The sequence below is a fragment of the Callorhinus ursinus genome, unplaced genomic scaffold, assembly GCF_003265705.2.
Source record: "Callorhinus ursinus isolate GAN/ISIS: 27379988/994484 unplaced genomic scaffold, GSC_fseal_2.0 scaffold20, whole genome shotgun sequence".
NCBI classification, from domain to species: domain Eukaryota; kingdom Metazoa; phylum Chordata; class Mammalia; order Carnivora; family Otariidae; genus Callorhinus; species Callorhinus ursinus.
In genome coordinates, this window is record NW_027397082.1 from 27,234,864 (window position 1) to 27,306,952 (window position 72,089).

At 43.7% G+C, this 72,089-nt stretch overlaps 1 long non-coding RNA gene across 3 annotated transcripts; it reads left to right on the top strand.

Annotated features, from left to right (window-relative positions):
* Positions 1–24,017: 24,017 nt before the first annotated feature.
* On the top strand, positions 24,018–53,645 carry LOC112830856 (uncharacterized). Of its 3 annotated transcripts, none has more exons than XR_012381715.1 (6): positions 24,018–24,147; positions 27,643–27,693; positions 28,372–28,496; positions 51,154–51,244; positions 51,719–51,837; positions 52,159–53,645. It is a non-coding gene; the product is annotated as an uncharacterized lncRNA (long non-coding RNA). The 3 variants fall into 3 exon arrangements; XR_012381716.1 differs by having other exon boundaries at positions 52,260–53,645; XR_003210018.2 differs by lacking the exons at positions 51,154–51,244; positions 51,719–51,837; positions 52,159–53,645 and adding an exon at positions 38,660–38,814.
* Positions 53,646–72,089: the final 18,444 nt, after the last annotated feature.

Here is a 72,089-nt window from a genome sequence, read left to right on the forward strand (position 1 = left end):
AGGCAAGGGAAGCAAGGGCAAACATGAACTATTGGGATTTCATCAAGATAAAAAGCTTTTGCACAGCAAAAGAAACAGTCCACAAAACCAAAAGACAACCGACAGAATGGGAGAAAATATTTGCAAATGACATATCAGATAAAGGGCTAGTATCCAAAATCTATAAAGAACTTATCAAACTCAACACCCAAAAAACAAATAATCCAATCAAGAAATGGGCAGACGACACGAACAGACATTTTTCCAAAGAAGACATCCAAATGGCCAACAGACACAGGAAAAAGTGCTCAACATCGCTCGGCATCAGGGAAATCCAAATCAAAACCTTAATGAGATACCACCTCACACCAGTCAGAATGGCTAAAATTAACAAGTCAGGGAACGACAGATGTTGGCGGGGATGCGGAGAAAGGGGAACCCTCCTACACTGTTGGTGGAAATGCAAGCTGGTGCAACCACTCTGGAAAACAGTATGGAGGTTCCTCAAAGAGTTGAAAATAGAGCTACCCTACGATCTAGCACTTGCACTACTGGGTATTTACCACAAAGATACAAATGTAGGGATCCGAAGGGGTACGTGCACCCCAATGTTTATAGCAGCAATGTCCACAATAGCCAAACTGTGGAAAGAGCCAAGATGTCCATCGACAGATGAATGGATAAAGAAGAAGTGGTATATATACACAATGGAATATTATGCAGCCATCAAAAGGAATGAGATCTTGCCATTTGCAACGACGTGGATGGAACTGGAGGGTGTTATGCTGAGTGAAATAAGTCAATCAGAGAAAGACATGTATCATATGACCTCATTGATATGAGGAATTCTTAATCTCAGGAAACAAACTGAGGGTTGCTGGAGTGGCAGGGGTGTGGGAGGGATGGGGTGGCTGGGTGATAGACGTTGGGGAGGGTATGTGCTATGGTGAGCGCTGTGAATTGTGCAAGACTGTTGAATCACAGATCTGTACCTCTGAAACAAATAATGCAATATATGTTAAGAAAATAAAAAAAAAGAAGAAGACAGCAGGAGGGGAAGAATGAAGGGGAGTAAATCGGAGGGGGAGACGAACCATGAGACAGTATGGACTCTGAAAAACAAACTGAGGTTTCTAGAGGGGAGGGGGTGGGGGGATGGGTTAGCCTGGTGATGGGTATTAAAGAGGGCACATTCTGCGTGGAGCACTGGGTGTTATGCACAAACAATGAATCATGGAACACTACATCAAAAACTAATGATGTATGGTGATTAACATAACAATAAAAATTATTTAAAAAAACCTAATGATGTAATGTATGGTGATTAACATAACAATAAAAAATTTAAAAAAAAGAGTTTGTAGGTGTGTGTTTACACACACGTTGCTAGAAAGGTACATTTTCATCCCAAAACACTACTGACTCTGGGGCTGGTGTGTGTTTCATAAAGTGGATGAAGAAAGGAACATGAAATTTGTTATTCCTGACCCGTGGTGGGAGAGTGTATGTAAGAGTAGTCTAAATTTTAACAATGAATTTACAAACGTAAGGAGTGATCCAGAAAACTGAACCTTAGTTTCTAAAAGAATGGGCGAACTTGGGGTGCCTAGGTGGCTCAGGTGGTTAAAGCGCCAGACTTGTGATTTTGGCTCAGGTTAGATAGAGCCCCGAGTTGGACTCCAGTCTCAGCAGGGAGTCTGCTTGAGATTCTCTCTCCCCTCCACTCCTGTCCCTCTCATTCACTCTCTCTCTCTCTCAAATAAGTAAGTAAATCTTTAAAAAAAATGAGCGAACTCTTCCATGGGAATCCGTTCTCCTTCCAGCCGAATGTCTTAGGAACCCCTGGGAACAGTGGTGTGCTCCAGCTGACTTGTTCAAGCTTGTGACAGCTGACTGTTACATTTGCAGGAACTTCTCAAGCAGGTTGACATCGTGTTGGTGTTGGGAGTATTCTATACTCTAGAAATCCATAAATGCTATAAATCCCCTAGAGAACTGGTTGTTAAGTATTTACCAGCACACCACTGCCTAGAGGCAACAAAGGTTTTAATTAGCACCCCTTCACCTCCCCAGGAGACTTGTTAGACCTAACGGGGAAAGTGGGAGTAGAGCTGGTATGGGGAAGGAAGATGGACAATATAGAAACAGAGTTGGAGCAAGTGGTGAAGGTGCTACAGAGAATGATTCCTGCATCTGGCTGCATGTCAAAAGGACCTGGAGAACTTTTACAACATAGACCTCTAGATCCAGGGAGGGACCTAGCCCATTTGACAACTGGAGCAGATTAACACCGTCTGCCATTCTGTGACAAAATTATTTTAACAGTAATTATGCAATAATTGGTAGTAACTAATTATATAAGGTATGTGTCATGTTATAAATAATATATGACATATGTTGTATATAATGTAGATATAATAAAACAAATGATGTATATAAAATAACATTTTCTTGACTCATTTTTATTTCATAAATAGTTAACAATTTAAAAGAAGAACTTTTAATTTAAAAATATTATTCAGGGGGTCCCTGGCTGGCTCAGCCAGTAGAGCATCTGACCTTGATCTCTGGGTTGTGAGTTCAAGCCCCACATTAGGCATGGAGCTTACTCAAAAAAAAAAAAAATTCAATATGATAGTTCAAGTATGGAATAAAATTTGCCCATCCCAGAATATATGTTGTACTTCATAATTTACACTCTATTTCATCATCTTAAATTTGGAACACAAAAACTCCAGGTGGTTACATTGAATGGCAAATTTGAAATAACTTTTTGTTGTTGTTTTTTTTATTTTTTAAAATTTGAAATAACTTAAGTTCTGTTTCTTCATCTTGACTAAGACTATACCATGGGTTATTCTGATTTATTTAGAATGCAGGAAGATCTAGTACTACAGGTACTGAACCCCAAGCAAGCCTCCAACTTCAACCGTTAAAAACTTTCTCTGGGGGCGCCTGGGTGGCTCAGTTGGTTAAGTCTTTGCCTGTGCTCAAGTCATGATCCCAGGGTGCTGGGATTGAACCTGGTGTGGGGTTCCCTGCTCAGTGCGGGGTCTGCTTTTCCCTCTCCCTCTGCCCCTCCCCCCTGCTTGTGCACACTCTCTCTCAAATTTTTAAAATCTTAAAAAAAGAGGCACTGGGTGGCTCAGTTGGTTAAGTGACTGCCTTCGGCTCGGGTCATGATCCCAGAGTCCTGGGATCGAGCCCCACATTGGGCTCCCTGCTCCTCAGGGAGCCTGCTTCTCTCTCTCCCTCTGCCTGCTGCTCCGCCTGCCTGTGCTCTCTCTCTCTCTCTGTGTGTGTCAAATAAATAAATAAAATCTTTAAAAAAAATAAAAAAAAATAAAATCTTAAAAAAAACTTTTCTGTTTCACTTTTCTACACAAATGAACACATGTAGGTGAGACTGTGTTGGGGGCTGGCTAAATAACTGGGAGTTCTGCAAATTACTTCCATGTAGAATATAATGTTCATTAAAGGATTATTAATAAAAATGTACAATTTGAGGCTTGAGTATATATTACTTAAACTTGGGGCACCTGGGTGGCTCAGTTCTTTAAGTGTCTGCCTTCAGCTCAGGTCATGATCCCGGGGTGCTGGGATCGAGCCACACGTGGGGTTCCCTGCTCAGCGGGGAGTCTCCTTCTCTCTCTCCCTCTGCCCCTCCCCCCAGCTCATGCTCTTTCTCAAATAAATAAAATCTTTAAAATATGTATATTACTTAAAGCAAGTGCTTAGAACTTAGACCAAAAAAAAAAAAAAACAAAAACAACCAAATAAAACCCCCACAACCAAACAAAAACCAACCAACCAATCAAACAGACAAACAAGGGGCGCCTGGGTGGCTCAGTCATTGAGCGTCTGCCTTCGGCTCAGGTCATGATCCCAGGGTCCTGGGATCGAGCCCCACATCGGGCTCCTTGCTCCTCGGGAAGCCTGCTTCTCCCACCCCTTCTCCCACTCCCCCGGCTTGTGTTCTCTCTCTCACTGGGTCTCTCTCTGTCAAATAAATAAAATCTAAACAAACAAACAAACTAGATTTTGGAGAAATATTTGATCACTGACAATGTTTAGAACTGTTAGCACATGGTGATAATAAAAAGCAGGCTGACTCTTGGTTCTATTATCATTCTTTAAATTCTCTAAAAGACAACACGCCCACTTATTCCCTGCACCTGGTTGTTCTCCTCCCACCACCCTGCCCCTGAGGGGTCAAGGGTGAATTGCCCTCCTGCCATCACTGCTTAGATCCCACCTCAAGCCCAAATATTCAGAAACTTCTTGGGGGAGGGCCCCAGAAGTCTATATTTGTAAAAAGCTCTTCCATGTGATTCTAATGATAACCAGGTCTGGGAACCACTGATATGGGAAAAACAAGACAGAAATACCTATGACTCAACATCAAAGGAGGAGAACGGGGGAGGTTGGGATGGCTGTGGAGCTCCCCTGATCTCCAAACTCTGGAAATCCAGTGGTGTTGGTTGGCAGATGGGCCCTCATTGAGAGTAAGCATGTTAAAAGAACCTCCAAGAGCAACTATGGGAAGTTCTTACATTGTGTCATGAAAGATATTTAGCCCACAGGTATTCACAGGTTAAAACAAGAAAACATATCCTTTTATTTAATGATAAATTAAGAGTCTATTTTTTTACTGTCTTTCTTTATAACAAAAATTTTTTTAAAGATTTTATTTATTTATTTGACAGAGAGAGACACAGCGAGAGAGGGAACACAAGCAGGGGGAGTGGGAGAGGGAGAAGCAGGCTTCCAGCGAGTAGGGAGCCCAACATGGGGCTCGATCCCAGGACCCTGGGATCATGACCTGAGCCGAAGGCAGCCTCTGTTAAGAGGCTGAGCCACCCAGGCGCCCCTAACTTAAAAATTTTTTTATCAACTGTTTTCCCTTCTTACTTGTCTTCCCCCTGACAATCTCAAAAAAGCCTATTATTAAAAATGTCACGGAGAAGGAACGGAAAAATGAAGGAGGGGTGGAATCGGAGGGGGAGACGAGCCAAGAGAGGCTATGGACTCAGAAACAAACTGAAGGTTTTAGAGGGTAGGGGGGGTGGGAGGATGGGTTAGCCCAGTGATGGGTATTAAGGAGGGCATGTTCTGCATGGAGCAGTGGGTGTTATAGGCAAACAATGAATCATGGAACACTACATCAAAAACTAATGATGTACTGTATGGTGACTAACATAACATAGTAAAATAAAATTTTAAAAAATGTCAGATTTTTAAAAACTTGTTAGATGTTACTCTTCTGCTGGAATACCTTCAGTGGGCTTCCCATCTTACTCAGAGTAAAAGCCAAAATCTGGGTATAGCTACTAAGCCTTATACTGTACCTCCCTCCATCCCAGCACTGCTACCTCTTCTGATTATGTCTTCTCATTCCCTCCATTCCAGCTGCATTAGCCTCTTGCTTTTCCTCCAACTCATTAGGCATTCCCACCTCAGGACCTTTGCACTGGCTATTCCCTCTGCTGGAACAGTCTTCCTTCAAAGGAATCCACATGGCTCCCTCCCTTACCTCCTTCAAGTCTGTGTTGAAATCTCTCACCTGATATAAGAGAGCTTTATTTTCTTCAATTGCACTAACATCATGTGGCATACCATATATTTTATTGTTTACTTGTTTTCTGTCCCCTCTACTACATTTTTGAGGGCAGGATTTTTGTGTATTATGTTCAGTGCTAATATCTCCAGGGCCTGGATTCTGCCTTGCACATGGCTGGCACTTAATAAAGTTTTATTGAATGAATGAATGACTCAAAATGTACACAATCAAAATCTAATAATAATAATCATCATAATGATAGACTTATTAAAAAAAACCCTCCTTTGCCACAACCCTTTTTACTCAGTCAGATTTCCAGAGGTAACCACTTAAAACTTTTTAAGGTATGTTTTCTGTGAGTTTACCCCTAGATCTCTAAATAACATGCTTCTCTTTACATTATCTATCCGCTCCCTGCTATGGTGGAACTGAATTTGATTCTCTTGTACTTCTCCTATGCTCATCCATGTGTTTATCTAGGGCAACGTAGTTACCATTACTATTGTTAGTTCTTTCTTCATCGATGTATCTGTTACAATGTGGTTACTTTTAGTTCTTTTATTGATAGTTCTTTAACTTAGTTATATTCTACCAGGTTTCCATTCAACTCTCTGATACAGTATCTTTTGGCTCTTCAGTTGCTATGATGAGGACATTAGCCCCTTACTCTACTTCTACTCTCCTTCTCCTGGCCTTTCTCCCAGCTGTCCTTGTCTTTCCTGAGGCAGTCATGTTCATCCCCATGATATGACTTGAATTTCGTGTCTCTTCCGGGGAATCTTCAAAAGGATCTCTGGGAGGGTGTGGCTGCTTTTAACAGACAAGTTACTTTGCCAGGGCTCCATTTTAAATTTGGACAGAGACCGCGTATAGCAGGTTGGGATTTTGCCAGGAGAGTGGGGAGGGCAGGTGACACCTCAGGGAACTTGCAGCCAGCCTTTGTGGTGGGTGCTCCAGCCTAGGGCTGGCCTCAGCTGGACATGCCTTGTCACCTGCTTCTAGGCACCACCTGGGGATGGGGAGGAGGGGCATACCTCTCAGGAGAGGACTGAGGTTAGCCGAGTTCGCAGGACCCCTGCGCCAATGCATGTCTTTCCGATGAGAAACACAACTGTTAGGGCTGAAGGGACAGGCATATTGGCAAGATTAACATCCTACCTCCCAGCAGACAGACAGACATAAGAAACCAAATTATAATCAAAGGTAGCTTGGTGAGCATAGCGTCAGAATAAGGAGTTGGATGAAAAGGATGTTAACTCACAATAGATGCAGATAGCCTGCTCAACCCCCTCTCAAGGGAGAAAAGGTTCTGCTAACGGGACCATAGCTCCTCAAGATCTGTTGTCTGGAACGTCCTTCACTGTTACTGCTTCCTTTCTACATCTCCAGCACTGATCAATCCCCTTTTGGCCAACGGATATTTTAAAATTTTTGTAATTCCCATTACAGTCAAGTCTCATTGTTCGGAAAGCCATTCTCCCTAAGGTAGGTTAGCACATCTCTATTAAAATAATGTTCTGAGAGCCATCTTATTTCCCTCACTCCCAGATTCATAGCCAGTCACACCACTATTGCTTTCAGGTAAGAATATGATGTCTATTTTCTATTGATTGAAGGCATCCTAGAAATTCAGTCTCTCATAAATATAACAAACTGAGCATCATATTTCTGTAGTAAGCACATTTCTGAAATGGATGGAGGCATTTCTGCGACACCGGGAAGACTGGTTGGATGTCAGACCAAGTGCATGCTGGGCCTGAACATGTTTATAGCAGCTGTGACTTAATGATTTACCACCAGATGCTCTATCAGATCTTGAGGGGAACTGCACAAGGAATCCCAGAGTTAATCAACTATGCACGGGGCTTAGGGTTTCTTTTAAGTTGTTTTCCATTGTCTAGAATTCCGCAATAGTGTAGCTTATGATAGAGCAAGATGGAAGGAAGGGATGATATGAACAAACCTAAAGGGAAAACAAAATTAAATACATTCATTCACTTATGGAGCATTTAATTAATATTTATTGAGCACCTACTATCTGCTGAGACCTGTACTAAATCCTGTAGACACAATGAATGACGAATAAGGCAGATTGCAATATCTGACCTCATGGAGCCAACAATCCAGAGGACAAGATAAAGTTAAACAAGAATTATGCAAGTAATTAAGTTATTATAAATCTGAAAAGTGCTATGAAAGAGAAGAACAGGGGCTTTGGAAATGTAAAACAGGAAGGACTGATCTGATCTGGGTTAGGTGGAGTGGGTTGGACACCACATTCCTAAGGAAGTGGTGTGTAAATTGAGACCTGAAAGATGGGCATGGGCTAACTTGGCAAGAGATTGGGAAGAGCGTTTCATGTAGAGGGAACAGCATGTGCAAAGACTCAGAAGCAATTAGGAGCACAGCATATTGAGGGAATTGCTAGGCCAGGCTGGGTAAAGTATCCTTCAAGAGACTTATTGGGTAAGATGAGCACTGGAAAGCAAATCATAACATTCCTAGCTATTTACAATTATACTGTTTACTGGATGGAGGAGTTATTGTTTAGTTCATGTGTGTAGAATTTAATTACCTTTTCAGCAAGGAAAAGGTCATTATGCTAGTCCATGAGATGGTGAATCTTTAAGGTAAACTAATAATTCTCATAGCTAGGACTTCATCTATTCCATCTCATACAATTTTAATAACTTCAAAATAAATACTTGTACAAACCAGAATGCCTAAAATTTTCTGAGTGGATGAATGTCAGTTAGACAGTTAGTCATCCCGGTTAAAGAGGGCTTCCTTCCCCTTTTCTGTCTATGTCCTTTGGAGTTCTTCCCAGTTATCAAGGTGACCCTTACAGTTCCAGTGTGCCTTCGAAGGGTATGTGTCATTTATGAAAGTCTTTTACTGAAAGATGAAAAGATAGAAGGAAATAAAGCTTAGATCCTAAACTGCTGGTGGTTTCATTGGATTTTCTTTTTTTTTTTTTCCTGTTTTCAGTTAAAAAGTATCACTTTGTTTTACATCCCACCCATATCCTTCTCACACCAATTCTTCCTGTGTCAAATCTCCCTATACGGACTCATGCACTATTTCCAGTATCAATTTCCATTTGTTGTAGGTAATGGTCTCATATCCTTCTATAAGGATAGGTAATGGTCTGTCTTCTGCAGTTGTGTCTGGTTGTACCTATATGCACATTACTGAGGTATGAGGGTGTATAATCATGTGCAACCACAAAACCATTTATGTAGGTATGTGTACATACATGTGTCAACAAATGTGCCTAAGTGTCCTGTGATTATAATACTGTAGGGGTGCGCTGTCCGATACGGGTGTCCTATTAAATTCACTAAAGTAAAAAATTCAGTGCCTTTGTTGAACTAGCCACATTTTATGTGCTCAATAGCCACATGAAGCTGGTGGCTACCATGCTGAACAGAACCGATACAGAACATTTCCACCGGCCTCCAAAAGTTCCTTGGGTAGTGCTACTGTAGGGGTCTCTTTTACTCTTAATACAGTTCAGATTTCTTAACAGGGCTTCCAAGATCCAGACCCATCCTCCCCTGACCTCTGTCACTGTCTCTCACCATGTCTCCCCTCAAGCACTCGTCTCCTGTCATGCTCAACTTCCTTTCGTTCCTTGAGTATTCTTCACTGTCCTTACCAGGTTTTCAACACACTCTTAACCCTTGCTAGAATACCCTTTTGCCCCCCTCTTGTCACCTGTCTTCTTCCATCCTCACCTCAAATGTCATTTCCTCGGGAAGTCTTCCCTGATTGGGAGTCTCTGCAGTGTACACCTTATTTTCGCCCTATATTTTAAAAAAACAGTATCGGGGCGCCTGGGTGGCTCAGTCAGTTGAACATCTGACTCTTGGTTTTGGCTTAGGTCACGACCTCAGGGCCCTCGGATAGGACCGCGCGTCCGGCTCTGCTCTTAGCACTGAGTCTCCTTGAGATTCTGTCTCCCTCTCCCCCTGCTTGTTCTATTTCTCTCTCAAATAAATTAATTAAAAACTAAAAGAAATACTTAAAAAAAAACCGACCTAATCCTTGCTTCATTACACGGGCTTCCTTGCTAGAGTGTAGGCTCCCTGAAGCCAGGGATGTGTGACTGTGACTGAGCTGCTTCACCCCTGCAGGGTCACGCATCCAGCCGGCACTTCCTGAATATATGTTAAATAACTACATGTCGGCTTCGTCCATAACCTTACAGACGGGAGTACAGGAGACCATGTCTACAGCTACAGTGTACGCGGGGACAACTGTGCGTTTCCAAGGCGCGGATACCAGGACACAGCCAGTGTGCACGCAAAGCAGAAATGAGCAATGAGAGTCCGAAAGGAGGACAGCAGATGGAGAAGCAGAGTGACAGATAAAGAAGACGGTTCCCTCAGAAGCCGGGAGGAGATTCTCGGCAGCCACCCGGATCCGATCCGTCTGCCCCATGACCAGTGAGGGGGAGGCGGTCGGCGTGAGGGGGGCGGGGCGTGCACCTGCGCGCGGAGCGCATCGATGTAACTCACACAGACCTGTGGTCTTTGCAGTTCTGCCCGCGGGAGCCTGCACTTCGGTGGCGTGGCCCGTACAAGAGTTTTAGTTTTTCTACTTCACTCTCTCAGTGACGCAGGTATAATAACTTAGTCCTTAGAAATTCATTAACATCTCTTGATCGCTTCTATTTTTAGCACCCCCAAATTCCTTAGAGTGTCTTTCTTCTGCCCTGTGCTTGCCGCTCTGGTCCCTGGGTCTCCCCTCTTTCCTCTGCATGCGTACTTCCGCACACGCCCCAGTCCCACAATCCCGGAGGCCCGAGGTTTGGGTGCTATGCTAATCGCCTTTCTCAGGAGAGAGCCAGATTTCCCCCCTTTTCTTCATAGAAAATGGGGGAGGAAATAAGGGGCCGAGTGAGCAAAGGTGGAGAGAGAATGCTGGGAACGCCGAACAATAATAAATTTGATGCCCTCACAAGTAAACTGTAGTGTGTAAGTTAAAATTTACAGAGTTTATCTGCGGAATGGCTTTAGTTCCAATGTTCTCATAAAGGACTGAGCTAAAGGATTCTCTTTAGATATTAGGGGCAAGCTTAAGCAAGTTTACAAGCTTTTTTTTTTTTCCTTATTCTTGCTGTCCTCTGACAGCATAAATAATGAGGGCTTATAAAATTGGATCCCTTCTAGGGCGCAGGCCAGTCCACGCAAAATGGGTGAGATATGATTTTATATAAACAAATTAGGGCAAAAGACAGTGCCTCCTACAACATCTGCCACCCAGTAGGGCTCCATGAAAGAGCTCAGGCAAAGAAAGAATCTAGTGCTGTGCTTTTCAACCCTGGTTGCACACTGAAAGCACGGGCCACACTTGGAAAAATATCATTCTCTGGTTCTCGCCCTCAGAAATTCTGATGTAATTGGTCTCAGGTATGGCCTGAGCACTGGCATTTTTAAAAGCCCACCAAGTATTTCTACTGTGCAGCCAAGGTGGGGAAATAACATCCTGGTCTAGAGGGAAACTGTGAGTCCTTCAGATATTTACAACGATGCCAAATCATCTTTGGCTTAGCTGTGGGGTTGGGAGGTCTGGGGCCAATCAGTCTGAGATAAAAATTTCATTATGGAATTATTCCATTGTGTGTGATCTGCTAGATGTGTGTGTCTGTCTGTGCGTATGTAACAAATTTCTTCTGAGCCCTTTGAAGTTCCATGTCTTCAGCAGGGTCCCCATGCTTGGAAGTTGGAGCTTTCCCTCAAGTAACCCTATTTTACATCCACATCCATAGTGAATGTGGCAGTAATCACTAGCATCAATCAGCAAGCAGAATGTAGCAACCCATACAGAAAAGCTGGCTTGATAGTCCTCAGTGATATTTTTATTTTCATATATCCACTAGGTTCAAGATTTTGTTATTAATTCTGTAGAAGGTTAAGGGAATGGAGGCAGCTGGTATCATTTATTCATTTATATTTTCATTTCACAACCATCTGCTGAGTGTCTTCTATGTTCCAAGCTCTGGTTAGGGTTGGGGATACAATGGTGAATTAAATTAACACAGTCTCTGTCCTCTGTCCAGGAGGAGACAGAGACAGTGGAAGAGCACTGGCACAGGGCGGGAACGTGCAGGATGCTGTGGGAACACGTGGTTGGGACATCCAGGCCAGACGTCGTTGGCAGGTTGGGGGCTGGTGATGGCGAAAACCTCCTGGAAAAATTACTTTGGGGAGCGTGGCAGCCATGGAATAAAGCACTTGGATCCCCCTTGAAGAAAGAACTTGCTGTTCAGCTCCTGGGAGTGCAGTTATCTGACAGCACCCAGCTGTGAGGGCTGGCAGGCTTTGCCCCAGCTTTCAAGCTGAGGCCATGCTCTTCCAGGCAGGGGGAGACAGCATCATCCTCCCTCCATGCTACTGCGCACAGGGTGGAATGAACGATAGTAGGAAAAAGAGAAGAGGTAAGGGAGGGATTGTGGCCACATCAGAGCGTCTTAGAGGACATCATGAGAATGTGGGCCTCTACTCAAAGTAGATGGATGAGAGCAGAGCATTGGGTGGGCAGTGGTGTGAGCTGACTTATGTTTTATGGTGTCCTTAGCCTCTGATTTGCTCTGGCCCACTTTCTCCCCTTCGGGCAATAATACCCACCCCTGCAAAGCAATACACCTTCTGGGTGACTCCTAGTCTGATAGCTCTGTGGTGAGAGTTCAAAAGAAGTTGAAGATTTTATTTCTGACTTCAAGAATGTTATATTCTCAAGGATGATACTAAGTGTGTTTTTGTGCCCCAAAGTTGTGGAGGTTATCAAGCATCAAGGCCAGGAAGTATGGAGGAGTAAAGTCCAGTCTTTGTAGGGTGATGAATGAAATGACTGTTTGTTTGTTTGTTTTTTTATCCTTGGAAGAGGAGCCAACAACATTCTTACTTGTCCTCAACTTATATTTGCCTTCTCTGACTTGCCCAATCTGGTGATCAGTGAGCTTGGCAGGCAGGTGGCCCTGGAAAGGTCCTGACTGGTATATAATCCTAAATTTGGAGCATGAGTGTCTATTTCCCATTCTTCGCCTTCTATAGATTTCCAGGGACACTTGAGCTGAACCTAGAAGTAAAGAGTCAGGCAAAAAGGGAACTATATAGAAAAAAAAAATAATCCTTCCCTGGAGGAACGATTTTTCTGCTTAGAGATAATGAAGATTCCGTGCTTCCCCCCCCCCCCCTTAATTTTTTTTCCTTGGATTTCATCCCCTTAGCTGATCCTAGAGCTGTGTTGAGAAAGCCCATGACTTGGTAGCTTCCTGTTGAGCTTTAGGCCTCACATCAGGCCTGGATGTCCTTGCAAACTCACTTTCTAAAGATTTCTTGGCAACCGAACAACTCTTTTTGATACCACCTGTTCCCAGGGCCTGCCGGTATCAGGAAGATAAATGCTGGGCGTGAGATAAGACCTGTCCTAGTAGGCAGCTATCTTCTCTGTCCAAGAGTCTGAGCTAACCTGGCCTTGGCCATTCTTGGCCCCAAATGCTGTAATAAGGACAATGATGGTGAACAGTACCGTTACCAGAAAAATGGTGGGAACTGACAATTCACAAATATTTGGTGAAACATATAAGAATATTTAGCACTACTAATAATCAAAGAGGAAAGAGGAGGAGAAGGGTTGTAGAGCAGACAGAATCAACAAAATTGCAAACAGGCAAAATGGCTCACTATAGGCAATTGGTTAAATCTGGATACAATGGAATATCTTGAAATTTTGTTTATAAAAACATGTGTATGGGCATCATAAGATGTTCAGAGGACACAAAACTATATATGCCAATATGTTCTTAGCTTTAAAAATAAGAGCATTTGCATAGAGGAAAATATTAAAAACTAACAATATTTGTTTTGGGGTGGTATAATTATGGATTATTTTAATTTCCTCCAAATATTTTTCTCTAATTTCCTAATTTCTAGAATAAATATATAGCCAGGAAAACCAAATAAAAATAAATTTTAGGAAAAAAAAGAAAAGGGATATTAAAATTATACTACTCACATTTTTTTCCTATAGTGTCATTTTCACAGAAAAAAAAACGTTTGAGAAAATACTTTTAGGAAGTCACCTAATGTTGCTGTTGGCTTTTTCTTGCAAGAGTATGGTGTGATGGCAATAAAACATTTTTCATGAAGTTATGATTTAAATGGTTAGACAGTCTCAGTTAACCCCAGGCCCAGTTATAGAGTTTAATCCTCCTGTCTCTGTTGGCCACCAAGGCTAGAAGGGTGGAGGTACAGCCCCTCTCATTCTTTAATTAGTGCAAAGTGGCACACGTAAAGGACACAGATCCACCCTCTTCCCAGCCCTCTACCACTTTTGGTGAAAATGAAAAAAAAAAGGGGGGGGGAGGAAGACTGAAGAATTATTGAGTTAAGATGATAGAAAAGAAGGTAGGAGAGGAGAGTAGGGGAGCATGCGTGAACGCGGGAAGATCTGGGAGTGAGGGAAGGGCCATGGTGAGCCCTGACATTTACTAAGTTCTTCCTCTGTGCTGGGCTCAACCCTAAGTGCTTGGCCTGGGTGACTCCATTTATTCTTTATGGAACTTCTTGAGGGGGATGTTTTCTCTACTTCACAGATGAGGACATTGAGACTCAAAGAACTAACTTGTCCAAGATCATACATGCTAGTAAACAGTGGAGTTGGAAGTCAAACCACCTTCATAACTCATTCTGAAAACGTGTGTGTGTGTGTGTGTGTGTGTGTGTTTGCACGTGTGTGCCTGGTGAACATGCTTTTGCCAATGGAGTTCTCCCCATCCAGTCACCTGAAGCTTGGAGAGGTGAAGGGATTCATCTGCGGCCATGGAGACCGCACTGGAACACAAATGACCTGATTATCAGTCTATGTGGAAAAATTGCAATTTAAACTCAAACTGTCTGGGCAAAAGCTTTGAAACAGAGTGTGGGCTTTGGGTGCTGGCAGCCATTACAGGAGGAAAGGGAGTCCTGAAAAGCAAGAGGAAGTATGGAAGATGGTGCCTGTGAGGAGCTGGTTCGGGAAAGACCTCTGAGGTGTGCCGACCAGCAAGCATCAACATCCATGTGGTATCTCCTTGGAGGACCCAGGATCCCCACTTTCCTAGGATCTAGGAGTGGTTCCTGAAAGGGCAGATCAGATGGTATAACCACCTCAGGACAAGGAGAGCTGAGAGAAAGTCTTCAGCTTTTGGAGAGATGTAGCAGTAAATGGGATTGGGAAGAAAAATTCGGACTCGGGGAGCCAGACAAAAAATATTTGGGCTAGGAAGGGCTGGACACTAAAACTTCATTCATCCTGACCCAGGCTTCCTTGAGATTTGTCCCAATACTCCTACACTGTTGTAAAGTCACTTCTCCAAATCCATGACCTGAGTGTGAGGCTGCCCACCATCAACCTGCAGGAAGGGAGATGGAAAATAAACAAGCAAGGGCTGCAGCCCCATGATGGTGGTATCACAGAGGGTCATGATGGTCTTCTTCTGTATCTTTTTGATTGTTTGTCACAAGACCTGGCACTCTCTTCCACATGAAAGCACTCCATGTCCACTAACGATAGAAACATCACAGAGAATGCTCTCCAGGGAAGCTATGTGGTGAGGCTAAAAATCAGAACGTCTTAATCTCAGATGATCTAGTGAGTCATTGTCTTCTTCACTATTGCAAGATTATGAGTCCTTAGAGGGCAAGGCCCATGTATCCATCTTTGAGTCTCCCATAGGGCCTAGTATGGCATCTTGCTCACAAATATGCATTGAATGAGTGACATGCAAGGTGCCTTTCCAAGGTTGGGTTGGAGAATCTACAACCAATTATCCTACAGATACAGCCTGGTTTATTTCTTCATAGGTGATTTCTTTGGATTTGTCGCACTGAAATGCCTCAGTCTTCCATTTGCCTCTTATCTGGTAAGTACCAAGAGGTTTTCCTTTGGTTGGTTTTCACCCTCCAAGGCCAAGTCCAGTCACCAGAGAAATGTCCCTGAGAAATTTAATAGGTTTTGCCATCTCTGTTTGATGCAGAATATTGGGGCAGATGGCAGAGCTAGAAACCTCCAATCACAAACATAACCCAATTGCAAATACAGTTACAAATGGGTCACTTACTTTTTGCACATTGTTTTTTTTTTTTTCATAAGCAGAGTTGACACTATTGGCCTTTCTTCAGTAAGACATAGATTTCAAGTAGATTTTGCACAATGTGATAGATTGATCTGCCCAGATAGAAAACATAATGGATAGACAGGAAATTAGACCATGGACAGAGTCACTGCCACTTCCTGACAAATCTTCCCTTGGGGGTGTCAAAATGGCATCCACATTCTAAGTTCCCTTATTTGTTCACTCTAAGTATCAATATAGATTAAAGGCCATTTTATACTCATTTTTCTTATTATTAGAGAGCCAAGAATTTCTTGAACTCCTACCATGAGCCAGGAATTATGTGACGTCCCTTACATGTAACCCTTCCCTTTTGCATTATTCTATTTTGTAGTAGAGGAAGGAGAGTTCACAGAAATTACATAGATTGTCTGAGGCTAAACCACTCTTAATCAGCAGTTAGGATTTGAATAAGCATCTGTCAAAGTTCAAATTTTTGCTCTTTCTCCTAAACCACAGTCCCATAGTCACACTCCTACTGGGAGAGAAGGACTTTGCCATGTGAACTATTCATCCCCAAATTGCCTTCATTATGGAACCCCATCAAAAGCTTTTGCAAAAATCAAAATAAATCATGAGGACTGTATTCCTTTTTTTTTTTGAAATCTTTATTTTGCTCCTCAAAGGACTCCATGGAGCCAAAGAGATGGTCAAAGGAGTCCTTTGGTCATCCCAACTCAGTCTCTGCTCCATTCTGAGGCAGAGGACTCCAAGAAGGATTGAGCAGAAAGCCACTTTTCCATAAGTTTTAGATGCCAGGCAACTATCTTCCTACAGTAATTGGACAGGTTTTTCCAACATCTCATTGAAATCACTCTGAAAATACATATCCAACAGAACAAACTAGATAAGACTGTCCATCATGTGGAATGTTTATTATCTATTTCAAACTGTTTTTCTTTTTAAAAATTATTTTGAAAAAATTGTTTTTAATTTGTAAAAATAATATATAGTTACTGTAAAACACTGAAACAACACAAAGATACAGAGATATAAAAGTGAATAATTCTCATTTATAGCCCCTTTTCCTCACGCTCACCTTAGGAGGTAACCATTGGTGACATTAGTGTTTGTGCTTTTCAGCTCGCCCCACCCCCCCCATACACATGTGTGCACATGCACAGAGCTATGCGGCTTTTCTTTTTTACAAAAATGAGAGCATACTCTACATTTCATCTGTAATTTGCAACTTAATACATATATGTAGGTTTTTATGTCCATCCATCATATTTTTGTTTGCTTATCACTCATAAATGGGAATAACACTGCTTTCCTCTCCTGTACCTTGTAAGTTTGCTGTGCGGATTCATCATGTGTTAAAAGGTACTCAAATATTTAAAAGAAAAAGGGTACCTGAGGTTTTGAGCTGGCCACTGAAGCACTATTTCATAGGGAGATATTATACAGATTAGGTGGTGAGTTCCAAAGAGAGTACGGACAAGGAAGTAATTTCTTGTTTTCCCACTCTGAATGGGACACTTCGTGATCTGCATATTATAAAAACATGAAAGTGAGGTCAGGCTTGGCAGGGAAATTGCTGGCTACAAGCTTTTAGGACAATTAAGAAACAGCAGGATCATTTTGGCACAAGCTTCAACCAGTTGGCAGAAAAATACCTCTTCAGCTCCCACGGTGACTGGTAATTCCAAGTAAATGGCTAAAATTGCCTTTCATGTCTGTCGGCAACTTCTTTCTAGAAGTTTTTGAGTCTTGTTGAGCTCTCTTTGATAATGGGGTATCTCCTCTATTAGGGCAAACCTGATATCTACAACAATGATTTCAACTCTAGTAGGACAAAAATTCACTTGTTTCCACAACTAGGGATCCTTGAAACCTTGCTCAAGTCTAGAAATGAAATTTTTCTCTCAAAGTTTTCTTCTTTTGGGCTTTGTTACCATATATAAAGACTATGTGTTCCATGATTAGTGACATGCTAATAAGCATTTTGAAATATTAAAAATAGCTCACAGACCCCTGTTATTATCTTTGGTGAAGTCCAAGGACTTGGAACCCTAGGTAGGACATTATTAACTTAAAATGTCCTTATTCACTGGAATTATAAGCTGTCAATAAATATTATTTTTCTTCTAACTTCAATTCACTGTTCTCTCCGAAACTAAATGTCTCCTCCCACCCCCAATACCTAGCCAGCGCAGTGCCAATCATTGCCTGTTGGCTCGCTGTGGAAAGCCTGAAGTTGAGAGGCTGCACAGAGTCATGGTTGAGTGTGGCCCCAGAGCTCCAGTGGCTGGTCTGAAGCCAAGCTCTACCACATGTTCACCTATAGCCTCCATCAAGTGGACAAGATGGTGGCACCTCCCTCATAAGCTTACTGAGAAAAATGAATGAATCCACGTAATAAAGCACCTAGAACACTGCCTGGGCCATAAAGTGTTAGTTATCACCCTATCTTTTGTATGTAAGGCCACCCTCTTGAACTTTTGTAACTGGAATGAGGTTAGTAGCTACTTAACACTACTAGAGGAAAATCTCTTCTTGCTCCCTGTGTCAAGACAGAAACGAAGAGGAAGACGATAATGTAAGTTCAATCACTTTCTCTCTCCCTTATATTAGGTCAGGTAAGGTTGGGGGTTTGGAGCCAGGCTGCCTGGTGTGACTACTCACCAGCTCGTACCATGAGCAAGTTTCCTAACTTTCCTGAGCCTCAGTTTCCTGATCTGCATAAGGGGACAAGAGTCCCCATCCCATTCCCCCCATTATGGGGCTATTGGGAAGATCAAGACGGTGTGAATAAAGTACTTACGCATAGTAAGTGCTGTATGTAATTAGCTACTGAGTTGATTTAAATGCAACACATTTAAATCCATCTGCTGAGCACCTACTATGGGTCCACTCTAGGTAGGGACTCATTTATCCCTAACCCTTCAAGGAACACTCATTATCTTCCCTTAACTAAGGGGGAGGTAAGGCTCCAAAATGTGTAGCAGTTCTCAAAGATAGAAGGCGATGGAGCTGGAATGTGATCCAGGTCTTCTGAATCACAGGCTAGTGTTCTTCCTTCTGTACCCCTGGATTTCCCCGTGCCCCATGAATATCTGATTAACCTAAGACTCTCAGGGTCAATAATTAATAATAAACAGGGTGGAAAGATTGTTAGTCTCTGCCTTCTGCTTGTTGTCAGAAACTTTCTTGATGATTTTTTCATGACTGACGTATATGTAAATGCGCAATATACTTTTTAAACAATATAACATCATTTTTCCTATTTCCTATTTCCTATTATATTTCCTAAAATATGTTTTTCCATAATCATACTCTTCAGTTCTTTCCCTTCAAACTTCCGTGGACTTTCTAGAATGTCTAAATGACCCTGGAAGTTTTCAGTCAGGAGAGTTTTTCCTTTTTCATTGATTCTGAAACAGTGAGTTGACTCCGCTCCTTCCTGGAAGCCTTTTTAAGTCATTACAAATAGCATTTATCTTTATAGTTCTCAAGTGACCTTTCGCGCAAACATTTCTTTCTTCTTCCTGGGATGAGTTCTGACATCATTCTTCTGGAACACAAAGGCCTCCACTAGATTGATTTATCCTGCTGAGGTTTTGGAAGGGGTCTCCTCTTCTCTGACCATGTCTTAATTTAAACTTTGGAGGAAAATATCTAATAATGCTTTTCTTCTCCCGGTTTTCCTTGGAGTTGTGTTTGAAAAGGCAGTTATTCTAACATCTGCTTGGAAAACTTTATTGTCCCCAGTCAAAAGTATGGCTTTGTATCTTTTAGCCAATTATTTCTTATCTTTGGCTACTTCTGCTCTTTTTTAATTCAAATCAGCCAGCATCTGTTCCCAGGATTCGGTGCCAAGGTGCCACCCAGCTTAGAGAAACTAATCTTTGATCTTTTTCTTTTGCTTCGTCTTGGTACCACACATTAGTTACCATCCCAGAGTCTCCCACGTTCTCATGATTCCCTTTGCAAATTTACTTGGGATTTAAAAAAGAAAACTTTAAAAGGAGAGCTATGAAGCTTATTCTTATTTAATGCTGAACTAAGGTAGCCACCGGCTGTGTGGTCGCTGGGTTTGCTCTCTTCTGCCTGGATGCTGTATGGCTTAATGGGGAGAGACCTGCCAACTTCGCACAGAGCAGCGGGGTTTTTGGTATTGGCTCTTCTTGGATCCTGGGTCTCTGTTAAGTTTCCCAGGGGGCTTTTTCATATCATGGGCATAATGGTGGAGCTCACCTTCCTAGGTAAAAATTAATGTCAAGAGAGAGGCTCAGGTGGCACCTGCCTCACCAAGACCGTCTCTGATATTCGCAGTGACTTTTCTTTAGTTTCTCGGTACAAATGGATCCTCTCTTAGGCAGAACTCACACTGGCTTTGTAGTTTCACACTGACATGGAATTTTGGTCCAACTTTTGAAGAAAATCTTCTATTTATGCATGATGAGTCTTCTGAATTCTAAATCACTGTTATGGGCATTTTTAGAGTGAGAGTTGTATAACTCGTGTAAGTCGGAGTGAAACAGTTTTGAAAAGTGCTGCGAAGGACTTTTCAATCACTCAGTCATTCAATCAACAAACATTTGTTGAATGCCTACTCCGTATCAGATAGTACATCAGACCCCAGCAGTACAGCGGTAGGGGAAGCAGATACAGGCCCTGTCTTCCTGGGGCTCAAAGCCCGGCTGATCCTTCTGTTATACAGTGGCAGTTTCAATGTGAGTTGTGGCCTTTCTAAGTCAGGTGTAAAGCTTGCCACTTGCCTTGAAGCTACGTTAAAAGGCTGATTCCCAGAGAAAAGATTCTATGATTTCCAGGGAGATGGTATCTCCTGGGCATTTTGCTAAGGAATCAGACCTTTTTAACCCAGAACCATGAATGTAAGTGCATCCCTTCTTGGTATGGAGAGCAGTGGTCGGTCTGAAACAAGGGTTGGCAAACTACCCCCTGTGGGCCAAATTCAGCCCACCACTTGTGTTTGTATGGCCTGCAAACTAAGAATAGCTTTTACATTTTTTAAAGGTTTTTTTAAGATTCTATTTACTTATTTGACAAAGAGACAGCGAGAGAGGGAACACAAGCAGGGGGAGTGGGAGAGGGAGAAGCAGGCTTCCCGCTGAGCAGGGAGCCCGATGTGGGGCTTGATCCCAGGACTCTGGGATCATGACCTGAGCCAAAGGCGTCTGCCTTAACAACTGAGCCACCCAGATGCCCCTAGCTTTTACATTTTTAAGCACTTGTAAAAAAAATCAGAAGAATATTTTGTGACACATGAAAACTATATGAACCTCAGATTTGAGTGTCCACAATAAAGTTTTATTAGCACACAGCTGCGCCCATTCCTTTATTGTCTATGGCTGCCTTTGTACTGTGGTGGTAGAGCTGGAGGACTGCAGCAGACAGTGTATAGTTTACAAAGCCTAAAATATGTATTACCTGGCCCTTTAAAGAAAATATTTTCTGACCTCTCGTCTGGGAGGCTTTCCGGTGCTGTCACCTCTTGAGCCACTGAGAGACGCACTAAGCCCAAACTGCCCTTTTCCTCTGTATGACGTGAAAACCAGGGACAAGTATAAGAAGAGAAAGAGAAATGGTCTGAATTTTCTTAAGCCACAAACTTGGGTGTGCAAGAAACAGCACATTATTTTCTGTAATGACACTTCACATGCTTATTGTTAGAACATGTGATCTTACCCATTTCTACAAAACCTCTGTGTTTCTGTCTTTTCATCGAAGTTCTGGATTTTCTCTCTTGTTTTCCTTCTCTGCTAGCATGGGGAACCTAGGTGGCAGCCTGGCAAGGAGAGGCAGCCCACCTCTGGCGTCTGGCATTCCGGAAGAGTCCATGACCCTGCTCGGTCTGGCTGTTTTCTGCTGCAATGTCTCTTTGTCACTTCTGTCAGATGCTTCCGAGGTTGATGGGTGCTCCGCTCCTCCTGAGCCCTTCTTGGGTGTGGAGAAACTTGCACTCTTCCATGTTTCTCTGGGGCTGCCAGAAATCACTTGACCGCCTAGCCTTCTCTGGCCCTGGTGGCCCAGGACTCTGGGAGGAGGACCAGGTCTGTGTGACAATATTCTTGCACTTAATAATGGTCTCCTTCCTCTTCCCACAGCCAGCTTCTTGGACAGTCACTCCCCCAGGCCTGCTACTGCTCGATGGGCAGTGGTGTTGGAAGACCTGGATGTCTTCTCTCTCAGGACTGTGCTCCTGGCAGGCGGGGAGGAGGGGGACTCGAACTTCTGCTTGATAGGCCTTTCAGAAAGGAGCCTATTTGTCTTTCCCAGTCGTGTGCATGTTCCAGCCAGCTCAAGTCAGACCTGTTGGCTCTGCTTGATTCAGCAACTTCAGGCTCTGGTTAGGCCAGATGGAAAAGCAGTCCTGGAAAAACGAAAATGTGAAACACCAAGGCAGAGAAGGTCATTCGCCCCCTCATAAATCTAAACACACTAAGTCCATTGACGGACCTGCCAGGAAAATGCTATTTTCAGTTTTCTCTGTGGGTTCAATTTATCTTTACTACTAAGTAGTCAAGTTGAATTAGATCCAGAACCAGATACAATTTGACCCTTTTTCCTTGAAAGGAGTTACCCCCACTTTCCTGTCAGGGACCTGGCTATTCCATCCTAAGGACTGGCATTTCCCAAGTTAGGATTCATAGAAGATCTTCCTTTAAGATATCTGAATTAAGTGCATTTAGGCTTCCCTTTCTCAGATAATGGGCAATTGCCTCTTTTCTGCTCTGTCTCATTAAGGATGAGAAGCAGTTGTCCAGGAATGCACTTTACTTCACTGGGTTTTGCTTTCCGAAATGACAATTTTTCTGCATCTTATGATCTACCTTGGCCTGAAGCACAGCCTCGTCTATTATCCTGACCATTCAAGTTGAGAGTTTCAAAAGACAATATGTAATAGAATAACGGAGGATGACAAAGGACACACCTGTCCAGGCAACTTGGGTGGCCAACTCAACCCAAGTGTCCAGTGAGGTGGTTGGAATGGGCACTGGAATGCCCACACCTACAAAATATTACCACAATTGTGTGCAAAGATGAAATACACCATGTATTAAAGAATTCCCCCAGGTTTTATGGGCAAGAATCATAGTTCCCAACCTATAAAGATATGAGCAGAGTAAAAGAGAGTATCCAGGTCTATTTCCCATCTGAATGGCAAAGTGGAAGTTGATTTCTGATTTTCCCTATGGAAATGACTGGTTGCCCCATGTTGGTTTGCATAAATAAGAACGGCTGTCCTGAGGCCAATCTTTTCAGGACAAAGTGAGAGAAACCTCTCCTTCCAACTACAGAATCACAAATTCTTTGATATGCCTCCCTTCAAGAGTTGGGCCTTAGCTCCCCTCCCCCTGAGCGTGAGCAGGACTCAGTAACTCACTTCTAATGAGTAGAATGTGGCAGGTGTGACCTTTTGTCACTTACAAAGACTTGAACATAAAAGGTACTATGGCTTCCTCCTTGCTCTCTCTCTTGGATCACTTGCTCTGAAGAAGCCAGCTGTCATGTCATGAGACCACTAAAGCAGCCCTATGAAGAGGCCCACATGTTGAGGAACTGATGTCACCTGCCAAGAACCAATAAGCAACTGTGGCCTCTGGCCAACAGTCATGTGAGTGAGCCACGCTGGAAGTAGATTCTTTAGCCTCAGTTAAGTCTTCAGATGACACAGCCCTGGCCAACGTCTTGACTGCAGCCCCATGAGAGACCCTGAGCCAGAACCAGTGAGCTAAGCCACTCACAAATGCCTAACCCACAGAAGCTGTGAGATCATAAATGTTATTTAAAAGCTACTGAGTCTTAGACTCATTCATTGCGCAGCAACAGATAATTAACAAAGTTCCCCTTTGAGAATATTTCATTTGTGGTGAAAATTTTATTATAAATGTTATTTATGATGCATACCTTTATGTTTACTGGTCATAAAAAATAACTGGTCAGCTTTCAAGAGCAATAGGGCTGATAAAATGAATTACCCTATTAGTTTAAACCTGAGCTGCCTGAACTTGACCAGACATGTTCCTAGATAATTTAGTGGAGAGACTCAAATGCTCCTCTGTGTAGATCACTCGAGTGGACAAAGAGGAATTGGGGTCCAGATTTATCAGTTTCACTTCATTTTAATAGCAGAGTTAAGAGGATATTGTGATGGTTTTATCATATGCCTGCAAATTCTTTGACACCCCTTTCATTGAGAGTATTGTAATCTCTGTCCCCTCCTGTGGAATCAGAGCCAACCAGAGTGACTTGTTTATAACCAGAAGATGGCTTATTCAACAGCCCAGCTGAAGTGTCAGGTGCCAGCCAGTATCAACTACTAGACACGTGAGCAAAGACACCCCACCCCCGCCCCCCCAGTGATTTCCATCCCCAACTGGCAAGTTACTTCCAACTGTCAAGTCACCTCCCAGTTTAAGTCTTCCAACTTGAGGCCGTGGATATCATGGAACAAAGTTTCACCAGCCTAGTAAAATGGGTATTTCATTGTATTTCATTCTATGAAGGTTTGGGGTAGTTTGTTAACGTAGCGATAGTAACCAGAACAGACATACGGAAACAGTGTTTCTACATCTTTCAAATTAGTTGAAAACAATCCATTTTGGAGACAGGAACTAATTAGCCAACTGAATTGAAGTGATGACCTTTAAAAGACTTAACTTCAGGGCAAAATGTAAGGTTCAGGAGGAAGGTGGCAACGGGAGAGACACGGTATGGTTTTTGCTCTGTTGTATTTTCTGTAGCAAATTGCAGCTCTCTGGGGAAATCATTAAAAAGCTCGTTAGGCAGCATGTATAGAGATAGAAACAGTAAGCATAGATTTCATCTTTGAGTCTTTTCCCCCACTTTACAAAAACGCAATTGTGAAAAATTTCAAAACCAGAGATCTACATCCGGGTATTCACCACTACCACCCAGAATTCATCTGAGCTTAACGCTTTCGGACATATTTGCTTGGAATCTATTTTTAAATAAGAAATCAGCAGATAGATACACTTAGAGCTCCCCACTCCCACAAATTCCAATTTATGCCATCCCCAGAGTTAACTGCTATCCTGAAGTTCGTGTTTCTCTCTTGCCTTTGCCTTTTAATTATTTTAAGAACAATTAGTTCTGAAAGTTATCTTATAATTGCATTTTTGGGAGCTAGTTTTAATGATACTGTCATTAATAAATAAGTTGATTTAGTTAAGATACTACATACAAATGTTCGCTCTCTCACTTACTAATGGATTAAAAATCCTAGGATACATGCTCTCCATCTAGTGGTAAAAACAGGATAACCATTGGTGCACATATGTCTGATGTAGAGGAATGAACGCATATAAAGTGATTTCTATGGACAGGGTACTCTTCTAGTCTCTGTGGGAATATGAGGATGGACAAAACACAGACACCAGCCCTCAGGGCGTTCACAATCCATAGAGTATTAGAGTATGTGCTCAGCAACCACATGAGGAATATGGAGGCTCAGAGAGGTCAGGTAACTTGCTCAAGGTCATACAACTCCTGAGTGGCAGAACAGTGATCCAGACTCTTCAGGTTCTGACTTCCCAGCCTGTTCTTTAAGCCGCAAACCATAACAGTGCTTTAAAACGTATTTTTCATATTAAAACAAATACAGATTTTTTATGAAGCAGAATACAAATTTAGATGAATTGTAAGGCTTAAAGAAAAGAGTCTTCAGGGCGCCTGGGTGGCTCAGATGGTTAAGCATCTGCCTTCGGCTCAGGTCATGATCCCAGGGTCCTGGGATCGAGTCCCGTACCAGGCTCCCTGCTCCTTGGGAGACTGCTTCTCCCTCTGCTTCTCTCTCTCTCTCTCTCTCTCTGTCTCTCATGAATAAATAAATAAAATCTTAAAAAAAAAAAAGAAAAGAGTCTTCAAATAAATTTGGTCCACAACCTCTAATCTAGAAATTTCTACCTTCATGGGTCCCTGGAAGGAAAACTTTGATAAGCTCTGCCTGGGGATGGCATTCCAGCGTAGAGCAGGAGATGGTTCAGAAAGGGGGGTGGGACACTTGAAAGACCAGTAGCGGCCATGATATTTAAAATTTAACACTTGGATCAGCTGGGCACTGACCAATCTGAATGGGGCACTGACTGATAAAATCAGACACCGAATATAGCAACCAGTTTAGCCACAATGTGCTTACCCTCTTCTTTGTGAAAAAAAGCTTATGTATTTTAGAGAAGGGAAGCATCTAAAGAAAGACAAGGATTTATCAAGAAGCCACTGAGAGTTCCTTTAACATATCCCAAAACTCTTCTTCCCCTTCTGTTCTCCTGCCTCCATTAGCCTCCCAAGTTAGAAACTTGTATATTACTCTCCACTTAATTTCTCAGTTGGCCTGGAACCCAGTCTTAATTTCTGCTCCTTACCCCCTCAGTTCCTAGTCTTACTTGGAGGGAGAAGGAGAGAGTAAGGAATGCCTGGGGCAAAAAGCCCGGAGGATAAGGGTTCATTGGGAAGAGAATTTTCTAGATGGAAGAACAGGATGGTTATGGGCATGGTTTGGGCCTAAAAAAAAAAAAAAAAAAAAAAAGGTGGTAATCACATAGTGGATGAGGGAAAGAGCACAAGGTGGTCAGGTCGGAGAGATAACCAGAGGTCAGGCTATGGGAGTCATGGAAGACCAGCTATGTGGCTTATGTTTTATTCTAAGTGCAGTTGGAGCCAGTGCAGGATTTTTGGTAGTAGGGGAGGGGCATGTGTTAAGATATAATTTGTATTTTCAAAAAGTTACTCTAGCTGTGACAACAAAATCTAGCAAGGCCAGACCGGAAGCAGGGAGACCAGGGGCTTTTACAATGCTATAGGAACAAGATGGTGGTAGTCTGGACAGGAGTAATAGTGGGCATGGAAGCGAGAGGAGAGATTTGAAATATCATCTGCAGGTAGAATTTATAGGGATTCATCTGATATTATTTAGTCCAACTTTTCACATTGCAGATGAGGAAACTGGGTTTCAGGGAAGTAATGTTGAGTCACCATCTATAAATGGCAGAACCATATCTGATATAGGCTCTTAATTTTCAACTTAAAACACGTCCCATTGCACCACGGTCCTTTATATATCTTTCTTTATATGTGCATGCCTTTATCTCTCTCATCCAATTCTACATTTCCTGAAAGCAGAGAAGGTGCCTTAGACTTGAATGATTGATTAATTCAACTTCTATTCTGCAAAGGCTACCAAGAAGCCACATGGTAAATGAAATGTTAAGACACAGTTCTACACTTCCGAGATCACTCCATCCTAGGCTCAGAGAAAGAGCTCCTTGACATATCTGAAATTAAAATGAAGTTGAAAAACATACAAAGGTTCCAACCTACACAAAGCAAAATCCCACTGAAATTCAGACTCCAAGAGAACTTCAGGACCTTGTTTGAGATAAGAGAAGGGAAATACTAGAGGAAACTCACATTAGCTCTTTATGAAACATAACAGCCCTTGCGTGAACGGTCCCAAGGGAAAGTTGAAAAGAGTGTTTGCATAATTTCTTTCCTCAACTCTAAACTCAGGGAGGATTTTCCACGGGTTTAGCTGAGGATCCACACGCCCTTCCCAAGGCTTGGTGATAGACACCCTGGTGGAAAGGGTGACAGAATGAGAATTAATCCTGGGGAAACTCTCTCTTTTCACTTCTGCCTGTGGAATTGTAAAATAGCATTGGCTGAGCCTTCATCTTAGGAGCTGTTTTTATCCAGAGGGATATGCAGGGCCAGGTGGAAGCCCAGGGGAAAGCAAAGCAAGGGGCTGATTTTTCATAATTAGTCCTGGCTTGGGCTTCGGATTAAAATAAGGAAAAAGGGGGAGAGACTTCGAGTATACATGTTGTTTGATCTCATTCAATAAGATGAGGGATTAAGGACATAACCAGGAATCAATCATAACCAGAGATTAAGTCATAACCAAGAATAAAAAATGTTCATTTAACTCAACCATATCCTGTGTTATCTCATTTAGGAGACCACACTTGACAACTAACAACTGACGGGATGTACACATTCAGTCCAGGTAAGGGAACCCTTCCCATCTGTGTAGTTGGCAGAATCGAATGCAGCCATCTGGAAAACCTCTAATAAAAAGATGCTACTTGGTTTCAGAGAGAATGCCAAACACCTGTGTCTATTATTAATCTGAAGTCACCGAAAATTAGATTTGAATAGCTCAGGTACTAATGACAAGTGAATTTAAGATCATCCCCTGTACCTTACATTTGTCCTTTCTCTAGGTAGGTGCAGGGTTGGGGAAGGCCCTCCTTAGGACAGATCTGTTTTCTGTGCTCTTAGCTTCTCATCCTGTGTCCTTCTCCTTCCCTCTCGGGCATCTGATGCTTTTTTGCTGCAAATAGGGTTTCTGGAGCTCGCTGGTCAAGTTCACCTACCAGTCAATGTCTAATGCTCCCAAATTGTTCCTTTGTTCTCCGTTGAGTCCATAAATCCTCCCACTTCCTCAGGACACTGATCTCACGCATCTGTTTGGACCAAAGCGATGTGACCGAACTTACTCGTGGTGATGTCTCAATGTGCTAACTCATCCATCCTCTAAATGGAAAGACTAAAGGCAGAATGTGGGGAACGGGGGCCATGTCACAGCACTTCTGTCACCATCGGGTACCCTTATTTTCATTGCTCTTATCCCAATCTGTAATTCCGTAACTGTATAATTAACTGACTTCTTTCTTTCAATTAGATGACAAGCTCCATGAGGGTAGGGCCCATGGCCCTTTGCCTTACTCAGCCCAAAGCACCATGACTGGAACAAATACCTGTGAATGAATGAACGAACAAATGAATGAACTGAATTTTCAAATACAGGTGAGAAAAACCTTTTCCATGAGTGCTCAAAAGGGCAAAAGTTTAAAAAAATGGTGACAGGGTCTCAAAAAAAATGGAGATTCTTGTAGGGAGGTGAAAAATTACTAGGGCTTTGTTTAAAAAGATAATGCTGTGCACACATTTCCTTAAATTAAAAAAGGAGAAAACTTACTGAGGCTGACAGGTGTCAAGGAAGCAAACCCCAATTAGTTAATACCCTTTGCTTGCAGGGCATCCCCTCTCAGCTCAGAAAATGAATCAGTACCACTCTTTCCTCCCTTCATTCCCTCTGCTCTAATGAGGCAAAGAGTTTGGAAACAGAATAGCCAGGCCGAGCCGCATGCATTCTGCTCTCCCTCCAACGCCTATGTCCCCTGGCCGACGCAGACCCCCTCTACCTACTTCATGCTTTCTCCTCTCTGGCTTTCTTGGTGATGAGACACAGGAATGAGATGTTGGATGTAGAATTTGCCACTTTTGCACAGACTCAGCCTGCACTGCAGAAGTATCCTCGTTCTGCTTGAGTTACTATGAAAATGAGACAAAATAAGTCAATGTGCTAGGTGTGTGGTAGGCACTCCAAACATGCAAGTTTTTTTCCTTCTTGGTTCATAAAACACCTGTAAACAACAGCTGTCCAGCAAGGATCTCTCTTTATCTCCTGGCCTAAAAAGGAGGCTACCATGTTGGTAATTAATTAAGCCAGAAGATTGTGAGCTGCGGTTGGAAATGTACATATGTGGCAGGGAGCTAAGAAACTCTAGAGGCAATAGCCTGTTGCTCCCCAGAGGTAAGGCTTCTTAAAGAAGGTGATTTATCTTTAAAGCATCACTCAGGTGCCTTTTTTATATTCCTGCCATTGCTATGGAAATCACCCCCGTAAGAACGTGCGGAAATGTAGACTGCGTCACCAGATGCATAAATATGGGGGTGCAAGCGAGGGGCAGGCATGCTGACACTTGTCCATCTCCAGCTTTGGACCTGAGGAAAAAGAACTAGAATTTGGTTGAGGAAGAAGGAAGGAGTGCTATGGGGTAGGTGCCACCACAGGTAACTCAGCGCCTGGTAGACCCTAAGACCTTCTAGAATATCCAGGTCTCTACTACTTAGGCTGACCATTCTGTCTGTTGTCTCAACATTTCCATTAACAGCATCTCTTTTCACTGTCAATACCTTCCTGGTTTAGTTGATAAGCCAAATATAAGAATGTAATAAGAATTCTAAGACTATACTTTCCCCCATACAATAGGAGAAGCATCATTGCAGTGATCCCAACAGAGCTATGATTATATTTTATGCACAGGACTTAAGTCATGAATAAAGTTACTTTCTGGGTAGAACCATTTCTTCCTTTCTTTGTACTTTTATCACTTCTACTTTTGCCTCCCCCCAAAAGAAACAAGCTGTCTGCTACCATTTCACAAGAGAGAATAAAGTTGAATTGAGTCGTGGATACTGGAAGTCAGCTAGGCTCACTCATCAGTGAATCAACTAGATCTTATATGTGTTAGCCTTCCAGATTACATATTTCATATATGTGCTGCAAGAAAAAAGATAAATTTCTGCCTATCATGAACACTTTGAAGGTGCATCATTAATAGTTTCTAGCTGTGAAAAACTTAACTACAAAAGGGCACTGGGGACATTGCAGAATCTGTGGGGAAGGCTGGAAACCTTGTTGAGAAAATGAACAGGCAGCCCGTGAAGCTGGGGAGCCCATCCTCAGCCAATATCAATGCCACAGAAGTTGTCCAACATGGACACTGCTGCCCTGCTATTGGGCATTGGACCCCATTGGGGGCACCAAGACCATGGCTGCCCCTACAGACTGGATGTTGTTGTCTTTGCTGCTACCAACAGAATGGATAATCCATGATCCCTTCTTGGACTAATTAGCTTCTGATTCTCAGTCCCAGAGGCGTGCATCTGATGGGCCATGCCTAGTTTGGGTGCTGGGGCTCTAACTAGAAGAGTGAATATCAACCTTTGCAGCTCCCATAGAACGAGCTTTCTGTCTCCCACTAATTTCACAACTATAGGAAGGAAACTGAGATGCTCTGCAGCCAAAAAAAAAAAAAAAAAAAATGTCTGCCATATGGAGAGATGGTGAGTATTAAATCTGAGAACGTGAAGGGCCTCTCTCTATATATAATCTTCAGAAATAAGATCCTAAAGGTCTATTGAAATCAAGGTCAAATATTCCAAAATGAAGCCCTAAAGTCGGCTTCCTTGGGTTTTAAAAAGAGGAGATAATTTTCCATTGTCTGAGGGTTTGGCTGTAATGCTAACAGAGGAGAGGGAAAGGAGAAACACAGGATGCTTATTAAAGTTCTCAGGGACAGGAAAAGTTCACAGTCCTGGATGGAGGAGGGGGCGTTGCCAATTTTGTACCATTATCTGCCAGAAATCCCAAGCAACCGCAGAGGCAGGGGAATGTAATACAAGGATGGGAAGGAATTGAGCCAGAAGGCACAGAATTCCACGCATAGAGAGAAGGTGAGGATGTGGCCTGCAGCAGGGGACAGGAATGCCAAGGTGAACTTTGGGTCATGGGGAGTGGTGTCCTTAAGAAATCTTGAACACCTGAGTGTCACATACAACAGGTTGTGACTCAGAGGCATCCTTGAGGAAAGAGGGGATGAATGGGTGATTGGAGGCAATACACACACACATGCCCCCCACCCACACCCCAACACACACACAAAGCATCATCTAATTGTAGGACAAAGACAACAACATCCAGTCTGTAGGGGCAGCCATGGCCTTGGTGCCTCCAGTGGGGTCAGCTGTCAGGATGAGAAAATTCGCCAATGTGTCACGTTGATAGAAACCCAACACTAGTTAGCTCAGGCAGAAGAGAATTTATTGGAAGGATAAAGGGGTGCCTCATATAATTGCCAACACAAGGGGGAGGGAGCAGTTGGACCCAAGAGTCCAATGTCTCCAGGACTGTGTCTGCATCTGTCTCTCATCCCTCCATGAATTGCAGACCAGCATCTCTGGCTTGGTGGAGAATAGGGTTGCTCACAGGGCGAAGGTCCTGCCCCATGGCTTCTACCTCCAGAGAAGAGATGACCCCCTTTTTAGTTCCAATTCTGTAGAAATACTCCAACGAGTCTGGCTCACCCATGGCAGGTGTGCCAGTTTATACTTCTGATGATTTTAAAGGACAATACTATCTGTGAGCAAACTGCTAACGTTTTTACCTACCCTGCGGGCAGTGGATCATGGCCCTGACCCATCCATCTTGGGTTCGTTTTCCCCTGGATCTGACAACTCCGCAAGCCACTGGGCCATGGGACACAGACATGATGGCTGGGGCCCCATTCCTACGGGTCAGGGTTGTTCTCAGAGAATGGAGAATCACCGAGAGCTCTAGCTGGTGTCTGGTATACCCGAGGATGTGGATGAGCCCTCCCTGGCCTTGTGGCTGTCTGGCCGCTGTTACAAAGACTGGCCTGGCTTTGGCAAATACAAAATGAGTTTATGGTTCCTGCCTCCTGCTTACTCCTCATGTACCTAAGGCCATACAGTTCACATGTGGAAAGTAAAAAGGCAGTGACTAGCTAGTCTGTCTTGATGTTCTAAGCAACTTCCCTGAGAGATTCTTGACCGAGCTGACTTAATCACACAGTTGTTTTGACGTTTTACAAACAGAGCCATCGTCTGTAGTCTGGAAGAAAGTCAGTGTGCATTTTCCAGATTGATGCCATCTGATGTCAGCTCTCTCTCCCAGCCTGACCTGGCTTTGCTGAAGCTAAACCCTACAGAGAATATTTCCGATGTTATACTTGTAGTTCTTAGGGCTGGGAGGATTTTCACAAGGACTTCTAAGCAGAACTGGATAATTAGAGAAGGATGGGTGATCCTGAGAAGCCATAGTTGAGCTTATCCTTACCTGTTCGTGGGAGCTGAGACTGGCATCTGTAGGCCAAGTTATATGTGCTCCGAAATGTTTGGTATGGAGTGATGTTTTAGGGACCCGATTACATCCGTGTTCCAGCCAACTCTCCATGCAGGGTCATGGTCCACGAGCCTTCTATGGAAACCTAAAGCCCCACAGTGGATTCAGCTGTCATTTGTTACTAGAAAGTGCCTCAGGTTCAGCATTTCCCATTTCTACTTTCACTGAAGTCTCTGACTTTTGGACACATTCTTATTTAAAAAAAAATATGAAAGCTCTGTCCTTTTAGGGATAGATGTCAACATGTCAACGGCTTTGTCACCTTCTTTGCTAATGCCAGTGCCATCAGAATTTAAAAAGCTGAAGCAAGGAATTGCATTTTGAAATGAATGCCACGTGAACAATCAAGCAGCAAGCCAGAAACTTCGAGTGAAGAGAATTAAAGCAGAACTCCGGTGGAGAGCATTTAAATCCTCCTAACCGTTGTGGTCTTCCTCAGCCTTTCCCAGCCTCCGGGGCCAAATGAAACAAAGGTGGTGTCATATTTCCCCTGGGGGTGTGTGGCGGGGGTGGGGGTGGGGTGAGGGTAGGGTGGGGTGGAGCAGGCACACTGAGTATACGCACCAAACTTTCACGCTTCCCGTCCCCACCTTGACAAAGCATGTGCCTCAGAATCATTTTCCTGCCACCAACTTCCCCGGTGCAGGTAAGAGAACATCAGATCACACATGAAACACTGAACACCACGCTTCCTCATTGGCTTCTTGGCACCCACAGACCTGTTCGGGCTTCCGGATTTTCTGTTTGAAAACCAGATGTGTTGGCCACCTCTTAGTCTGTATTTTTAAAATTGATTTTCCGCCCGATACTATCAATAAATTCAGTGTGTAGGTCCATGAATGTAAGCGCATTCCATATGTGTCCTTGCTCGGGATTCCTCTTCCGTGTCAACAAGGATGGTTAAAGTTCAGAAGCTATTCACATTGGACGTTTTCACACCAGAAGAAGCACACAAATGTCTCTCCGAGCCCCGCGTTTCAGAACAGTTAGCAGCAGCATGTAGAAAAGTATCCAAGAAGCTATTTCATTTCCATGGCAGCCAGGACCCAGACGCCAAAGCTTTATAGATTAAAATCAATGCCTGAATTGCATTCAGAAAGCCTGAATTGCCTGTCAGCCTTCAGGACCAGCAACGCAATGTGATAAATGAGGTGAAGAGCCTCATCCAGGCAAGGGGGTGCGTGCCGCATTAGCGAGCACTTCTGTGTCTTTTTCAAAGCAAATACCAAATGGAATGAATTACTGGGAAACAGCAAATGAATGTCAAGAATTTGAGATGCGGGGGTTGTAATTTACTAATTACTGGGAAAAGATGAACACAAAGTCAATGTGTGAAAGAATGTGGGGGTGGGGGGGGGGGGGGGGGGGGAGAGTGGAGCACCCGAGACAAAGAAAGTGAACGACACATGTAGAAGGCTCCTATTTTCTGTCCTGGTAAAAAGAGATGGATTTTCCAGGCAGAGATATCTGCTTCAACCCCCAGCTTGGTCATCGCTGCTCAGTGTCATAAACTGCAGTGAGTGTTAATTAAATAAGACAAATATATAAACATGTAGATTAGCATCTGGCACACAGTAGGCAGGCAGTAAATGTGAAATCCCCCTTTCCCCAGCCCCCATTCTATTCCTTTTTCATTTAGTACAGGAACCACAGCACTGAGACAGAACTGATTTTGCTCAATGATTCAGTGTTAGAGAGTGAGCCTCACTGCCTCCCATAGCAGATCAACACTGAAAGACAGTAAGGCAAGGCTGGAAAGCTCAAGCATTGAGAAATTCACAGAGAAGCATTCACAAAGAATGGGGTGACTGTAAAATTGCATGAATAATACAACTTTGGATGCTGTCTTCTGCCTGTTGGTGCAAATCTGTCCAATGGCAAAGTAACAACCCACGGTTTCATTCTCCAGTGTCCTTGCCTCTCTTCTGTGACTTTAATGCATTCTCTGAGCCCGGGGGGAGCTGGGCATGTCATTCCAATCAGCCAGGTGCTCCTAACAGGGCTATAGCTTCCAGCAGCCAAGATGGGGACTCCCTGGGGTGTCCTCTCTGTCATGAGGGATAGGAAGGATGCCATCTGAAGAGGAACCATAAAGTAATTGAGTATGACCTGGAATGGGAGGGAAGAGATAAAGATGCCTGTCCTGGCTCACCACCAACCAGATGTGGAAAATGATGGGCTGGGACCGGAGTATCATTTCCCAAACTATTTTCACAATTCTTTAAGACACTGTGATAGAGATAGCTTGTTTTTCCTCAATACCCACTGCTCCCTTGTTGGTAACAGTACCCTTGATTTTCTAGCTGTGAATATGGCCACTCTGAACATAGAGACCACACTTCCCAGCCTTCCTTGTATTTTTGTCTGTGATAAAGTTCTGGCCAATGAGATGAAAGAGTAGACAGTGTGTGCCACTTCTTGGAAGTGTCGCTGGAGTGTGTGTGTCTCTCTCTTGCCTTTCCTTCTTGCTGGCGGTGTTTCTGTGTTTGTGGCAGCTGAAACTGGATCAGCCATCTTGGACTTTGATGTGAAAGCCACAAGCTGCTCAGAGGATGGGAGAACAGCATGACAGGAGGAAACTGGGTCTCTGACATTGCCAGGAGCCATGCCGACCCCAGACTATCTAGATTTCTTTTATGTGGAAGAGAAAAAGTCACTGTTACCTTGGATTTTCTGTTAATAGAAATTGAACCTAATCTTAATTAACAGAGATGTTTATAGACGTTCTACCAAAAAAGTTTCTTTGGGCGAATGAGGTCTGGAAATTCTGTATATTATAGATCCTTTCTAAAGACTTGCAATGCACTCTAGCACATTACAGGTCGTAAGAGGTCCTCAATGAAGAACCATAATCTCTCATGAATTTCTCCCGTGAGGCTAGTGTTCTACAGACCCTTGCAACTCAGAGCGTGGTCCGTGGACCAGCAGAATCAGCATCACCCAAGAGTTTGTTACAAATGCAGAATCGCAGGGAACCTTGGACCCACTGTGTTAGAACCTTCATTTTTAGCAAGATTCCCAGGTAATCTGCCTGCATATTAAAGGTTGAAAAGCATTGCTACTGATCACAGTGTGGAAGATGGTGTCCCGTGATCCTAGATTCTGGCACAAAAGTAGCCCCATGTCTGGAGCCCCAGGAGCAAATGAGCAGGCGTGGGTGATTCTCACAGCCACAAGCTGCTCCTGAGCTCTGCAGGGCTGGGGCTGCTACTGTCAAGCCCGTGAATCCCCGGGACAATTTCAGCTCTAAGCTTTGAGTCATTTTCAAGGCCATGCCTTTTTTGACCGATACTAATTGAGCCAAGAGTCTGTGGCTGTGGCCATCGTCCTCCTCTGCTCCCGGGCCGCCTCTGCTTCTGGAGGGACTGCTGGGCTGGAGCTGGTCTCCTGCCAGAGCGGCCCCCTGCTGCTGCACCCTTCTTTGATCAACTAGTGCTTTTCTTCACAAGTTATACTTGGATCTACCGGAGAGGCAGGAGGGATTTCCAGCAGACCCAGGGCTACCTGCCAGGGCCTATACAAACAGCCTGGGCTGGGGATGTGGGGGTGTGGACAGGGACAGGTCAAAGCATCTGTCAGTCTTTTTCAATCACACACAAGCTCACCAGGGGCACCTAGTCTAGTTAATCAAGACATCAGCTGAATTAGGTTATATTGTTTGTGAAACAGAAATCAATTGGATCAATCCCATTTGCTTTCTGCTTTACAGTTGATCTGGAGGTAGCATGTCAGAGGCTGTGCTAGGCAGTGGTAAAGATTTTGTTCTCTGGAGCCAGGCTTACTGGGTTTGGATCCAACCTGAATACGTGCTAGCTGCATGATCTTAGTCCAGTTTCTTAACCTTAACAAGCTTTGGTTTCCTCATCTGCAAAATGGGGATAAAAATTGTACCTACTTCCCAGATTTGTTGCGAGGATTACATAAGGAATAAATGTGAAACACTTGGGCTTGTTCCTGGTCTATAGGAAGCACTATAAAAACAGTAAAAAATTAAAAAAAATATTTGCATAAGTCATAGGTAATTGCCATTATAATTTGGGGGATTAAAATCTAGATCACCTGGCTAAAAATCTAAAAATGAGGAAAGAACGGGCGCCTGGGTGGCTCAGATGGTTAAGCGTCTGCCTTCGGCTCAGGTCATGATCCCAGAGTCCTGGGATCGAGCCCCACGTCTGGATCCTGGCTCAGCAAGGTGCCTGCTTCTCCCTCTGCCTCTCCCCCTGCTCATGCTCTCTCTCTCTCTCTTTCTCAAATGAATAAATAAAATAAAAAATAAATTAAAAATAAAAATGAGGAAAGAAGTCTCAATGTTGTATGAGGTGACATAGAGTATTTCAGCCCTGTTTCTCCCATGGGGTATCAGCTAAACAAATGATTGTCAGTTTCACGAAAACAGAACGGATCATTTGAGCAAGCACCATTTAGCACATGTCTACTGAATGTCAAGGTCGGAGGTCTGTGCTGGGCACTGTGGGAAATGCAGTGACAGACATAACAGATGAGTTTCCTGCTCTGTGACTCAACAGGAGAGAGGCCTTGGCACAAATATCTTCATTCAATGTTGAAAATGCTATAATATGTTCTGGGAAAGTAGAAAAGCACATTGTAATAATTCCTGTGCCAGGAATTACCTATGCACCTTTGACATACATTACTTCTTTCGATACTCAAAACAAGCCTATGATGGTGGTAGAAATCATTCTCATTTTACAAATCCGTGGGTGGAGCTTCAAAGACCTTCAGAAAATTGCTAAGTTCTCATACCTGGGCAGTTAAAGAGTGGGATTCGAACTCAGGTCTGGCTGACGCCACAGTTCTTGCTTTTCTATCACAGGAGACTGCGAAGAAGAACAAAGCCTTCACAGAGAAGGTGACTTTCAACTGGGCCTTGAGAGACGAGTCAGGTTTTCAGGCCGAGTCTAGAGTCAGAGGAGGAGGGAGGGTTGTGGTTGGCAGGAGAGCGCCCCGGCCCCTTTGCAGAGAGAGGCCAGCAGGAGAGGAGACCCTGGCTGGCAGAGGTCGGTCAAAGAATTGGGAGACACAAACATGGGAAGCTTGACAGTGGTGACATGGCAGAGGATCCCGAGTCAGAGATCGAGGAGCTTGGACCACATTCCTTGGACCAGCTACTTGCAGGGCCTCAGAGGAGAGGATGAAGTGCCTGTGGGGGATGGGCCCCAGAGGGCCGCGCCAGAGTTAAGAGGGGGCGCTGAAGTGCGAGGCTGAGGCGCAAGCACACAGGCTCCATTTAAAGGCATTCAAAACTGAAAACTCCAAACCAAACAAAATAAGCCACTGTACTTGCAAAGCCAAACAAGCCTGCAGTGAGCCTGGCCTTCCAATGACCGGTTTGCAGTTTGCTGTGGATCCCAGCACAAAAGGGGCGCAGAGCTGGAGTCAAGGAGGCCAGCGAGGAGGCTGTGTGTGGAGGATGACCGGGGACAGAATGAAGCCATTGGCAGTGGGGCAGATTCTGACGCATCGTTAAGACATTGAAAAATCGATGACTAAACAGCTGGATTTTACATCTGGCCATATCACTTCCTTAATTATCACTTGCAGTGGGGGGAAAGAGACACATGGACTAAGCATCACCCGTAGGTCTGCTTTTGAAGCTTCTAAAATTCAAATAAGACGAAACTGCTTTCTGCAATGCTTGTGATTTAACTGCCTGCAGCCTCCCAGCCCGTGAGGGTGGAGGGACAGGGGAGAGGAGAGAGAATGGTTAAATAAAAACAGTTCTATTTTGGGCATGCTTTAATGACAGCCTCCTCTTCGAAATATTTTTCATGCAATGCCTTTTCTGTGCCGTGTCATTGAAAGTGTTTTTAATTTCAAAGAGAGGCTGTGGCACAAGATGTTAATCAATGAAATTCTGGCATGCTTTTCTATGAATGTGCCTCATTATTTATATTTACCACTGACAGAGATGAGTGCTTAAGCCCGGGCAATATTATCATTCATGCCTGGTTAATAAAGGAAAAAAACAAATGCTGTAGGAAATTCATCCTGATGCTGGAGGGAGGGAGAAGGACCTATTTTAGGTCTCTGGGATATTTCATTGTCCCCAAGGCCTTCCCTGTGAGTCACAGGACAGAAATTTGAGGCAGAGAAGGCAGAATAGCATAGTCCTCTGGACTGAGAAATAAGTTTTGGCTGAAATGCTGGATAATAGTATGAATATATTCCTTGCTTGCAGGTTTCTGCAATGCTTTCTGTTCTGTATGCACGGGATGCAGCCAGCAATGCCAGCATTTTTGTTCCTCTGAATTCTTGTCGTTGGACACTGCCAGGATTTAGGGTGGGGTCAGCCCGGGGCCATTTTAGCCCCAATAAAGATCTGTTTTATTCAAGGCCTGCTTGTCCCTTGCCTGTTTACTGCTGCCTAATACAACACTTTCTTTATCTCTTTTTGGCGCCACCCCAAAGAAAGCAGGGAGACTTGCTGCCTCTGGGATTCCAGTTTCTATCTTCAGTCTGGTCGCCTGGGGTTTCGGGGCTCAAATGGGAAAAAGCTAGAGCACAGCGTTCAGGACAAAATTTCCTGTATGCCACAGTCCAGTGCAAAGCAACAGCACGGGTGACAAGGAGGATGCTTCTGATCTGCACTGTGGAGCTGTTTCTTCCCCTTGTGGCTGAAGGACACTGCTGTGTCATTCACACGCTCCCGTCCCCTCCCTGCTCCGGACGACAGGACCCGCAGACTGACTGGGAACTTGGGGGTGTTTCTCTGGGAAAACTAGCTGGTGACTTGGGAAGGTGCGCTCTGATTTTATCTGAACGATTACCATGTTCTCAGCCACTTATCTGGTCTGGACAGTCACTGGGCTAACAGGCCGGGGCACCTGTAAGTGGGGCCAGTTTCCTGAGCCCTGAGCACATGGCCTATGTGGCTGCACAGTGCTCCAGACTGTGATGGGCCCTCCATGTCTTATGTATGGGTTTAATGTATGTATTTCTTGGTGCTCTTAAAGTAAGGGGACCCCCATTTTCATGTGGCACTGGATGCTCCAAATTAGGTAGTGGGTCTCGACTATAAGACGGGATCTTGAATATTCCCAAGTCAGGCAACTGACTATGGAGAAATTTCCTTTTTTAGGTTCCCCAGTGGTATTCTAACTCTCAGGAGATTAAAGGAAGCATATGAGGCAGTGACAAGTACGAATGCCTGAGAAATCCCGAGATCTGTTAATTCGGAGGAGCGGGCGGGGGGTGGGGGTGGGGAGGGGCTCATGGATTCAGTGGAAAGGCAAAGTGTGGCGTAGCCTTGAAACGGCCGGCCCAGCAGAGCTAGAAAGTTCAGAGAAGACAGTGATTGGCAGTGGCAGATGCAGCTGGGAGGCCGAGGGGGCGCAGAGAGAGGCTGTTGAATACGCCCTTGAAGAGGTAACTGGAGACCTAGAGAAGCCGTAGAAGACAGGGGTAAAAGCTGGCTGGAATTGAGGATTCCAAAAGTGGAACTGGAGACTGCACGAAAGAGAACATGTTCAGGAGAATTTAGAGATGAGAGCTGGTCAAGCTGAAAAGGTGCCGATGGGTGGCCTGCACCTGTCTGTGGGTCACTGAGAAGGCGGGGAGGGCAGAGGGAAGGAGAGCTCGGCCTGGACACTGTCAAAAGGGAGGGGAGAAGAGGGACGGCTGTGGCAGAGGACCCAGCACACACCTGAGTCCCTGAACCCTTGCCGCCGCCGCCCCCACCGCCCCCACCGCCCCCACCGCCGCCACCGCCGCCACCGCCGCCACCGCCCCCGCCGCCGCCCCCGCCCCCACCGCCGCCCCCACCGCCGCCCCCACCGCCCCCACCGCCCCCACCACCGCCCCCACCCTGATTGGCAAGCTCCTGAGCAGCAATGGAGCGCAGCAGAAGGAGGGTGTTAAGCAACACTCTTGAAAATCCGGTCTGCGAACATCTGCAGCAGAACCCCTTTCTGGCGTTTGTTACTAACGCCTTTTCTGGATCCCACCCTGGACCTCCACTGTCAGAATCCCTCAGGGCCCTGGATATGGGAGGGCAGGAGTTAGCATTTTATATACTAAAGTTCCCACGTGATCCTGATGATCCGGAACATTTGAAAACCAGGAGGCTAGAGAATCCAGCTGTGTCGGGACCGAGGGGCAGCTAGAGCTGCAGGGTTGCAGGGGCTGGGTCAGGAAGGGAGGGTGTGGACGATGACCTGAGTGATTGCCATGCACATCTGTCACAAAGGGAGGTGCCTCCCAACAGCCTCCCACCGCCAGTCCCCCAAAAGCCTCCTGCCAGCCCAGTTCCCCATGCCTCCCGACTCGCTGGGAGTATAACTGTCTCCTACAATCCCCAGGGAGGATTAAGACTTTCCAGTGAAGACTATGTTCCTGAAAATTGTACTCTGGTCTATCTTGTTTTTGTTTGGAGGTAGTCCGTCTAAGGAGGGTCCAAATAATGCCAGCTGTATGAGGGGGGTTCTTAGTATAAAAGGGAAGACCCCGTGAGCTGGGTGTACGGAGCAGGCCCAGCACTTGGCTCTGCACTCAAGCCAAGCACTACACACTGCTCGCTTCTTCCTTCTCCAGCCTTATGCCTTGTTTAAACTCTCCTTGCTTAAATATCCAGAAAACTTCCAGGCCTTGGCTTGGGCCAGATTCCTTATTCTGGGCTCAGCCTTTCAGCCCTAGATAAATTTGATCTCCTTTGGCCCCTGACTCTGCTAGCGTGAATAAGCTGACAGGATTTATGTGTGGTTCTCACATTCAGCCTCTTACTCAGTTTCCCTAACCTCCAGCTTCCTCTTCTCTCTAAGATTCCTTTGCAAATCTGTATTGATTAATCCCTGACTGATGTCTCACTAAACTACTGATGATTCCTTCCAGGCAGACTGGTTTGCCTCTCAGCTGTCTGATCCCCAAAGAACGTCTCAAGGTACCAACCATCCCGCAGTTCCTGAACGTTTTTGAAAGCAGTCTTTCTCAAACATTAGCATGCAGACAGGTCACCCGGGAATGAACATTCTCATTTAGAAGGTCTGGGGTGGGACCTGAGATTCTGCTTCCGGTCCCCAGGGGTGCTGATGCTGCTGGCCCACAGACCGTACCCCGAGCGGCAGGTTTTATAAATGAGTAGCTCATAATTCTCTCCTCTGTCCTGCTCTACCTGCTTTAGTTTTTTTTTTTTTTTTTTTAATCATCTCATCATTGTACTTTAAACACAGGAATAGGAAAAGAATCTATCTGCAGTTAATTTGGATTTAATTTTCTTCCAGTCAAATTGATCTCTCCAAACCAACTTCAAATTGTCATCCCCCACACAAATTTCTATCATTTTCTTTGCATTATTTTCTCAGGGCCCTACAGCAAATGTCTTGTGTACAAGGCACATTAGAGAGATAGGACAGTGAGATGTAGAAAGCGGCTAGCAGGCAGGCTTTCTCCAACCACAGGATAACATGGCAGCAGAAGCTCCCCAAGGCTGGGCTCAGAGGGGCCTATTTCCCCGTGCCCTGGGCCATTTGCCGAGTTGATCTCACACACTTCTGTCTCCATGACGTTCACACCCTTCCTCCTTTGCGTTAGCAGTTGTTAAGTACAAAGGAGCCAATTGCGAGAACTCCTAATTTTAGGAAAAAAAATCATAATTTTTCTACTTGTATTTGGGATCTGAAAACATTTATTACTTTTAACATTTACATTTTAAATAAGGATTTCTTTATTTTTGCACTAGGCAAGTGAATTGAGTGAATCATCTCTCTAAAAATAAAGTTTTGGAATTGTGACAAATGTTTCACAATAGTAATATTTGAAGATGGAGAAATGGTTATTATTAAACATACACCTTAGGTCTTTCCTGTCAGTAAAACCTACTTATTCCTCAGGGTCCCACCCCCCCCAAACCACTGCCTGGATGTTTTTACTTTTCACAGCGGAACCCTTAGAATGATCCATACTTATTCGGAGACATCTTCAGCCGCACTTTCTCATGAAGCACCTGAAGTGGGCTTCTGTTTTCACAATTTTACTGAACTTGCACTACAAGGACATTAGCCATCTCTCAGTCACTGGGTCTAATGGTTCCTCAGTCTGTTTGCTTTCCCTGTCTGAGTGCGTGATGCTGTCAACCCATAAGACCAGGAACAAAGCAAGGATGTCTACTTCACCATGTCTGTTCAACCTTTGTATTATATGTATATAATACAAATATATACAACGTATATAATACGAATATACAAAGAATTATGTATAATATGTAACACATAAATGTAATATATATAATATATATTTCTGTACATTATAATGTTTCAACATCTTAAAAAAAGGTAAAAGAAAAACGATTCTGGCTGGGGAGAGACTGCAGCTTCTGGAACTAGCCGATTCTTAGAGATAACATAGGGCTCCGCAGAAGGCATGCATTTGTATGCAAACTAGCCAATTGAGAGCCAAACCTCCTCTATCTGACCCAAGCTCCCTAGAAAGAGATCTTCTGCCTTAATCATCCCCGGGCCAGGTGCCAGGCAACCAGAGACCATCCCGATAGCCCAGAATCTGCTGGAATTGTTCAAACTAGCCAGTCCTAAACTGTTACCCTTCTCTGCCTTGTCTCTCCCATAAAAACCCTCATAAAGACTCTTGCCTTGGCTTTTTCTTTGCTCCTGCTTTCTGTCTCCTAACCACCTGGGGCTTCCCAGGTGACCCTGCCTGGCGTGCCATGCCTCCTGTTAGTAGGACTTGGGAATCTAATAAACTTTTGTTTCTCTGAGCCTCTCCTGTGTTTTCTCTTGTGATTGTATCTCACTGGTCATCACATAAAAGAACCAGAACTCACTGTTACAGGTGGTTCTAGACGGAGCCATAAAGCAAGAAAAGGAAATACACAGCATCTAGATAAAGAAAGGAAGAAATAAATATTCATAGAGGTTGTGATTATCTATTTAGAAATTTCTGTAAAAAAGGCTACTGGAATTAATAAGTGAGTTTAAGAAGGTTACATGAACAATTAGACATTGAAATTCCAAAATTAAACCATTTACAACAGCATCAAAAAGATGGGATACTTAATGACAGATCTGATCAAAGATGTTCAAAGTATGTACACTGAAAACTACAAAACATTGCTGAAAACAACTAAAGAGGGCCTAAGTAATAGGATCCTGGATTGGATGTGGAGCAGATGAATCAATATTGTTAATTCTCCCCAGATTTACCTATAGATTCAAGGCAGTCCAATTGAAATTACAGTTGGCTTTTATTTTTGTAGAAATTGACAGGCTGATTCTAAAATTTATAGGGATGGGGCGCCTGGGTGGCTCAGAGGGTTAAGCGTCTGCCTTTGGCTCAGGTCATGATCCCAGGGTCCTAGGATCAATCCCCGCATCAGGCTCCTGGCTTAGCAGGGAGCCTGCTTCTCCCTCTCCCTCTGCCTCTCCCCCTGCTCATGCTCTCTCTCTCTCTGTATCTCTGTATCTCAAATGAATAAATAAAAAAAAAAACTTAAAAAAAATCCATAGGGAAATGCCAAAAGCTTAGAATTGCCAAACCACCTTAAAAAAAAAAAAGAATTAAGTTGGAAGACTTACACCACCTGACCTCAAAACTTATTCTAAAGTAATAGGAATCAAGATATGTTGTATCAGCATAAAAATAGGCAAATAATAAGCAGAATAGAAAATCCAAAAATAGACCTGCACGTAATGTAGTAATTGACGTTGGACAAAGGTACAACACATGGTGCTAGAACAGTTGGATATTTGTATACAAAAAAAAAAAAATTAAAAAAAGAACTAAATAAGACAACAAAAGCAAACCTCTTCAGTCTATAGCTTGTACCATATATAAAAATTAACTTAAAAAAATGGATTTAGGGGTGCCTGGGTGGCTCAGTTGGTTAAGCGTCTGACTTTGGCTCAGGTCATGATCTCAGCGTCCTGGGATCGAGCCCCCGTGTCAGGCTTCCATGCTCAGTGCTTAGTGGGGGGGTCTGCTTGTCCCTCTGCATCTGCCCCTCCCCCCTCCATTTCTCTCTCTCTCTCTTAAATAAATAAAATCTTTTAAAAAATGGATTATAGACCTAAATATAAAAACTAAAACTGTAGAAATTTTAGGAAAAAACATAGGATAAAATCTCCATGACCTCAGTTTAGACTGAGATTTCTTAGTTACAATACCAAAAGCACAATACACAAAAGAATACATTGATACATTGAACTTCATCAAAATGAAGAACTGTTCTTTGAAGGACATTGTTAAGGCAAATGAAAAAAGCCACAGACTGGGAGAAAACATTTATAAATCATGTATCTGATAAATGACCTCTATCCAGAATTTATAAAGAATTTTCAGATCTTAATCCAGAAGTTCACTGACGCATAAATGCATAAACAAATGGTGGTATATCCGTATAATGAAACGCTACTTAGCAGTAAAAAAGGATGAATTATGGATACAACTACATAGATGGATATCAATATAATTATGCTGAATGAAAAAAACGCCAATCAACAAAGAGTTTTTACTGCATGCTTCTATTTATGTACATACACTGCTATAAAGTGGAAATGAATTAGCAGGGACTGAAAGCAGATCGGTTAGTTGCCTCAGAATGGGGGCGGAGGAGGGAGGGAGGTAAAAAGGGATAGCAAAGGGGCATGAGGACAGTTTGGGGGATGAGCTATGTTCAGTCTCTTTATTACAGTTATGGTTCAAGGGTGTATACATTTGTCAGAACATCATCTCTTGGGATCCACCTCAGCTGCCCTCTCTCTCCCTGACCTTGAGGAAACTCCTCTGTCTGTTATTATTGCCCACCATTCTAGGATATCCAAACTTTTGTGAGGTTTGGCTTTATAAAAGAAAAGGAGGGGTGACAGTATTTCAGGCAATCTTTCAGGCAAAGAAGTATCAAAAGCCTACTTACTTTTGTGCAATTAGTGGGGGTTGAAGGTGGGTTAGGAAAAACTCAGAGCGCATAATGCAAATTGACATCCCCCAAATCATCCTACCCACGTGCACGGTACCATTCTCCTTACCATCCAGACTCCCAACCCCACACCGCTCACAGATACCCTTGCATATAATTTTCACGTTCTGTCACTTCCTCATTTAAAATGCCTTTCATAGTCTGTGCACTTAGCCCTGCTCCACATCTTTATTTTACAGTCAGCTTCTGGCCGCCATTTCCTTCCCTTCCTACACCATTGTCCCCACTCCCAATTCTCTCTGCAAATGAGCACCGGGGTAATTTTCTTAGAAGATCACCTGGAACATTCCAGTGTCCCGCTTAGAGGCTTTTCCAGGCTGCCTATTGTTAAGGCAAGGTACAGATAACTTTGCCAGGTAGTCAAGGCCCCTTCCAGTCCAGTCCTACCTGGACTTCACTCTCTCTCCTCCTCTGTCATGACCCCTCTGCTCCAGCCAAGCTGGTCTCCTATCCCTCCAAACAGCTCTATCCCTTCCATCTTCTCCTCCTCCTCGACTGATCCCTTCCTTTTGGGAGTCTTAGTCTCAGCCCCTTTGTTCCCCACAGTCTTTCTGACTCTGAGTTATCATTACCTTTTCCTTTTTGGAGCTCAGGCTGTTTATTGCATCCATGCCAAACATTTGGGCAGTTAACCCCAGCTTGTGTTATGAAAGTTTTATTTTGCTGTTTAACTTTCCACATATGTATTTATGTTTCTCTCTCTCCATTTGGGCTATTGCTTTCCTACATATGTTGCAAAAACATTAGTTCCTCCAGCTGCTCAAACCAAAAAGTTCATCGTATTCAAATAATTTGGGGGAAAAGCTGCATACTGTGTCCCTCTCTAGAAGATTCACATTGCATATCAACAATATTGAAAGATTTAAAAAGTCCTGTATACTGCTGAAACTTGGATTATATCTTTGATTCATTTCTTTATTTTCTGATGCTTAACTGTTGAGAAAATCTTTCTTTTCTTGAAACACTATTAATATTCCCTAGAATTCCTCTCAGAGGAGACTTTGGGAAGTACTGAATTAGATTATGGACGCCTTCCCCATCATTGTAACCCTACCACAGTGCCTAGCCTACTGACCTAGCACTTAGTAGGTGCTTAGGATGTATTCGGGGATTTGGTGAAGAATCATTAATGTTTTACTCACTGATCTGAAGTCTTCTAAGAGTTTCTTTTTGTGCAGTCTTGAGAATGCTGTAAAACAAATAAGCTTGCTTCCATTTCTTATTAAATTTATTGGCAGTAGACTCTGAAACTTAATGGGATTTCTAAGTCCTCTATACGCTCCCATGTCTGCCTGAGAAAGACAGTCTGTGCTCCTACACAGTAGGAACATAAAGAGTCCACTGAATTTTCCTCTTCTAGTGCACTAGACCCAGGCTCAGCTTGTCATTCAAATGGCTGCCTTATCATTTCATTTCCCTCAGAGAAACGGTTCAGAGGAAAGCTCGGGAGCCGTCTGGACTCCCGCGAAGGAACTACGCCGAACTTCTACTAGACGAGTCAGACTTCCACGTCTCATTTTTTCACATTTGTGGGTTTGGATGTACTTTCACCAGCATGCTGGACAGAAAAGCTAATGATTTGGATCTGAATCTGAGATAGCAGAAGAAAAATAACTACAATTATTTCGAGAGCCAAAGCTGTGGTAGGGTTGCTAGCACTTTGAAGCCAAAGTTTGATCTTGGGATTCAAAAGCATTAAGAAATCTCTTGAGAGGATTGACAGTGTTAGTGATTGATTGATTGATTGATTGATTGATTGATTTTTTAGTTAGTAGGACTTTTTTTTAAGATTTATTTATTTATTTGAGATAGAGAATGAGAGAGAGAGCACGAGAGGGGGGAGGGTCAGAGGGAGAAGCAGACTCCCTGCTGAGCTGGGAGCCCGATGTGGGACTCGATCCTGGGACTCCAGGATCATGACCTGAGCCGAAGGCAGTCGCTTAACCAACTGAGCCACCCAGGTGCCCCAGTAGGACTTTTTAAAAAAATTGCTTTTAATAAGTAATATACCTTATACAGTATAATATTCATATTATTACATTATACAATATATAATACATTAAATATAGATTTATGTGTATATATGACAAAAATTCAACATATACAAAACAATATATAGCAAAAGCTAATTCTCTCCCATTTCTGCTTCCCACTCAACTGGCTCTCCCCAGAGGCAACCCTTTTTAAAAGATACTTTTTGAAACTTCCAAACATTCTGTACATATATCAGTACATATTTATGCAATCCCAAATGTTATTATACAATTTACACTACTTAACCTTGCTTCTTTCCCCTAATATGCAGATGTGTCCTTTGCAGTACATGTAGGGTTTCAGTGTCCCATTCATGGTCCATTATTTCCATATTGATGAACATTTTGTTTATTTTCAACTTTTTGCTATTATAAATGATGCTATAACAAATATTCATATATCTATCTTTTCACAAATGTGTGAATAAAACCATGTAATTAATTAATATTCTTATATTTAGAAATTTTGGGGTCAAGAGGTATACATATCTTTAAACTTTAATGGATCCCACTAATTTGCTCTCCGTAGCAGCCGTGGTAGAATTTACAATTCCACCACCAATGTATGATAGTGTCATTTCCCAACACCCTTATCTATACAACTTGTTATCCAACTTTCCTTTTAACTTTTTCCAATATTATAGGTCAAAGACATTGTCATAATTTGGATTTCTTACATGATAAGTGAGGTAAAGCAAAGCATTTTTCCAGATGAAAAACCTACAATACTTTTTCTGTGAATTGTGTTTATTCTTTATCCATGTTCTGTTGGGATATTTTGTCTTATTATTGATTCATGAGAATTCTTTATATACTGTCTGTGATATATACTGAAATAGCTTTAATCATTAGTATTAAACTCCTGAAAGAGACGTTAGACCATGATCTCTTCCAAAGTGTCATTCTCTTAAATTCTGATTTTTTAAAGGTGTGTTAGAGACTACTTCAGAAATTACTGATTTCCTTACTTCTACTTCAGCGTCATAAAATTCTTCCTACCAAAACAAGACCACAGTTAAATACCAGCACATTCTGTATCAGCTTATCAGCTTTCCAAAATTAGCCAGCAGATTTAATAGATTTTTTTTTTTTTTTTTGGAAGCACTCTAGGCTCATGACTTGTTTATGTTCTAGCAGAAGTAGGCTGCATATCTGCCGTGGCTGGTGGGATTTATTCAAAGAACAACCCTGCCATTCCCTCTAGATCAGAGGTTACAAATTGGCCACCCAAGGGCCAAATGCAGCCATGGTGTGCTTTACTTGGCCAGAATGGTGCTTAGAAAAAATGTGAATTAGTTGCCCACATTAAAGACAGTGGGTAGTTTTACAGGAATATCTAGACTCCTGGCTTCTGCTGACAAATCACAAGATCTGGCAACACTGCATTTCCACATGACAATAATTGGCTGGAGCTTGTGGGTTTCTGCCCTTTGCACGGACCACAGGCCTCTATGTTCTTCAACCAAGTCTGCCTCATTCATATCACCTGCCAAGTTCCCAGAGGTGTTTGCCTTTTTCACACCTGACCATTTGTTCCCAGAGTTTTCCTCTCTCTCTCTCTCTCTCTCTCTCTCATCAGTCAGAAGAAGAAAAAAATCTCCCCAGCATCTTGTCTCAGACTCAGGTCTCTTCCTCTTCTCCACCCCAGCCTTCCTTCCTTTCCTTCTTTGGAATGTGGTGTCGCTACATCCACAGAGTGTCTACTTGTACTTTGCGGGAGTCCTCACGTTTCCCCTTGGAGCCTTTCCCTCTGCCCCAGGATGCCTTCCAAAAGAATTTGGAAAGCTACAAAACTGCTCAGCTAGGGCATGAATTTTAAAACATGGTTAAATGGACTTCAGCAAAGTTTTGAGAAAGATGAATAAAAGCAGATTTCGGAGGCTTCCTTTGGGAACGAACGGAGGCTTTCACCAGAAAATGTTTTTGAGGATGCAGCACAGTGACCCAGGACTGGCTCGCTCCTCTCCACCCCTACCTGCTTCCCATGGGTCACATTCTCATCAGCTTTCACATTCTCTGCCTCAGCTTTGTCACTGCTCTCCCTGCTGCTGCCCATCTCTACTCTTCAATTCTGCTCTCCAGCCACAATTTCCTAAAGTGTGAATCTGTTTTACCAACTCCTACCCAACTTCAAACCCTTCAGTCAGTCCCTGTTGCCTAAATGTGTCCTTGTCAACAAGGCTCCTGAGGTCCTTTATAATTGGCCCAAAGGACCTCCTTTCCAACCAATCCATTTCCCTGGTAGCCCAGGTGCATCAGCTTCGGGGCTTATCCCTGAGCACGCACCAGGAATGCTGTGTCCCCATGCTGAGACACATGGCGCTCCCTTTCATCGAAACACTGGATTCTGACCTTTTACATCATATGCTCCTATTCATCCTTCAAGATCCAAAGCAACGTCATTTCTTCTGTGAGGCCTTCCATTTTCTCCTACTTGGTCTCTGCCTCTTCTGTATTTCTACAATACTGTGGCATGCAGGACAACCTGGGGAAGGCTTCCTCAGCTTCCCCAGCCTTGGATGGGGTTAGCACCCCTCCCCTGCCCTGGGGTTCCCACAGCACTTAGCATTCTGCCACCTCAGTCACTTCGAGTATCCTGGCCCCATCCCCACATCCCCACGCTCAGCCCCTCTGGACCAAGAACTGTCTCTTTCATCTTTTTACCGGTGGTGGAAGCATGGACTACGGTACAAGCTAGAAGCTCAATCGGTGTCTGATGAACAGAAAAATTAATGAGAAAAGGAAAATAATGTGATGGCGAGAACTCACATGACTCTATGAATGCTTAACTCACATTTGTATTTGAAGAGATGCTTTCTTGAACAAATATTTGTAACAGCATAATCAGGAAAATAGAGACCATGCTATGTGTTGCAACCAGAGGAAATTTAATACGGGGGATTTTTTCACAATGTTGGAGGCAAGTCTGGAAGTGTGAAATGGGAAGTTGAGACAACCTAGTTATTAATGATTGTGGGAAGAAGCTACTGAGCCCGGGGCTGAGGTAAACTAGCCACCACCCTCGGGACACAGGTGCCAATTGATGAGGATGCAGCAGCAAATAATATGGACACAATCTGCCTTCTCATGTTGTCAGCCTATCTGGGAGGAGAGACATTAAGGGGGTATGAACAATAATGCCTTTTGATAAAGTATATAGAGAAAGCTCCAGAACCACAGAGCTGGGAGATTTAATTTAGTCTGGGTGTAGCTGTTCCCAAAGCGTGGTCTGCAGAATCAGAATTAACTGGGGACTTGTTTACATTACCCCCATCCCAGACCTCCTGAGTTAGAATTTGGCGGAGGGGGCAGGAGGACAGAAGGAATCTCTCTTTTTAAAAAAGCTCTCCAGGTGATTCTTACGCAGACCAACGTTTGAGAAGCCCTGCCCACGGGGTCTGCGTGGCCTCGATAAGGAAGTATCCTTCACCCTGAGATGGGAAGGGCGAGCATGAGTCAGTCAGGAGCAGAAGAGCTGGGACAGGATTATTCCAGGCCAAAAGGGCAGTGTCAAGATCTGGAAGTCCAAGGAAGCCAGGTCTATGACAAGAACCAGTAGATAAGGGAAACCGAGTGGTTAGAGATGAGGACTCGCAGAAGGAACAAAGACAAGTCAGAAGGTGGGAGAACTGGACCCTGTGAGTTCGGATAAAAAACAAAATGAAGTAGAAATAATAAGATTAATTTTGAGTGACTAATCTCACACTGATTTTACAGTAACCCGGCTGTACGAGCAACTTCATCATTGAAAGCAGACTGAAATCAGTGAAGCTACGCTAAGGAAAATGAGGACCCAAGTTAAGTCCCGGTGAACATTTGTTGTCTGTGTAATGGGAAAAACTGCCAAACTCACTCCATTCCCTTTCCCCCAGAGGAGACAGGTTGAACCTAAATAATTTAATCCAGTAGTCTGGAGCTCTTCCTGGCCTTTCAAGGGGCATCTGTTAAGGAGTGGCCCTGTTCCTTTCTCCATGCTGTTTAGCTCCTGGTGGGAAGTCTGTTCTGCACAATAATGGGGCTCGGTTGTCTTGCCAGTGAGAAAACAGGTCTCTCTCAATGAGGATTCAGATCACATTATCCCTGAAATAGTGTATGTGCCCAATTTAACATGGCCATGATTAAAAGGGTTGGGATGCCTGTAGCTCATACTGGGAAATAAAATGGAATGTGACCAGAGGGATCCACATCTCCTCAGGATGATGATGGGACTTATTTTTTTCTTTTCCTCCCTTCCTTCCCTCCTTTTCTTCTCTTCCTTCATCCGTTTGTTCCTTCCTTCCAGATTTGGGTGGCCGTAGACATCTCTGAACATCCAGCACTCCTTCTTTAGACTGAAAAAGGGACTTGGGATCTTGCATGGGAAGGAAAGAAGAACCTAGGGAAGGAGGCCCCTTACTGTAGGTAAGGATGGGGTTTTGTAGGGGAGATGGGTAAAGGCTCAGACAAAAGCTAAGGAAGAAAGTACTTGGGAGGGCCTACAACCTGAGGGTGAGCTAAGCAGCAGTGGGAGAAGCAGGCAGAGGGTCTCATCCTAGAGAGAGGCCTAAGTCTTCAGGTACCTCCTTGTGAAACGCAGGAAACTTAGAGCTGGTGAGACCTTTGACCTTACTGGATGCAGGGCTCAATGCCAGAGGGGCATTAGAATGGAGAAGATCCTTACCTGTAATACCCTTCTGAGACTGACTCACTGTTCTGTATGTTCATGTGTTTATGTCTGCGAAGTGTGGTGCGGAGACCAAAAAGGCAGAAAATGGAGCACTGCCCACCTACATCCTCATTGGCCCCGGGGGGAGAAGGTGCATATCTTTACATTTGTTTATCAGGTGGATTCTGATTGGGTGTTCTGAGTAAGCCAGATGCTGGGACAACAGATGCCAGACAGAGCTGGTAGAAGGAGCACTGCAGAGTGGGCAAGCTCAAGGAAAGGGCACCAAGTTTTTTCCTTACCTCACGGTTTGGACAAGCTGCCTTCTGAGACAGTAAGGGGAGCTGGACATCCTGATAACAACCAACCGCCTTGTCTCTAAGAAGACAACTCACGGTATCCTGGACCAACACAGATCTATGTCTGAAAGTACAGAACACACCATCTTGGAGACGAGGAGCTTAAGTCCCTACCTCATGCCTCCTCCTCAGTGGTCATTGGCTAGACACTTGTTCAGCATCCCTAACTCAGCTCTCAATATACCCAGAGCAGGAGGGCATCCGAAACTCTGTAAAGGTACATCACAAGCTACTCTGGGAAACCTGCCCACGGGCCCAGTGGTTTGCAGATGTTTTGTTTTTAATCAGTGACATTCCTGGGGCAGTCCCCTTGATAGATTCTAGAATCTGCTCATTTTTTACTGCTCTCCCCTGGCCTCCCAACCGGGGGCAGATTCTTTACCCCCAAGTAGCATTGCCAGATAAAATCCAGAGCACTCAATTAACTTTGAATTTCAGATAAACACCGAATAATGTTATAGTATGAGTGTGTCCCAAAATATTGCACCAAGAATTCTAATTTCACAGGGCATCCTGTATGTTTATTTGCACAAACCAACCCCTGGGGGACTCCCTAAAGGAGCAGACACTGTGCCTGTGAGCAAGCAGTGGGTTTCAGTCCTCTTTCCTACTTTGAGATTGCTCAGCGATCACTGATTTTATTACATATGAAGACTTTCTACATCGTCTAGAAGATGGGAGAGAACGAAGTGAATATTTCTCAACACTACAGACACATTTTTTGTTTGTTTGTACCAAACACAGCAGCCCAGTAAGGAAATTGAGAAGAGAAATGCAGTGTTACTAGTTTTCCAGTGAAACCCCCCACATCTTCACTCTACAGTATTGGGATGAAGCTGGAGGTAGACCAGGACAGTGCAGAGAAAGCAAGCTGATGTGATCTGAAACTGTCAGAAGAGGTTTGTTTTGCAACCACCCCTCACACCACAGAGTCCCTTGTGGGTTAGTTGTGAGCAGGTTTTTTATAGCACTAGGACTGTACTTTCATTATGAGAAAGCAACTTGCCCTTAGCCAGAGTGAGAATTAGATAAATTACTCTCCTCACATCAGATTATTAATGACTAAAACGCTCTGCCTGGAGATTTTTGAAACTTCCATGAGTGTAAACTGAAAAAAAAAGTCACTTAAGTGCTGCAGGCGATTTTCCACCTCGTAGGAAGTGGAGATTCAACAATCCTTTAGGCTAGAATCTTCCTTTATTAGAACTACCAGCTGGTGGTTAATAAATCACCTTTATTTACACAAATATAAAGCAAGCATCTACCCATTGCTTCGTGTTGAAAAGTATAAAGTTATCACTAACATGAATGTTGTTTAGACTAGAAGTTCCTTGTTCCGTTTAGAAGTAGAAATTGTTATGTTTGCCTGAGTCAGACCTGCTTCTCTGTATACTTGTTTTGGTTCTAGGGATTGCTTATAGAAGCCGAGGGTCTGGGCAGAGAAAACAAAGGAAAAACATGAGATCCAAATCTCATGCTAGAGGAATTGGACAGAGTTCGGCACAGCTCAGCCCAAACTGGGTCAAAGCTGTCACATGCACACTGTTAAAACTGAATTATACAGAACGGTACTGATGTTGGACTCTTATCTGCAATTGTTAGGTTGAGGCATATGGGGCAAGGCCACCCCCTAGTGGTAGGGGTTGGGATTGCTCCTGAAGGAAGGAGAAATTCTCATGTCAATCATCCCAAGAAAAACCAATGATATCAAGATTAGGTTAAACCCCAAATGAAGGTGGGTTAAACACATAAGTAGTTGTTTCTCTTTCTGAAATAAAGTCTGGAAGTTGGCAGTCAGAGCTGTTAGGGGTAGCTCCTTGGTCCCCAAGGCTTCCTTCTATTTTTCTGTTTAATTTACCTTAATGAACAGCTTCTGTTCTCGCGGGTCACAGGATGGCTGCCGGAGCTCTAGCCATCATATTCACAAGAGAGCTAGAAAGAAGAAAAATGAAAAAGGAAGAAAAAAGTGTGTGTGGTCAGTGTATGTGTTTTAGGGAAAGGGCTCCCAGCCGATTCTCTTTTGGTCTTTCTGAAGTGCCCCAAACAGTTCCACAGCTCGCTGAGGGGCTGAGAAAGTCTCTTGCCTGGGCACTTTGCCACCCTAAATGAATGGGGGTGCTATTACTACGGAGGCAGGAGAGTGGCTCCTGGGGGCAGCAGGAGTGTGCCGCTGTCTGGGAAGCAGGCCTGAACCTGGAGGGCAGAGAGCTGCTTTCCCACCCAAAGCCGCTTGGCAGCTGGGCCTGAACCTTCTAGTGCTGGTGTGAGCTGGACTCTGCCGCATAGAGCCAAGGTCAGGTCCCAGGTGAGAATAGCTCTGTGAGGTGTGCTTCAGGGAGCTGCCTCTGCCAACAGTTGAGATTACTCTTGCAGCTGAACTCGACTTCCGTTATCTCCACACCTTCTGTGAAGTTTTATCACTCCTCTGTTGGGGCTGTGAGAAATTCAGGGGTGGGGTGGGGAGGTATTCATGCCTGGAACCGACCAGTAGGAGGAGGCCTATTTCTCCTTTCCCAAAGCTGGAATGGTGGTATCTGGCAGCAAAGGTTGGCTGCCCAGAGCTGCCAGAGGCCATCACAGCAGCCCCCCGAGGTGTCTGGCTGAGATACCAGCTTATGGCTTGGCAGCCTGAGGAGGGACCTGAGCAGACAAACGTGAGCAGGTCGGACACATTCCAAAACGCTCTTTAGGACTGCCACCCTGGTTCACCCTGGACTGAGGTGGGCTTTCCTGGGCTGCAGGACCTTCAGTGCTAAAACCAAAGAAGTTCTGGGGAAACTGGGATGAGCTAATCATCTAAGGATACAGGTAAGAAAGCATCTTGTCAGGAACCTTAGAATTTGCCTGGGAACACCTGGAGCCCAGGCTGAGTACCTGCGTTGTGGCTGCCAGAGGCTCAGAGTCACTGGGGTCTTTTCTTTTATTAATATAGTTTATTTCTTAGAGCAGTTTTAGGTACACAGCAAAATTGAGAGGAAGATACAGAGATTGCCCGTATACCTCCTGATGCCACACATGCACAGCCTCCCCCATTATTAACCCTCCTAACCAGATAGAACATTCATTACAACTGATGAATCTACATTGACATGCCATAATCAGCCAAAGTCCATAGTTTACATTAGGAACCACTTTGGGTGGTGTACATTCTGTGGGTTGGACCAATGTAGCCATCATTATAGGATCATATGGAGTAGTTTCACTGCCCTAAAAACCCTAGTCATCCCTCCCCACCCCCAGCCCTTGGCAACCACTCATCTTTTTGCTGTCTCCATAGTTTTGCCTTTTCCAGAATGTCATGTAGTCGGAATCATATGGTATGTAGTCTTTTCAGACTGGCTTCTTTCACTTAGTAATATGCATTTAAGTTTCCTCCATGTCTTTTCCTGCTTTGATAGCTCATTTCTTTTTAGCCCTGAATAATATTCCACTGTCTGGATGTACCACTGGGATCTTATTTTTACGGGTATGAACCATGGGAAATCAGTTTTAATGATGCCTGAAGATTATGATTCCACAAACTCTACCCCTCAGAATAAAATTGTGTCTGCATTAGAGCCCAGAAGAGCAACAATTAAGCAGGTCAAACAAACTTGGCAATAAATGAAAGAATAAATGGAAAAGTCCAAATCCCACAGCATCCCATATCGACCTCCCAGAATCTGGCCTGTGCTTTCTCTCCAATCGATTATCTCCTGCCTGCCATGCCCCTGTCGCACCCGCCAGGTCAACTCTCTAGCTCGGTCATGTGTTCCAGATGCATCTCACTGTTTCTATTTTCTCTGCCTGGAATTCCTCCCCCTGCCTCACTTCATGTGCCTGGTGAACCCCAATTCTTCAATCACGTTGTAGCTTAAGAGTCAGCTGTGTGTTTGCTGTCTTCCCTGGCCCTCCACAGGGGCAGAGCTGAGGACCCCCTCCCTCCCTCTGGCCACCAGTGCACCCTGACACATCCTTACTGCACTGAATCCTGAAGGCAGTTGGGCACAGGTCTGCCTCTCCCACTGACCGGTAAGTTCCTTGAGACTAGGAAGCCTTTACTATGTAGCAAACCTCCAAGCCCATGATACACATAGTAGGTGCTTAGTTAATGCTGGTTAAAAGAGTCAATCAGTTTGTGTGCATATATTTATTTACATTTACATTTACTTGATTTTTCTGTTTAGGGTATTGGATATGGACTGTAATTCTCAGTTGGAGGCACTCTGATCAGATTTATTTGTCAAAATGCCTAAATGGTTTATTTAACTTGGGACCTTGTAAATACACACACACAAAAGGATTCACCGGAAATACTGCCACTGAGAATAACCAAAATTCATAAACACAACAAAAGGATTCATTAGCACTATTATTATTGAGAATTGCTAAATCTACAACGTGGGACTAATTATGTTATGCTTCTCTAACAGTTAACTTAAGCAGACATAAAACAAGCAACAAATATTTCATAGTGTATTCAGATATTAATTTGTGGTTCCTTCTCTCCGGAATTAAAAAAGTTTTTAAAGAGTATGGTTGATACATTAGCTAAGACAGGATAAGAGAGGGTTTGTTAGGAAAACAAATACACGTACAAAAACAAATCCCCAATCGCAGAGCTTTAACGCAACACTTATTTGCCACACCTGCAAGTTTCCTCCAAGTGGTGTCTGTAGGCACCTCACACGTATGGCCTCTGAGGGCACTGGGAGACCCCGGGCCCCTTCACTCCTACTTCCCATCCAGGACCCTGTCACACGGCCCCGACCGACAGGCTGGGAAATGGAGAGGAGCCCGTGGCTCATTAGGGGAGAATCAGGGCTCTGCCGGGAAGGAGATTCTGAGGTGGCGGTTACCATGGGAGGCACCTCTGAGGGGGTGCTCTTGGGGTCCACATCTATGGCAGAAAGCAGGATTGGACAGAGTGACAGGCTAAGCCTCCGCGCGGTCTCCTCAGGAGCCTTCGCTGACTGTGTGTGTGTGGAGGGTGGTTCTAAAGACAAGATAACTTCAGGGCTGTCCTGAGCTGGGGCAAAAGGGCTGGACCTTTGTATCTCTGCACTGACTGGTCCCTGGAGCAGGCTGTCCTGGGAAGGGGTGTGACCCTGAGTGAGGTGTGATTCCAGAGAGGACCGCCGGCTGAGGGCTGTGTGTTGGCAGCTGGGGGTAAGTCGTGCTCACACCCCTGACAGGGGCTGGGGGGCTTAGCGCCGCACCCCTCTGGTGAGCATGAGAGCCTCTTCCAAGCAGATGTCTCTGCGCAGACCATCTTTCATCATCCTGGCTGTAAACCAATCACGGCTTGACGGGGGAACCACACCAATTGTCTGCCCCCCATTCCACTAAGCTCTCTCATAAAGAACATTCTTCATCCCTAACTGCTCTAGCTGTCCCTTCTGGCTGCTGCACAGGTTTCAGTCCTGCCGAACCCCCAGAGAACATTCTGCAAAACTCCTACTGCCCACTTCACCAAGGGACAGCCTCTCTCCATCTGCACTGGGTCTTTGCTGGGCTCACTGTGTCTCCTTGAACTGCCTCTAGCTAAGGGGGCCCGGACTCTTCGGGGTAAATCACCTCTTTCAGGCTGGACTTGCTGTTCAGCATTAGCAAACATCCACTCCTCCAATAGTGCAGGCCGTACTTGGTTTTCCTGGGGAACCATATTGTGCCCACTCGATACTGGTTTCATGGCACACAGTGTGACCCTGTGAGGAGTGTCTGTGCAAATTTTGTTCGTTGAGTCTCCTGGGACCCACTCTTCCCTGATCTAACAACCTTCTTTCTGTGGAGGCAGTAATAATGGCCGGCATTTATTGTAAAGCACCTTACACACGATAACTTACTTAATTGTCACAACTATCCTCTGCAGAAGTACTGTCATTTTTCCTAATTTACATATGAGAAAACCAAGGACACTTGCCCAAGGTCACCTGAGGTGCAGATGGTGGAACCAGTGTTGAAGCCCAGGGAGTCTGACTGTGGAGTTCAGGCTCTCAGTCACTCTGTCAGACTGCTTTGTCAACATCGAGGGTTTCTTAAAACCCAGGTTTCCGGGAGGCCAGGCCCATAAATCAGCGAGGCATATTTTCCTGGAACTTCTCACAAGGGTTATTTAATGTACTCCAATATTGTGCATGAAAAGCCCCATAAGGAATGAAGACTGAGCTGGGAATTCTCTTCACAAGCCAGAAAGATGAATGAAAAAGGAGTGAACTTCAGGAGGGGGATTCCCTTAAAAAATTGGAACTAGTATTAAAGTATAAATGCATGGACTCTGATCTCTGATGTATGGGACAACTTACGAGTAGCTTTTGTGAATATGGATTGTGCTACCATGAAGCAAAAAGTGAGTCAACTACATTTAGATTTGGAGGAGAGACAGCACCCAGTATTTGTGGGTGGGGTAGGGGAGAGTGGAGCTACCCCCTACCCCCACGGAGCCTCCTCGTGTCTCTCCCCATGGAGAGGCAGAGACAGGGCTGCAGCCCCCACTGCCCTCACCCACCTCCTTTTGCACAGGAAGCCTGTCTCTTACAGAGAGTCTCCGAGTTATGAGGTGGTGTTTCTCTATCAAACTACCCGATGAGAGCTGGGGGATACCTTATAAAGCTGATCTGAATGCTAGACAAATGGCTCCTTCATCTGCAGGCATGATAATGTGGGCGTCTTTCTCCACACCCCGTTACCTGGGAAATGGGCCTGGACGGAAGCTGGGTGCCACACTTCTTTGACAGGAAATTCTAACCTGTCACGTCGGCTCCCCTGTTTGGATACAAATGGCTATAACGAGGCCACGGACCAAGCTTCCCAAGTCCTGCCCGGTGATGAAATGTGCTTGTAATAGGCAGGGTCTGGAGGTGATTTGGGTCTGACAGCTCGGCCTCCAAACCACATTCTCCATGTGTCAGGAAAATGAACACCATGTCCACTGCACATGGTTTTAGCAATTAGACCTTTATTAATACCGCGGAGCAGCTGGGACTCGAAATAGTCTCAAGGGCTCACATTCTTTCAACATACAAATTTCCAAAGTGGTGGCAGCTGCTGAGGCCAGGTTTATTCATCTTGGGCCAAAATTCTCATACCCTTGACCCCATGTTTCAGGCCTGGACTTTGTGGCTCTGAGAAAATATGGCTGCAAAGTGCTGCTCTGGAGAATCTGACCTTCTCCACTGGAGTGTCTTCTCCCCCTTGCTCCCACTGTCCCCCTGTCGTCTCTGGTTCAGGCTTTAGAAAGGAGCTTCCCTTCTTGTGTTTGGGGTCTCATTTCTCCCCCAGTAGGAGTGCTATCGTTTATAACTCCTGCCCCTTCCCACCCCACTCACAGGTTTCTCCCTGCACCCCTGCGCTGGCCTGGACTTCACAGGAAGACGAGAATTGGTTTAATCCAACTGCCTACCCAGTAAAAACCCTTCCGTGGCTTCTGCCTCAATTTCCCCCAGGCATGCCCACCCCTGTGGGGTGGGCCATTTCCATTACAGGATACCTCTGGGTATTTGCAAGTTCTTCCTTGAGTTCCACTTAGCTCTACTCCCTTACTCTGGCCTCATCAGTTCAATCCCGGTTTACATTCACTGCATGGAATGAAAACATTTATTTCTAGGCATATGGACCTCATGAATGTCCTGCTCATTTGTCATCCTCATTCCCAACATTCATTTTCTCATCTTGTTCCAGCGAAAGAGCAGGAGAGAGTGTGAAATCCACTCCTTCTCCCTATCAAAGGATGGAGGATGATTTATCCTTCAAGAATGCGGTCCAATGTCACCTCCTGCAGAAAGTGTCTCAATTTACTTTATTTATTTTCTCCACTTCTGTGAATTCCTATCATATTAAGTACTGTTATGGGTTCAATTGTGCCTCCCTCCAAGAAAAGATGTGTTGGAATCCTAACTTCCAGTACCTCAGAACATGACCTCATTTGGAGATAGAGTCTCTACAGAGGTAATCAAGTTAAGTGAGGTATTTTAAGGTGGGCCCTAATATCCAATGTGACTCATGAACTTAATAAAAGGGGAAATTTGGGTACAGAGACACACACAGAAGAAGATGATGTGAAGAGGCACAAGATGAAGACAGTCGTCCACAGGCGAAGGAGAGGGGCCCGGGGCAGACCCTTCCTGCAGAGCCAACCTCCGGGTCACACTTCTAGCAGTATAAGACCCTCGACTTCTGTCATTTGAGCCACCCAATTTGTGGTACTTTGTGAGGGCGGCCCTAGCAAGCTAGTGTGGGTATAACATGAGGCCTTTTGTTTTCTACACTTTTTTCCTTTAAGTTTTGTCAACAGACAAGTATAAAGAAGAAAATAAGCCAGAAAGAACGGTAGTATATAGTCTTCCTGCTCAGAATATTCCTACTATTAATATATACATATGCATGTATACACACACAAATATATGTATCTTCATTATATATTATATACATAAAATTATATATTATATTATATATTATATATGTAACAGTTTTCTGAACCCCTATTGTATGTAATATATAATCATATATTATTTTCTGTTATATATAATATATAATGTACAATATATATTATGTATATGATCTCAATATATACAATCTCAATATAGTTTATACGGGGTAAGTATTATGTATATATACTGGCATTATCATATACCCATAAATATACAAAATACAGCTAGGTCTATAATGTAGTATCTGCTGAGTTACATGATTTAGATACTTCAAAAAAGTGCAAAAGAAAGAAAGAGAGGTCTTCCACTCCCTAGTTTCTCTTTCCGTAACTATTTACCACTGTGAACAGGTAACCACGGATTCTCCTTGCCTCAAAATTGTTTATATTATACTACCAACTATCTATCTTTAAAAAAAAATTATACAAAAGGGATCACATTTTACACGTGCTTCTCCCCCTTGTTTTTTTTTAAATGCTATGTTGGAAATCCACGGAGATTAGCACTTTGACTCATGGAACTGCATCTACCCAAAGGCCTGGGTTTTCTGCTGGCCCCATCCAGGGTGGATTAGGAATGTGTCAGAGCACCTGAGGGGCTGGGAAGACAAAAGGGGGGCGCGGAGAATGGAAGGGTTTTGCCTGAAGTGACACAGACAGCTAGCAGAAGTGGTTCCAGCTATTAGGGACGTCAAGACATTTCCCATAATTAGGTGATTTTTTTTTTTTGTCACCAAAACAATGTAAGGGTGTCACTTCTGAAGAGAAAGACATCTCATAGCTGCACATTTACAAAAAAAGAACAAAAACAAAATTTGGAGACAGAAATTTCGGACCTGTTTACAGCTCTCCCAAATGAAGAGTTTTAGCAGGTTGTATATATGTGTTAAATATGTTAAATTGCAACAGATTCCGAATAGTTTGTAGGAATAATTGATTGACATCAGGGGAAATAAAAATATAATAGTTGAATTTAAACACATGTGTAATTGAAAAGTGGGGTTGAAAAATGAGGATCATGACTTAGTGTTCCTCCACTTATTCTCATTTATATCCTTGTGTCTTTGTGAAATATCCAGATTTTTTTTTGTTTTTGCTATTATTACTTAAACTGCTAGCTAATTTCTTAATAGCAAAATAGACATTGGTAGTGGAACAATAATTTCAGAGAAAATAATGGACACTTTAGAATTCTATTCTCAGCTAAAGTAAAATTCAAAAGTGAAAGCAAGCTAGAGACATCAATAGACACGCAAAGATTGGAATAATCTACTATTCACAACCCCCCGCTGAAAGAATTCCAGAAGCCCTACCTCTCTGGGAGAAGCCATGGGAAGCAAGAAGCAAAGGCGAGTGGAGAGACAAAGAAAGACATGGGCAAATCTAAATGAGCATTGATCACAAAACGATATAATGATTCATTTGGGTTTAGAAAGCCAAGGCGTAACTAAAATAGTAGACAAGGAGAGCACGTGGTACAAGAAAGAGTGATCAAATGGATATGGATAAGGTAATGTTCAGGAGACAAGTAAAGATGTTGATTAACCTTAGGCTTCATTATGTAAAAATTTCAGCATGAAGATGGCCGTAAAAATTGGGACTGCCTGGAAAGCATCCAAAAGCAACAAGAGGAATGGAAAATAAAATTCAGTCTTCAATTTTAGCAACACCAGGAGACAGCTAAAAGTTGAATCATAAAATAAGGGGAAAGGCTCCCCCAAAGCAGTTGACATCAGGAAAGGAGGTACAGGGGTGGAAGCTTAGAGAGGATCTTGTGGGGGCTGCAAATCTCAGAAAAAGTTAGGAAAATCTTCATCTCAAAGGGAGGGTATAAATCTTAATGCAAGAGCAGTGGGGATGTGGTATGGGTAATGATGGCAAAAGGCCTGTCTCTATTTTAGTTCTAAGAGGAAGAAGTAGACCATGGGAGGAATCATCATACAGATAGGCCAGAAACTATCCATCAAAAAGACTTAAAAATTCTGAAATCGTCAACTTTTAAGAATATAGTCTTAAAATATATGAAAGACAAATGACCAGAATCACAAAAAGGTCAAGAAGTTCACAACCATAGGGAGCTAGTTTAACACAACGCTCCATATTGAGGTTAAGCAAACCAAATAATAGTAAACATATAAATGATTGAAGCAACACATTTAATAACTTGAATATAGCATTTCCTGTATCTAATAATTAGCGCGTACACATTGCCCTTATTTTTGAATGACCACATACTTGGCAACAAAGCAAGTATCTGAAAGTAACAAATGAATCAATATCATACAGACCACAGCCCCTTCCAAAAGGCTATTAAATTGGAAGCAAATTACAAAATGTAACTACAGAAAAGAAACCATATGTTTGGAAATATAAAACCATTTCTGAATTATTAATGAGTCAAAATAGAAATCATAATGGAAATTTAAAAATATCTAGAGCTGAACGATGAGAGAAAAAGTGCAGATCACAACTGTGAGACGTGGCTAATGCAGTGCTTTGGAGAGGAGATTACAGGTAGGCACACACACATAAGCATACACCCAAAAAGAAGAAATTTTGAGGATGAATGAACACATCTAATTAAAGAAGCTAGAAAAAAAATACCAGTGTGAACTCAAGAAAAGACAAAGGAAAAACGGATACAAAGAACAGCAAAATGAATGAAAGAGAAGACAAACAACTGAAATGATTAACAAAGGCAAGAGGGGCACCTGGGTGGCTCAGTTGGTTAAGCTGCTGACTCTTGCTTTTGGCTCAGGTCATGACCTCAGAGTCCTGGGATTGAGCCTCTTGAGGGGCTCCGTTCTTAGCAGGGAGTCTGCTTGAGAATTCTCTCTACCTTCCCCTCTGCTCCTCCCTCCATGTGCTCTCTCTCTCTCTCTCAAATAAATAAATAAATCTCAAAAAAAAAGAAACAAAAAAGACAAAGGCAAAAGAGCAGAAAAAGAAAGATGGTACAAATGAACCACACTGGGAAAGAAAAATGTAATTATAGATACAGTATAAATTCACAAAGTCATGCGATGATGACTATGTATGACTTTGTTGCAATAACATTGAAATTTTAGATAAAATGGAAACACTCCAAGAAGATATAGCCCAAAAAGAAATAGAAAAGCTGAATAGACTTATGGCCTTTAAAATATTTAATCAGGGACACCTGGGTGGCTCAGTTGGTTAAGCCTCTGCCTTGGGCTCAGGTCATGATCCCAGGATCCTGGGATCGAGCCCCACATCGGGCTCCCTGCTCTGTGGGAAGCCTGCTTCTCCCTCTGCCTGCTGCTCCGCCTGTTTGTGCTCTCTCCTTCTCCCTCTCTCTGTCAAATAAGTAAATAAAAATAAAAATCTTTAAAAAAAATTAAAAAATAAGATATTTAATCAGTAACTTAAAATCCATTCACAAAAAGAATGCATAGTTCAGAGAGATTTACAGGTAGGTTTTTCTCAACTTTCAAGAGAAATTCAATTCCTATCTTATGCAATCTGTTCCAGAAACAAGAAAAAGGGAGAAAACTTTACAACTTATTATATGATATTAATATAACCTTGACAACAAAAGCTGGAAAAGACATTACAAAAAAGGAAAATATGGATGAATTTCATTTATGAAGAAATACATAACATCTTGAAATAAACATTGGCAAACTGAATCTAGTAGTGTTGCAAATAATACATTATAACCAAGTTGGGTTACTGAAGAAATGAGAGCTTAACAATAGAAAACCATATTAATGTAATTTGCCACACACACGATAAAGAAGAAAAAACATGTGATCACTCAAAAGATGCAGAAAATGCATTTGATAAAATTTGATACCCATTCATAACCAAAATCTCTTAGCATACCAGAAATAAAAAGAACAACCCAATAAAGTTTGTCTATCAGTCTACAGTGAAAGTCATACTTGGTGCATCTCTTAAATAATTTCACTGAAGTTCAGGAACAAGGCAAGGATGACTAATATCAAAAGCCCTTACTCAACATTGCTTTGTAAGTCTTAGCCAATGAAGTAATGACAAGAAAAAGAAATAAAATGAATATTCAAAATAAAGAATAAAAGTACCATTATTTATGGATGCTGTGATTATCTATTTTTAAAAACCCAAGAGAAGAGAAGTAATCAGCAACTATTAGAAGAAATAAGGAAATACACAAGTTGCCTCATTTAAAACTGATTTTTAAAGATGGTTCCTGAACACCTGCAACAAATTATTAGAAAATATAATTTTTTAAAAAGACACTATTTACCGTTGTAGCAAGCGTTATGAAAATCTCCTAAGATAGCTAATAAAAACGTGTAAAATCTTAGAGGGAAAAGTATAAATCCATATTAAATAATATAAATGTATAATTTATCAAGAAGGCCTAGACAGAAAGATGTATCACATTTCCTGTCAGGAAGACTCAATATTGTACAAATGGCAAAAATTTACCAAATTATTCCATTAGACACATTTCCTTTATCAATCTGATAGCGTTTTTCCCAGGAAATCAGTTAGCTAAGCCTAAATAAAGTCAGAATTAATTTGTATCTATGGACAACAATACCTTATTGCATACTTGGCGTTTGCTAAGAGGAAATCTTAAATGTCTTCAACACACACACACACACACACAAATGGTAACTGTGAGGTGATGGATGTGTTAACTATTATTGTGGTAATCGTTCACAGTATATGCATATAGTGTTATCTGTCAACTGTATCTCATTAAAACCAGAAAATAAATAAACAGACGTGAGGACAAAGGATGAGGTGACTCACTGCCCCAACTGCTAAATAGTGCCAGTAGCTGTAATAATGTTCAAATTACGGTACGGTGCAGGGGCAGACAAATGGGCCAGCAGAATGGTTTGGAGGGTCAACAGAGTGACCCACGTGTACATGGAAATTTGTATTTAACAGAAATGACATTTCAAACACTGGGAAAAGCTGGACTATCCTTATGAGGTGCTGAAACATTTCGCTTTCTATTTGGAAAAGATAAAATTAGATTTCTACTTCACCACATAAGCAAAAGTAAATTCCAGATGGACAAAAATTTAAATGTGAAGAGCAGAAAGTTAGAATTTTTAGAAAACAATATGGGAGACTATCTCGAATGTAGAGTTATGAGCAGATTTATTAAGGAACAAATACCCACAAATCTTAAGAAGATTTATGAATTTGACTACATCAAATTTATAAAGTGGTTTATAACAGAGGGTAACATAAACAAAATTTTAAAAGCTAGATGCAGTTAGTTTAAATACTTCAGAATAAACGCAGAATAGTTACAAATGTATAAGCGAAGGGTAAACCAGTTTTTTCAGAGGAGCAAAGGATTAGAATTGGTCTCCTTCCTTTCCCCTTCCCTTCCTCCTCCCCTCTGTCCCATGGGGCTCCCCCCACCACTCTTCCCCTCCCCTCTCTGTCTCTCACACACATACACACAGACACATAAAACTGGCCTGTAAACACAGACAACGGCTTAAGCTTATGAGTAATCAAGGAAACGTAAATTAAGACGACAAAACGCCTTTCGCACCTACCATATTGGAAACTTTTGGGAGCATCACAGGTGATGGTGAGGATGCAGGAAGACAGGAGTTTCTGATCTGGTAGGAAGGTGAACTGGTACAACCACTTGGGAGAGCAATTTGTCAATACTGGGGAGCGTGACGAAGTCCCTTCCCTGCCACTTAGCAATGCCACTTGCAGGTGCCTACGCTCAAGAAACTGTGTACACGTGCACAAGACACGGGCACGAGCGTGCTCACCGCGGCAACAGCACGCGGACACGAACACACAGTGGTGTCCTGGGCTGCAGTTAATGAATGAACGAGGCCTACGTTGTGTTCACACAACATCAGTGAGTTCCTAAAATAGATGGTACAGGACGAAAAGCCAATCTCAAAATCATATATACAATATGATGCCATTTCAGTAAATTCTGAAGGCACATCAAATGATAGCAAATGTTTTGGACACACCAATGTTTAGGGAGAGTACAGAAGCGTGCATGGGAATCGCGCCAAGCAACTTCAGGCAGAGATGCCTCTACAGGGGGAGGAAGAAGAGAGTAAGAGTAGAGGTGGGGGGCTAGCGGTAGTTTTTTTTCTTTTGTTACAAGGGAGCGCAGGTAAAAATGAGAAAATGTTAACAGCTATTTAATGTGGATGGTAGGCAGATTGGTTGTGTATTTTACCTTCTGCACCTTTCTACAGGTTTGAAATATTTCTTATTTTAAGAAAATGAAAACAGAGAAACATTGTTTAAAAGCTATAGAACCAGAATTCCAGTCCTTTCCTTCTGAATCTTCTGTGATACAGTAAACCTGGGTGTACATCTCACGGGCCAGGCATGGAAAAGCTGGCTGTTGGGGATGAGGTCCCAAATTTGAGGACTGACTACACGTCCCACAGGGAAGAAAGGTCACAATGATTCCTCGTTCTTTTTGGTTATTGTTTGGTGCCTGTCACTGAGAAAAACAACTACAGTTTTGCATTTGAGCTAAATATAAATGCAACCAGGAAAGACCCATGTGAAGGGCTTTCCCCGGGGACCACATGCTTGGCTGTCATGCCTACTGATGGCAGTCACAAGTTCCCTTTGCCTGCCAAAATGTCATCGGGTGGTGGCGCTTGTCTTTGTGCTCGTGGCATAAGGCAGGGCTGCTGGAACTCTAGGCCACCTCGCAGACCGCAGGTAGCAGGGTCCTTCTGTACCGGCCGTGTTCGCCCAGGATGACCTTCGATCGTTGGTTTATTGGGATAAAAAGATGAGAAAAGAGCTGACTGTGGAGACAATGGAAAGATCAGCGGCAGCCAGCTAGTAGGGAGTGGGGGGTGAGAGGTAGCACAAATAGGCAAAGCACAGGATTTTTAGGGCAGTGAAATTAGTCCATACGATACTGTACCGAGGGACGCATGTCATCACATGTTATTGTACATTGTTCCAAACCCACAGAGTGCACAACACCCAGAGTGAGCCCTGCTGTGCCCTGTGGACTTTGGATGACGTCGGGTCGGTGCAGGTTCATCACCGGTAAGGAACGTAGCGCTCTGCTGGGGATGCTCAGGGGAGCACCATGGTACTGGGGAGCAGCACAGGGGCCCCAGCTAATTGCACAGAGAGCTATGGAGTTGGGGTGGCCCCTGCTAAGATGTCCCGAATGAAGCAAGGGGCCAATCCTTTGCATCCCCACATTGACCCGTCATCAGACGCAGGTTTTTTCTGGGGAAGGTAGTTCTAGTCTCAAGGGAGGCAACAACCTGTATCAAAAGGCAGTCTCAGGGGAGGGAGTCAGTTAGGGGCCAGCAGCCAGTAGGACTGCAGGCGGCAGGAGGCTGTGGGCCTTGGGCCCGAGCGGGGTCAGAGCAGTGCGCGCAGCATTTGACACGCCAGGGCAGCGGCCCCTCCCAGAGTTATGTCTGATTAAGTCCCTCACTCAGAGACATAAGGGAAAGTTTCTGATTGACCCTGGTGTCAGGCCACTCCTGCAGAGTCACGGTCTAAGTCCCGAGTCTCCGGGATTCTTTTAGAAGCCCGCTGAAAGCAGCTCACAGACACCTTGGACAAAGAAGCTGACATAACTGAAAGTGGTTTGGTCTTGGACCGAGGTTTGAGAATACACCTCCCGATGGAGTATTTGGAAAGCCTTCTGAGAAAGCCCCTGAATAAATACCATAGCCCTTTGCACCATTGGTCAGGATTGTTTGGACATGGTTTTCTGGGCCTCACACTGTGCCCTGGCCCATCACTGAAGCCATGTGGAAAGCACAGGGGAGCCCGGAGCCAAACCCTGTCCCCGCCATCACACCACACCAGGCAGCCGGCAATCCTGGCTTCACACTCCAAGGCTGAGGCTCAAGGGCGAAGCAGAGTTGAAGTTGACTTCCAAGGGAGACTGCACTCTGGAGAGACCACTGTCAGAAGAACAACCTTCAACAGGCCGCAAGCCTTTGATGCCAGCGTTTTGTTGCTCTAAATCCTGCTAAGAGGCCTTACTGTGCTCATCTGCTTAAATACTGCACGGAGCATAATTTAGTGGTGCTTTCGTGACTTGGAGCCATCCAGAGGCTCAGAAGCATCACTCTGAACTGACTGTGGTGTCTGAAGGTCTGGGGTCTGACACCTTTAACAGTGTGATGTTGGGCAAGGCTCTCTGAACCTGCCTTCCTCCCCTGGAAAATGGGGTTGATACAATTACCTCTAAGACGCCATGCCATCTTCATGCTCAAGGAATCTGTGGTCCTGCCCTGTGCATGGAGGTTGCAGAGAATGACACTCATTTGTACAGATGCTGGCACATCCTAGAATCTGCTTTGTTGGAGCAAATTCTTGCCATCAGATTTCTTTCAAATGGATGAATATATGAATATATCATGCTTATTTGCATTGGCTGCTTTTGCTCAAAATCAGCAGCTCGATATTCACTTGCATCACCAAAATAGACCCCTTTCATCAGCCTGGGAATTTTCCGGGGCTTGCATATGAGTGGCGATTATATATTTTTTAAATCCATAGGATTATTTTAGTAGTTTAGTGGAACGGTAGAATAGAAAGCCTACTGACTTTTTTGTCAGAACGTCTGCATTGCAATTTGTGCCAACTACTCACCTTGTGACATTGATGAGCCATTTAATGCCACTGAGCATCTGATAGGGATACCGGTCAAGGTCAGCCCTGCCTACTTCACGTGGTAACTGCAAATATCAAATGAAATGGAACTCTTGAGAGAACTCTGGAATCTGTAAAGCTTATCAAAATGAAAGCAATTATTATTATTACATTAGCACCTTCAAAGCCACACACGGGGAATCTATTCCCTCAGTTGCATTTGCTTGGGAAGAGCTTTCCTTTTCAAAGCAGGAGGTTTTTCATGCTGTCAGAATATAAACAGAGTGAATACAAAGATTTATTTTGCCAGCTTCTGAGGCTCCCAAGAGAATGATTCGCCGCAGTAAAAGTTGCTAAAACAGTTTGTGAGGTCACTGGCTCTTAGCAACCACGATTGGTCAAGAAGGAACTAGCCCAGAATCCACCTAGAGGATTGATGCTCACACGGGGCCCCACAACAGGCAAGGGGCAATTGCTCATTCAGCCCGCAGAGCACTGAACCCCTGTTTCTGCATTAGAACAGACAGTTCTGTTAGCTCCTTCAGAGCACACACTAGCCATGTGATCCTTCTCATTACAAGAACACCTGCAAATGTGAATCCAGTCACAATGCAAAATCACAATCCTTGAGACTCTCTCGTTTCTACAGTGCAAACCTTATTCTTCAGATTGCAGCAGCTCACAGAGCAACACCTCACCAATCCTCTCTCCACTATTTGGTCTCTAGAAAAAAAAAAAAAACAACCAAAACTCTACAAATGAAAGACTAACCTCCCCACCCTCCCCACCTGCCACCCAAAGAGGATCATTGCCATAAATGCAGCATGCTTCGGCTTCTAGATTTAAAACTTGAATTCCACTGCTCTTCCAAAAGATTATTGAGAAAACATCCTAGTAAGCCAGTTGCTAGCTGATTTCCTATTCTTGCTACAGGCTTAAAAGAACCTGGATGAAGCACAAGGAAAGAGAATTCAAACTGTGTCCTGATCAGAATGGCTGACGAAAGCTCTGCTTTCATTTACTTCTTTATGAAGTCTTCCATTTCCTCTGTCCACTTTTGGGGAGAACTGATGCTCAGTGCTGGTGTCTGGGTGGGATCAGGCATGGCAGGTCCAGAGGGGCCGGGCTGAAGGCTGGGCTAAGTCAGCATGTGGCCTTGGGACACAGCAAGGAGACTCCAGGGGATGGGGTCTGTTGTTATAGAAACCGGAGCCTTCCTGGGTGCACACAGGTAGGGGCAACAAGTCATTTGGAACACAGTGCGGATAGTGAGACCTGGAATGGTGCCGTAGGATTCAGCGCAGGCTGAGAGGCAGACCCGCGCACAGTGCAACTGAGCGTGACAGCTGAGCATAGGAGAGGGGCCGGCGCTCTTCTGCTCGGGGTTGGAGCCCTGTCTTTCCTTACTCCAGGCAGATGTTGGCTGGCAGGTGCACCTTGCTCTCTCCTCAGCGAGAGAGAGCTTTGCAGGTGCTTGTGATTACACAGCCAGCTAGAGTTAGGTCTTCTGGGAGCATCGTAACAGTCCTAATGTCAGTTACTTGTGGGTTCCTGTTTCTCCTCGGCCAATTAACTGCAGTTTCACATACCGGAAGGTAAAACGTGGATTTACTTGAGTGGCCTTCCTCTGTTTTGCCCTGAATTTCACACACACACAAACACACATGAGCACATGCACTCACACCGGGTAACACAGATACCTACAATAACGTAGACACCCTCTAACACAGACGCATCCTCTTAACCCGCCCTCCTGGGCCCCCCGGGGTAGACATTCACATTTGTGAGGTTGAAAAGGCTTAGCCTTCAGCTAAGAGAGCTTAGCTATGTTTTTAAACATTATGCCTGGCAAAGGGATGTTCGTTTTAGGGTAGTAGGGTGGTTGCCAAGCTCACAGGAATTTCGGTTTGAAGTAATGAAGCCCCAGCTCTTTTAAAAATAGCGAGGCTGCCTTGGTTATGATTGTTTGTTTTTTTAACTTCCTTGAAAGTTGTCATGGTGTGTGGTTTCCAAAAAGCCCTGCCAGGGACCCTGAGGTCACACTGGCCCCTTCACTCATTTTTCCAGGCTGTAAGAGAGATGTGTAGCACACCAGTCAGCAATAAGCCTGTCTAGGGTGGCCATTCTTAAGGTGAACCCACTCATTCCCTGTGCCCCTGGACCAAGAATCTTGACCTCAGCTATCAGTAAGACTCGTCCCGCCCAGACATCTCATGTTAGAAATACTCTGTAGGGTTAACCCATGGCTTTATAGAGATGGCAAAAAAAAAAAAGCCAACTGGGAATGATTGATTCCAGCTATGAAATGAAAATTATGTACAGTCTGTTACACAGTTAACCTTAACACATTTCTATGCCCCACAAGCCGTACGTAATAGACAGCATAGTTCTAGAATCTGGGCCCACATCCTTTTGTACCGAAGACTTGTCTAGAGGCAAGTGTCTCTATCTGCTCTATTCAGATTTTTCTGCTTTCATTGTCCCTGTTATCATATATTTGCTGCTCTCTTCTGTGTCTCTACCACTCAGGTTCTGAGCCTGTTTATGTTGCTGGAACAGAGAGACTCCAGTATGTTCACCCAGACCCTTCTTTTTCTCCTGAGCATGGAGGAAGACTCACTTCCCACCTCCCAAGCAATAG